We start from the raw sequence: 72,089 nt of genomic DNA, 5'->3' as shown, positions 1-72,089 counted from the left end.
TCTCTATTCTGGTGCAAAAACATATCGTTCTGGCTCAAAAATACAAAAGGAAAAGCGGCCCAACCATGGCTAACAAAAGAAATTAGATCCAAAGAGGAGTCATATGAAGTTGCCAGAAAAAGTAGCAAGCCTGAGGATTGGGAGCAGTTTAGAATTCAGCAAAAAAGAACCAAGAGATTGATTAAGAGGGGAAAATAGAGTATGAGAGTAAACTTGCAAGGACCATAAAAGTCGACTGTAAAAACTTCTACAAGTATGTAAAAAGAAAAAGATTAGTGAAGACAAATGTAGGTCCCTTACAGTCAAAAACGGGAGAATTTACAATGGGGAACAAGGAAATGGCAGAGCAATTAAACAAATACTTTGGTTCTGTCTTCATGAAAGAGGACACAAATAACTTTCCAGAAATGCTAGGGAACCAAGGGACTAGTGAGAAGGAGGAATTAAAGGAAATTAATATTAGTAAAAAAAATAGTGCTGGCCAAATTAATGAGACTGAAAGCTGATAAATCCCCAGGGCCTGATAATCTGCATCCCAGAGTACTAAAAGAGGTAGCCATGGAAATAGTGGATGCATTAGTTGTCATCTTCCAAAATTCTATAGATTATGGAACAGTTCCTGCAGATTGGAGGGTGGCAAATGTAACCCCACTATTTACAAAAGGAGGGAGAGAGGAAACAGGGAACTGTTAGAATAGATAAGGGAGAACCAGTGGAACTCACTAGTGAAACTCTCCAAACTCTTCAGGTCCAGAAACTCCTCACTTCCGCCTGACTCAGCTGATCCTGGCAGCAGCTATGCCGTATAATTCTCAGTCTGAATTACCCTGAGTGCATTGCGAATATAAAAGCAGGAAACTGGGAGCTGCAGTGCCTCTGCCCCTAGTTACAATGGCCTAGACTTTCCTGGAGACTTGAGCCACTGTAATGGCTCATCTGCAGTCTTGGGTTCATTTTCCAGCATGAAAGTACCAGGAATTATGGCGTAATTGAGTTAGGCTATTATTCACTCCACGCCACAATTTCCTTGGGCTTTCGTGTTGCTCCGCCAATTGCCTTGCCAAAACCGTGAGAAGTTGATTATCATAGCTCTGCTCTCAGTCAATTACATAGATCTACATAGAATGTACAGCACATTTCTCCCTCATGTGTTCAACTAGCTTCCCCTTAAATGCATCTACGCTATTTGCCTCAGTTGCTCCTTGAGGTAGCGAGTTCCACATTCTAACTGCTCTCTGGGTAAAGAAGTTTCTCCTGAATTCCCTATTGGAATTATTAGTGACTATCTTATATTTATGGCCCCTAGTTTTGGTCTTCCCCACGAGTAGAAACATCTTCTCTATCTCTACGCTATCAAACCCTTTCATAATCTTAAGGACCTCCATCAAATCACCTCTCAGTCGTCTCTTTTCTAGAGAAAAGATCCCCAGCCTGCTCAATCTTTCCTGATAGGTATAACCTCTAATTTCTGGTATCATCGTTTAAAATCTTTTTTGTACCTTCTCCAATGCCTCTATATGCTTTTTATAATATGGAGACCAGGACTACGCACAGTACTCCACGTGTGGTCTAATCAAGGTTCTATACAAGTTTAACATAACTTCCCTGCTTTTCAATTCTATCCCTCTAGAAATGAACCCCAGTGCTTTGTTTTTTTTTATGGCCTTATTAACCTGCATCACTACTTTTAGTGATTTGTGTATCTGTACCCCTAGATCCCTTTGCTCCTCTACCCCATTTAGACTCTTATTATCCAAGTAGTGTGTGGCCTTCTTATTCTTCTTACCAAAATGCACCACCTCACACTTATCTATATTGAAATTAATTTGCAATTACATGCCCATTCTGCAAGTTTATTAATGTTTTCTTGGATTTTGACGCATTCTTCCTTCTTATTAACTACACCCCTCAATTTGGAGTTGTCCGCAAATTTTGAAATTGTACTTCCGATTTCGACTAGCTGCACATTCATGAAGTCGAATTCCTCTCTGTTCCTAAAGTGGATGGCGTTTGGATAGGGGCCCAAATCACCACATGCTTACTGTCAATTAATCACTGCCGTTTATTGAATCCAGCCAGATGGTAAAAGTGCAGGGCTATTTCATGTCATTGTTTATCTTTCGTGGGGAAATTGATGAATTCAGCAGGCAAATAAGTCATCTGTGACCTGCATGATGTATCTGTGCACTGCAGGTTTGAAAATTTCACATGCATCTCCTGGGTCTCCTAGGAAGGACCCAGCTGCATAAAAATTCAAGACAGCACAATGACAGCGCCAACCTGCCCTAACTTCTCTGATCCTCTTCTTTCTCCTCCAGGACCTGCAAGTAAAGGAACAGGGATACCCGTTGCTCCTCGATAGACGGCAGATGATGACACTTCCTTGGGGAAATAGGCACAGATAGCAGATTGAAACTTTAAGAAGCACTTAGTACGTTGACATTTAGAAATACAGTTCAACAGTAAAATAGCACTCAAACTGGTGGAAGCAGAGCAGCTACTTGCTACAAGTAAAAACATATGAGTGTACTTTAAGGGAAAGGACCAATGTGCCTCCCTTGCTGCACCTGTTTCAAATGGGGGCTGAGTGTCTGGAGTGCTTTGCAGGTGCTTCGGCTGCACTATGGGGTTAGGACCTCATCAGCATTGTTGGGGAACCTTTAATGAACCTGATTCAAAAATAGGTGCATGGGTTTTTCAGACCTAGTGCGCTTCTGGATCATATTAAACAGCATGATGCTTAATGGACACTGAGCAGGGCTGAGCAGTGCTACAGGTGCCCATCATTGCATTATCAGCCCCTTTTTGTGTATGTAGATTTATACGTATATAGCTTTTTTTATACTTAAAGGTACTGGAAAATTTTAAATAGGAATAATCTAGTATTAGCACAGGCCCGATGAGCTAAATGGCCTTCTTTTATGCTGTAATTTCTACAATTCTGTGATTTGATAAGTAGAACAAGCAGGGGTCACATTCTGAACAGCCTGCATTAAAGAATAATGAAACTGACATTCAGAATTTTGAAGTACTATACAAGATATTCTGCACATGTGCTAAAAATAATATCCATAGCAACAGGATAACAACGACGACCAAAAGAATAATGATTCCCAAAACCATAATACTCTGCTGAATAGATCTAATGATTCTGTTAACCTTTAAGCTGACTTGTTGTTTTTATTAATCCTTTTCTGCAGTTCTATCTCCAACTTCTCTCCATAATTTGGGTTGTGCTGACAGTGATCATTCACAGTGAATGTGAATTAATTAACATCCATTCTTGAAATATACTATATAAAAGGGCAGTTTTGCAGTAAACAAAATTTCATACACAACTGCACGGTGATCAAAGAATATGTGGGTTTGCATCGTGCGTATGTGTGTGTGTATGTGTGCGTCTGAGTGTTTTTTGATTTTCTGTGCGTTATGGTGGAAATTCTGATTTTATTCTCACCTCCTCTCTATCTGAAGATGCTGACTCTTTGCTGTGGTATAGTTCCATATTAACTGGTTGTCCTTTGGTAACTTTGCAGGCGAGCATTCTTCATGTGTGAGGCTAGAAAACAACTTGCATTTATATAGTATCTATAACATAGTAAAACATCCTAAGGCGCTTCACAGGAGCGATTCTCAAATAAAATTTGACACCGAGTCACATGAGGAGATATTAGGACAGGTGACCAAAAGTTTGGTCAAAGAGGTAGGTTTTAAGGAGTGTACTAAAGGAGTGGAGAGAGGTGGAGAGGTTTAGGGAGGGAATTCCAGAGCTTAGGGCCTAGACAGCTGAAGGCACGGCTGCCAATGGTGGGGCAAAGGAAATCGGGGAGAGACAGTGATTGCTGTTGGCCATACAACCAGTGGGAGCAGTGCTCATCCAGTCTCCATAGAACCATAGAAAAGATACAGCACAGAAGGGGGCCATTCAGCCCATTGTGTCCGCGTCGGCTCAAAGAACAACCAGGTGCCCATTCTAATCCCACCTTCCAGCACCCAGTCCGTAGCCCTGCAGCTTACAGCACTTTAGGTCCAGGTACTTTTTAAAAGAGTTGAGGGTCCCTGCCTCTAGCACCAATTCGGGCAGCGAATTCCATACACCCACCACCTCTGGGTAAAAAAGTTTTTCCTCATGTCCCCTCTAATCTTCCGCCAATCAGCTTAAATCTATGTCCTCCAGTTCTTGAACTCTCCGCTAGGGGAAACAGGTACTTCCTGTCTACTCTATCCGGGCCGCTCATAAGTTTGTACACCTCAATCAAGTCACCCCTCAGCCTCCGCTGCTCCAAGGAAAACAACCCCAGCCTATCCAATCTCTCCTCATAGTTGCAATTTTCAAGCCCTGGCAACATTCTTGTAAATCTTCTCTGCACTCTCTGCAGAGCAATTACGTCCTTCCTGTAATGTGGTGACCAGAACTGCGCATAATACTCCAGCTGTGGCCTTACCAGCGTTTTATACAGTTCCATCATTACATCCCTGCTTTTGTATTCTATACCTTGGCTAATAACGGAGAGCATTCCGTATGCCTTCTTCACAACCTTATCTACCTGTACTGCCATCTTCAGGGACCTGTGCACATGCACTCCAAGGTCTCTCCACACATACACTTCCAGCAAGGATCGCGAGGAAATGGTCAGGAGCAGGATTCCTGTCTGATTTTTCGCCTCCCCAACCCAGGGTCACCAAGGAAGATTATAGCACCCCTCATTCCATTTGGGTTGTGATCCATCAGTTCAGCTCTGATCTCCTTGTCAGTAAATTCCACAGGTTAACTGACTCTTAGCCTTAGAAAAATAACACCGTGACTAGCGACACCATGGAGCTGGGGCCTGAGAGGCCAACAACTGCAGTCTTCATGAAATCAGCGGCTGCCAGTGCAAACTGGTCTAGCTGGATTTCTGCCACCAGGGTGAGCATTGGTTAAGCGTCGGCCAGGGTCCAGATATGCTGTCATCACGAGAGATGGCCACATGGTCCCATTTACATTGCAAGACGGTCTATGCTACTAGGCTGCAACTCAGCCTTCCTACTAATCTGTGGGACACTAGACTGTAGGACATCCATTATCCGATTGAAGCTCTAATCCATTTGGTCTCCCAGCCTGTTCAGAGATGCCGTTACTGATGCCACAGACAAGAGTGGGCTGGGCTGCAATTTCCACTGAGGTCCCCCGTGCCCCATGGTTGACTGCAGAGTATTGATGCCATGTCCCAGAACTCCACACAAGTTGGTCATGGACTCCTCCACACTCTCTTACATGTTACAGAAGCTTCTTGTCAGGCTATCCAATGCATTCACCAAATGTTGGTGCACAGGTAGCATTTTTCTTTTAAAGGTTGTTCCTCTAAAGGCCGCATTCCTGTCCTCTTTAACTGAGCTGGGACATGAGCTGACCCCTCAGTGAGCACTTTCCCAAGAGATCTTGCCACTTGCAACTGCCCATTTGTGCTCGTTGAATTACCCATTCCAGAAGCTTCTAACTCACAATTTGTGCCGATTTCTATGCTTGTGCTTGGAAAGAAAGAGCAAGTGAGGTTGCATCTTCTGGAAGGTTCTCTTCCTCAGTCTGTATGACTGGAAGGCCAGAGTTGTCGGATGGACCTAGAAAAAGGAGAGAGGGTCAAGAGTTTGCATATGGTGGCAAGAATAAGCAGCGCAATGCACCACCAGGTTGTCGTGCTGCGTGTGTGACTGTGTAAGTATGTAACGGAAGGAGTTAAGTAGAAGGATAAAAGGAAGGGAAGATGCCCAAACACCCTGTGCCATGCTCCCAGCCTCACCATCTCCAATGCTGCATCCCCTTTGTCTGCCAATAATGTCAATGGCAGCCTATCCTATTGGTGTCAGTCTTAGAGTGGCAGGACCTCCTTCTGTTCTTGTACTGCCCCATCTGTTGTGTGCCAGCTTCTCCTGCAAGAAGAGTGGAAGTGGGTTAATATGTGCCCTGCTGAAAGGTTTTCAACATGAGGCAGCTTGGCATAGTGTGCACGATGACAAGAAGACACAGCAAGTGTGATCAATGCTGGTGCCATTCATATTCGCTGCCACCTCTCTCCAAGTGTGTTGATTAATTTGTCTTGGCACCTATTTCCCGTCAAAAGAGGGCTCGATGGGCCGAATGGCCTCCTTCTGTGCTGTAACCATTCTATAATTCTTAGAAGGGAAGAGGATCTCCTTCCTGTTCTATCAATATCTTCACTGCCACATTGGAGAACCTTCAGGCTCTGTTGAAAATCAGATTAACCTGCACGGGGCCTATGATGACTCCTCAGGGTGGCCACCATGTACGCCATGCCCACTGCCTGCCCGAATAGCATTCCAACCGAAAATTACCCCTATGTTGTATAAAAGGTGCAAAGGAAATGGTAAGCTCCAATACTTGCACCCTGCTTCTACAACATTTAGTCTTTTTTTTATTCGTTCATGGGATGTGGGCGTCGCTGGCGAGGCCGGCATTTATTGCCTATCCTTAATTGCCCTTGAGAAGGTGGTGGTGAGCCGCCTTCTTGAACCGCTGCAGTCCGTGTGGTGACGGTTCTCCCACAGTGCTTTTAGGAAGGGAGTTCCAAGATTTTGACCCAGCGACGATGAAGGAAAGGTGATATATTTCCAAGTCGGGATGGTGTGTGACTTGGAGGGGAACGTGCAGGTGGTGTTGTTCCCATGTGCCTGCTGCTCTTGTTCTTCTAGATGGTAGAGGTCGCGGGTTTGGGAGGTGCTGTTGAAGAAGCCTTGGCAAGTAGCTGCAGTGCATCCTGTGGATGGTACATACTGCAGCCACTATGTGCTGGTGGTGAAGGGAGTGAATGTTTAGGGTGGTGGATGGGGTGCTAATCAAGCAGGCTGCTTTGTCCTGGATGGTGTCGAGCTTCTTGAGTGTTGTTGGAGCTGCACTCATCCAGGCAAGTGGAGAGTATTCCATCACACTCCTGACTTGTGCCTTGTAGATGGTGGAAAGGCTTTGGGGCGTCAGGAGGTGAGTCACTCGCCGCAGAATACCCAGCCTCTGACCTGCTTTTGTAACCACAGTATTTATATGGCTGAGGCTGGAGTGTTCTTTCCACTCCAGCCCCAGCATGATCAGTTCTCCCCAGTGTCCTGAATATTTATCCCTCAACCAAAATCAGTAGAACAGATTATCTGGTTCATTATCACATTTCTTTTTGTGGGACCTTGCTGTGCGCAAATTGGCTGCTACATTTCCCTACATCACAACAGTGACTACATTTCAAAAGTACTTCATTGTTTTGGGATGTCCTGAGGTCGTGAAAGGTGCAATATAAATGCAAGTTCTTTCTTTCTTAGAACTCTCATTGTCTAATCAAGGAACAGTGTCTGCACCATGTGCACCATTTGTGTGAGCCTTGGCTCAGTTGTAGCAGTGTCTGCCTCAGTCAAATTAGCTAGGCTGATACTTCAGTGCAGTACTGAGGGAGCGCTGCACTGTCGCAGGTGCTGTCTTTCAGATGAGACATTAAACTGAGGCCCTGTCTGCCCTCTCAGGTGGACATAAAGGATCCCATGGCACTATTCGAAGAACAGCAAGTGAGTTCTCCCCGGTGCCCTTAATCAACATCGCTGAAGCATATTATCTGGTGATTTATCTCAAAGCAGTTTGTGGGACCTTGCTGTATGCAAAGTAATTAATTGGCCGTGAAGTGCTTTGGGATGTTCTGAGGTTGTGAAAGGCGCTATCTAAATGCAAGTTATTTCTTTCTTTCACACTACAGACAGTGTAGTAATTCAAATTAGGTTGAAGTAAGTTTCAATTTGGTCTGTGGTGCAAATGGTGGTTACAGATTGACTGAACTGCACTCAGGGTTTTATGCAAAACATTGTTGACAGTGCACCTAGATGTTAAGTATTGATTTGAGACATCTGCAGCCATTTATACCCCAGGTTTTACTGATAGACTTCATCAATGAGCTTCTGTGTTATGTTTTATTTAATACCAGCCAGTAGCTTTTTCTAAATGAGCTTTACCTGGCTCATTATTCACAATATGTAAAATAGACAGCAAAGAGCATGAATATTTTATACCAGGTATACAAAGGATAATCCATGGTTGGCAGCGTAATCTGCCCCGCTTATTTATGACAATGGTTATATAAAAGTAATAGTTAGGAATCCACATTTCTCTAAACCACTGCATTAATCATGCCATTGCAATTTTTAATTATTATTATATACTTATGAGGACATTTTGAAAGACAGCATAAATATTACAAAAAACTGTTTTCTTCCTTAAATACTTTGAATGCCACACTTACAATTTTTTTTAAACAATCTAGAATTTTTAAAGCAAACTGGGAAAAGGGCAGCACAGATTCATCACCTCAATATTAGAAAATAGTATAATGGCAGGAAAGACAGGCAGTGTGTAGAAAGCAGTTAAAATTCCATTTGCTTACTGAGTAGCTATGGATGATGACAATTCCTTACTGTTTTTCCCAGATAACTGTATGAAAGTGCCATAAGTCATGGGCTCCACCAGTATGACAACAGTATTTCTCCAGTGAGAATATGTGTCTTTGTTAAGCAGTTTTTTTCCTTTCCTTTTCTCACCAATTATTTTTCTTCTGCTTCCTTGAACATGTTGACTTCTTGCAGCGGTACAGTCCCAAGAGTGGTGGTTGCCCTGTGGTCCCTTGTCCAAATTTCTTCATGAGGCTGATGTCCACCACCCATAGCATATGCACCTAAAGCTATCTAAGTTCTAACCTGCTCTTACACCGCCACTCCTGTACACAGGCCAAGGCAACCAATGCTGGATATGTCCGAAGGGTCTGCATGTAGAAACTGCTATTGCACAAGGAGGTCGTGACAAACTTTGCAATATCCAGCAGGCAGATCGAGGGATGACTCAGTCAGTGGTAACCATTGCCCTGTAGTTTTATGCTGCTGGGTTATTCCAAACACTCACTCAGTATGTCCAGAAATCCGTGAGAGGAGGCTGTGGACAGCTGTGAAGCCTTGCCTTACCTGTTCCCCATCTACTGTAGATTGGAGCCCCAGTGAAAGCACGTCATGATGGAAACTTTGCCTGAGCTTTGGACCTCATCCATGAAAGGTTTGCTGCAGAGGTACCTGGAGTTCTGCTGGTCTGCAGCTGAGTCAGGTGGACATGCAACAACTACAACTTGCATTTATATAGCGCCTTTAACCTAGCACTGCACAGAGCGGCTTGTGGACTCCCCCATCTCTAAACTGAGCAGGATTTTTGACACATTCTCAAACCACTTCATGAACTGCGTTGTTACCAAAGTGCATTTCTGGATTTTAAGGAGAGATTTAATAGATGCGTTCAAAATTTTGAAAGGTTTTGATAGAGTAAATAAGGAGAAACTGTTTCCACTGGCAGGAGGGTCGATAACCAGAGGACACGCAGATTTAAAGTAATTGGCAAAAGAAACAGGGGGGAGATCAGGAGAATTCTTTTTATGCAGCGACTTATGATCTGGGATGCACTGCCTGATTAGCAGGGTTATGGGGAAAGAGCAGAAGAGTGGCCTCCTTCTAAAATTCTATGATTCTTTTCTATTTCCAATTTCCTGAAGGAGCTCATGAGCTGGGCATCTGGCCAACAGGTCGCAGATCCTCCAATTCCATCTGCACTTAATCCTCTTCATTCCTGTTCTGTTCTTGACCTGGTGCTCCCGCCTGCCACTCACTAACTAATCCCCACAGTACGGGTGCAGCCTTGGTGCTTACCACTGTAGGAGTGGATGACACAGAGTGCTGAGAGGTGCTCGGACGAGGCCAGTCATTGGACTTACCACATCTCTTGCTCTTGTGCACCTGGAGAAGCAGAAAAAGAGCCTATTTTAGATTGTTGGCAACAGGTGATTTCTTAAAACAGAATTTACATGACACAACAATTTTTTTGATTCATTCTTGGGATTTGGGGGTCATTGGCAAAACCAGCATTCATTGCCCATCCCTAGTCGCCCTTGAGAAGGCAGGGGTGGGCTTTCTTCTTGAACCGCAGCAATTATTCTTTGTAGTGGTTTGATACAATTAAGTGATCCACTGGGTCACTTCAGAGGGCAGTTAAGAGTCAACCAAATTGGTGTTGGATTGGAGTCACATATAGGACAGATTGGGTAAGGCCGGCAGGTTTCCTTCCCTAAAAGGACATTGGTGAACCAGTTGGGTTCTAGTGTCTGTTATGCATGAGGAAGTGCATTAATGAGTGAGTAAGAAGATAAGGACTAAGAAAAAAAGGTATTAGCCATGAGTTTGGAGAAGCTTTTGAACTCACCATTTAATTTCTCCTAGATTCTCTTCTCTTCATGAGTCATGTCATAGCTTAGATGATTCATGTCCTGTCCGCATGAGCTGTGTTTTGTTATATGCAGTCTTCTGCAAGCAGATAGAAAAAGGACATATGTTGAAACGAGGAATGTGAGAGAAGATGTGTTCCAGCCAAGCGCCCAGGTTGCCAACCACCTTATGTGACTCTGTGAACATACAACATATAGGTAGTGTTGGGAGTGTGATTGGTGTTTGTTACTTTCCACATACAATGGGTTACAGGGCAAACACCTTGCTGTCATTGCAATGCTCAGCGTCCTAGTAAAACAACGGCATGCCTGTAATCTTGAAAGTGCATGAAAAGTTGTCAAATTGGTGTGTGATGTGATGTTACCCCAAACTTAAAACTGGCACATTATAAAATAAAGCAAAATGAGAGCATATTTTACTTTGGCAGCCTTCCTGAGACCAGCAACTTTCTTTCTTCAGCTGCTCCCAGGTTTACTGCACAAATGAGACAGCATGGACTCTTTCCACCACCTCCATCCAAGCTATTCAACACTGCCCTTTACTGGTGGGTGGCCCTCATTTTCAAAGACCTCCTTCCAGAAGCATCTCCAAGGCTGCCCCTTTAAATAGAGCTGCAGTCAATTCTCCTCTGTCTTCAGAAATGGACAGTTTTAAGAGCATCCACCAGCCCTCTGAGAGATGCCAAAGCAGGATAACCTATGCCTTGATCGCAGGGAGCCGTCAGCACATCATGCATTGTGTGATGAAGTGCTGGAAATCTCTTTGAATGAGTTGACCTTACATGAGATGAGTTGACTCCACTATAGATGTGCACAGCTGCACCCAAGGAGCAGTGGTCCCAGTGCTTCTGTGCTAGGACCAGCTTATCAGCCCCCACAGTTCATTTACATTCCAAATGTACAGGCATATCAATGTGTGAGGCTAGGCATTGAGAGAACTGCAGGATATTTGTTTACATGCAGCACAATAGAGTCCTCCCTATCTCGATGTCTTCCAGCCCTACAACCCTTCAAGATCTCTGCGCTCCTCCAATTCTGGCCTCTTGTGCCTCGCCGATTCCCTTTGCGGCCATGCCTTCAGCTGTCTAGGCCCTAAGCTCTGGAATCCCCTTCGCCTCTCTACCTCTCTCCCCTCCTTTAAGACGCTCCTTAAAACCTACCTTCTTTGACCAAACTTTTGGTCACTTGTCCTAGTATCTCTTTATTTGCTTCGATGTCAAATTTTGTCTGATAACGCTCCTGTGAAACTCCTTGGGACGTTCTTACTATGTTAATGGCACTGTATAAATGCAAGTTGTTTTTGTTGTTGTCCTCACCTTATGTCCACACGTCCACTTCCAGCAGTGGATAATAGAAACAGGATTCCTGTCAGTTTTCCCTCCCTTAGAGGCATGATGGCTAATTGTAACATCCCCATCGCTGTCCCAGTTAAGATCAGTTAACTCAGCACCATCAAGGAATCCTGGTCTGTATGGCTCAGCTATTCAATATCTTAAGGAACTGAACCGTCGGGGGAGCTCAACAAGAATTTATTTACTCAATGGCTGCTATTTAACTTTGGTTAAAAAACATTCCAGGATACGGTACATAAGATAGCCCAGAGGAACCATTAATAAATAATAATTCATTCAGCCAAATCATCATTAAAACAAAATCGTTGCTGTTATAACCCTATGAGGGATAGTGTCTTCTTTTATATGCTCCTGAATTGTGAGGGGTAGTTAATACAATTTTAATTTGGGAAATTCCAAGCTATCTGCATATTTCTGAAAGCTACGATGTGAGTTTGTGTAATCTTGTGACAAATCTTTGCCTAGTCTGTCACAATCTATGAAATGACTTGTTCCCTTGAAATGTGAGGGCTTATTCACAGATCCTGCACTCCTAGCAGGTAGCCTCGCTAAATGGGTGCATGGGTCGGAGAATCAATGCAGCAGTATCCCAATCTTCGACCTCTGTTTCAATTGAGTGAGGCTTCCTGCTGGAAGTGCATGATTATCCACATTGCACTGTATAGTTAAATTGGAATATAAGATCAGGGTGGTACATGGTACCTCTTTTATCTAGGGGACCAGGGTTGGAATCAAGTCACACCCATGAAATGGAAGCTTCCTCTTGATACCCATGCAAGAGTGTTACGTGAATTTATTGTGTATGAATTCACAGTACAAAAGTGCCCAGAAATTGGAATGGTGGGAGAGATGGTAATGTAGTTAGAAAGCAACAAAGTGTTCCAGGGCTTTGGAAAGCAAAGGAAGGTTGAAAAGAGGGCAGATATTCAAGAGAACGGAGAGATTGAGGGTGGGTTTCTTAAGGAGGGGGTGATAATGGTGGTCTTGAATGAGGTAGAGACAGTGCTGATGGAAAGAGACAGGCAATGAGGTTGATAAACATAGGGCTGAGGAGATGAAGTCAGTGGTTAGCAGTTGGGAGAAGAGTGGATCAAGTGACCAGATGGTTAGTTATGCTGAATGTGCTGAAAGTTGAGGGGGAGATGTGGGAGAAACTGTAGAGAATGGAATGGGTGAGGGCTGGGTTGGGTGGAGGACAAGCCTGTCAAGTTTCTAGCCCATGGAATTGTTCGTGGAGAAATGGTGGGGATGGGAGACTGTCTGGGATCTGATGGAGATGAGGGCGTAAAATGTAAAGGCAAGACAGTTGTGGATAAGGTCAACAGAGGTGTCAATGGCAGAATAGGTAGCAGCAGAAGAGGGGGAGATTAGAGTTAGAGAAGGTGCTTGAGAGGTGGGGCATAATTCTTCCTAGGGTGGAAAGTAACAATTAAGAGGTTTGTGTCATGTTGGGGGCTATGAGGGAGAACCCAGATGAGGAATTGGTCGGACAGTACCCTGAATACAATACAGATCCTGGAGGTCATAAACACACTTGGAATGATGAAATTGAAGTAGTGACCATGTGCATGGTTTGGCACGTAAAGAGTCATGGGTGAGAAAGAATTAAAAGCTAGGATACTGATTGCAGCACATGTTGAAGCACAGACAATCCAGCAGAAAAATTCCCTCTCCACGTCAATCAATAGTACAATTTACCCATCGCTCATATATTCTGTAGCTTTGAGATGTAAAATAGAACATGTGAACGAGGCACAATCATGCCTTGCTCAGTGTACCTTATTTGGATTAGGGTCCAGCAAAGGTATAAAAGTAGCAAATTGCAACGTGAATTTGGATTCGGATGGTTGATCAATCTGCATACTGAGCTCAGAACAATAACACGTTCGATTCTCCAATCGTCAGGTGTGATTAGAAATACAAAATCTTAATAGATCTATGAGTGTTCGACCTTAACGTTCCCAAGAATCTTATTGATTATGCCGGATAGATAAGTCATCCAACTATTAATAAAAACATCTTCAAATAGATTGTAACATGGGAGTCTATGTAGAGTGTGCCGTTGAGGGAGATGAACAGGGGAAGGAAGTCAATAAAGGTTGGGGACGGTGAGCTCAGGTGGAGATTAAAGTCACTGAGGAGAGGCTGAGATTGGGCAGAAAGTGAGAAGGTGCATGGAGGTATTGAGGTCATACAATGAGCTGGAACATGACAGGTGAAAGCAGGGTAGGTAATAAAAGAGATATAAAGAGTAATCTCATGAAATGCTGCTGTCAGCATGGAGCCTCACTAGATGCAAGTGTAGGTTGGATTTAGGCCTATAACAATACAGTGCCGATTCACTGACCTACGCTTGCCACTAGTGAGGCTTTGTGATGGCAGCAGAACCTTGCCAAATAACCCTTATAAAGGAGACACCAGGCACAACCTCAAGCTATGTAGTATCAATATCAATGGCTAGGAAAATCTTGCAGCTGATCACATGAGCTTCCAAACAGTGTGACATGTCAGCCAGAATGAGAGCCAGTGCATTGACCTCCTGAAGGAGAAGCTGCAACAGCAGAAATGTGATCAGTCCTTCAACTCCAGACAAGCTATTTGGGTTTGTGAAACATGTGAGAGAGCTTACCTCTTGTATTGACCTTAATAGTCAGTGACTGATTTGCAACTACGATCGTCACCATTGAGGATGAAGCATTCTGTGTGGTCTCACCAATGCTTTATAGTGTCAGTTGGACTTCCTTGGAACTCTCTACAGATTTTCTTATACACCCTAACATCCTACTTACAATTGCTATCATACAATCTGACAACATGATCAACATTTGGTCAATCAGCAAACCTAATCTTTTTCCTCTTGAAGGAAGAATATTTTATAATGGACTACACACGATGCAAAGTACTTTCTCCTTGGACATCATAATACTTCTTGTTAAAAATTTCAGAAAGGTTAGGAGATTATTATTCCCTAACTTCGCACTGTATCACCACACATACATGACATTTTAAATCATTTTGCGGACTTAGGACATACACAGGTATAGATTCTACCTGATAAGCACCCACAAGTGAGATCTGCATCCTTTTCATTTCTGGATTTTGATCCAAAGCAGACGGTCATTAAATAATTCATTACTGGCTGGGCATTTCATAATCTAGGACCTGACCACTCAACTCCTTAAAAGGTGGAAAATGGATCACAGTGTGTAATTCATGACCAAAATGTCCGAAGAAATTATAAGGAAAGAAGTTCAGTTCTATATCCAAATTATAGAAAGCAGAAATGGAAAATGCACAACAGGTTAATCAGTATCTGCAAATAGAAAAGACAAGTTAACATTTTGGGTGTATATCCTTTATGAATTCTGATGAAGAACATGCAGGTAGATAAGATGGTTAAGAAGGCATACGGGATACTTTCCTTTATTAGCCGAGGCATAGAATATAAGAGCAGGGAGGTTATGCTAGAACTGTATAAAACATTGGTTGGGCCACAGCTTGAGTACTGCATACAGTTCTGGTCACCACATTACAGGAAAGATGTGATTGCACTAGAGAGGGTACAGAGGAGATTTACAAGGATGTTGCCAGGACTGGAGAATTTTATCTATGAGAAAGGATTGGATTGGCTGGTGTTGTTTTCTTTGGAACAAAGGAGGCTGAGGGGAGATTTAATTGAGGTATATAAAATTATGACGGGACTAGATAGAGTGGATAGAGAGGACCTATTTCCCTTAGCAGAGGGGTCAGTGACCGGGGGCATGGATTTAAAGTAATTGGTAGAAGGATTAGACGGGAGCTGAGGAGAAATGTTTTCACCCAGAGGATGGTGGAGGTCTGGAACTCACTGCCTGAAAGAGTGGTAGAGGCAGAAACCCTCATCACATTTAAAAAGTACTTCGATGTGCATTTGAAGTGCCGTGACCTACAGGACTACGGACCAAGTGCTGGAAAGTGGGATTAAGCTGGATAGTTCTTTTTCGGCCGGTTTGGACACAGTGGGCTGAATGGCCTCCTTCCGTTCCATAACTTTCTATGATTCTATGATGCTATGGTTCTATATACCCAAAATGTCAACCTATCTTTATTACAGAAGCAGACTGACTTGCTGTGCACTTAAAGCATTTTTTGTTTTTATCGTAGACCTTTGGTGATTCTCTGAAGAAAAACTTCCTGCCTTTCTTTTCTATTATTCCCGCCCCTATTCCCAACAGAGAATCATTTCTGACCTGCCAGGTGTAAAAAAAAACTCGCAAAGTTACATTTAATGAGGCACTTTCAGGATCTGTCCATCGCCAGCTCTGAATCTGAAGGTGCAGTTGAGACTGGGAGCTGGCATTTGCAGTCTGTCTGGGACTGGTGCAATTTTTTAAATAAGAATAGCACTCACTGATTAGACAGCTGCCAGTGCACCATGCAAAATGTGCTGACAAACTCAGGGGTCAATTGAACTGAATTATGCAACGGAGGTGTGGTGGAATGCTCAGTAGCTATGTGTAGCGGCAGCTCCAAGGTAAATTTCTGAAGAGAATGTCGAGCTGTCCATAAAGTACGTAGGGCTCTAAATTGAGCCGCGTGGCGTCCATTGTGTACGCGCTATGCGGGCTCCTAAGGACAAAAAAGGTGTCCAGAGTGGTGCGCACTTCTAGTGTGACGTACGCTGTACACCGTCTTAGAAAGGCGTTCGCGCACGCGCAGATAACGAACATCGGCACCGTGTAAAGTAGGGAGAATATGCGGTAGATCAGTAAGCAAGCTGATTTAAAGGGACAGATATGATTTTGGAATTCCACGCTCCAGCCAACGCACTGTCTTAACTTTGCATAGCTGAACAGGTCTTAAACACCATGGAGGGCCCCCCCACCAGCGCTATTTAAAGGAATCATGCAGGAGTTACAGAATAGTTGCTGGATTATTGCTTTTGGCTGCTGATGCATTTGTACCTGTTTTTTTTGAAGGTCTCCTATACTTGAATACTAGGACTAGGGGACATAGCCTAAAAATTAGAGCCAGGACTTGCAGGAGTGAAGTTAGGAAACACTTCTACACGCAAAGAGTGGTAGAAGTTTGGAACTCTCTTCCGCAAACGGCAGTTGATGCTAGCTCAATTGTTAATTTTAAATCCGAGATTGATCGATTTTTGTTAACCAAAGGTGTTAAGGGATATGGGGCTATGGTGGGTATATGGAGTTAGGTCACAGATCAGCCATGATCTCATTGAATGGCGGAACAGGCTCGAGGGGCTAAATGGCCTACTCCTGTTCCTATCTTCCTATGTTCCTATCATAAAGTTTCAACAATCTACGGGGAGTGGGCTGGCTAGTTGACAGGCAATAGCAAGGGCACTGGCGGAGTGGCAGGGGTGGGACAGGAATGCTGTCATCCTGAGAGAGGACAGCAGGTTCATGTTCCATGGAGCCACTGCCACTTGTTGCCTCCTGTTATGCGCCACCTTCTCCTGCAAGAAAGCGGGATGTGTGTCGGTGAGTGTTCTACAAGATGTTTGGGTGATGCGGCTGTCATGGTTGAATAGCTGCCAGTGCGTGTGACCTGTGAGTTGAGGGTGAGAGGAAGCATATGATTGGAAGAGTTGAGTACTGATCGAAAGAGTTTGTTGGTATGTGTGTGATGGGGGGGTGTAGTGCGTGGAGCAGTGGATGCAGCTAGTGATGCAGTTGGTAGGAGATGCCACTTGACAGTTGACCTCACTCACCTTGACCATTCATGTCAAAGCATTGAACTTCTTCCTGCACTACATCCATGTTCATGGTGCTATGCACATGGCATTGACTTCATCCCCTACTACCTCCCACTTCCTGGGAAGCATATGTCTGGACGGCCTCCTGCGGATACAGGATGCCCCTCCTTCTGTCCACCTCTTGCACCCAGGCTCTAGTGCATCATCAGAGAACCTTGGTGCATGCTCTCTCGCAGGGCCTGTACAAACTCAAATCGGCAGATTGATGGGATCTGGAGGATTGGAGGATGTGGGATTTAATAGTGCGTAACCTCTATTCAATGTTTTAAAATAACTCAACAGTTTGTAAATATAGGGACAGGACCTACATCTGTGTTTCACGTGTGCGATGTCTGACCGCCGTTCAGACTCCGTGCAGACCCGTATCTTATATTTTGCAGATTAGATGTGCAGGCAGCCTTAAAGTGGTGCTAGCCACTCGCGATGGTCACTCAACAGCGCAGGTAGCGCTGGCTGGATGCAGCAATCAGGTAAATTCATGCTGCCTGAATCTCAATGACCGGGCATGGGTTAATCGCGCATCATGGCCCCATGCCCAGTTTCGGGGGTTATCCAATATAACCCCCATGGTGTTTGAGGGTTACACTGCGGATTATTTATAAGAAGCTTGTGTAAATTGGAATAATTCAAATGCAAGGTTTGCATTCAGAATTTCCAGTTTTTGGATCCAAAATTATGGCTTTGGACTTTTTTTCTCAACACAGTGGAGTAGATCTTGACTTTGAGCGATAGTGTAAAATGAGTGATAGTGAATCAGCAGCCCATTTTACATCTCTCTCCAGTTTTATTTCCATTGACTTCAGTGGAAATACAAATGAGGAGAGGTGTAAAATGGGCTGCCGATTCACTATCACTCATTTTACACTATCATTCAAAGACAAGATCTACCCTAGTCAGTTTTATATATAAGCTGTGCTTACCTTCAAAGAGCAAAGGCAAAAATTGATTTGAATGTCAATGTTTTCATATTCACAGAGATTAATATATTGAAAAGAAAAAAGTGTTTCTAAGCAGGACATGGAAAGGAAAATTGCAGTCAGTGAATCAAACGTTTTTTGGTCTTCCCTAGTTTTCTGCCCGATTCCAAAATGGCTATCCCAGGCCTTCAGAAATGATGAAATCTGTTATTTATCTGTGGTGCACAAATTATCAAATTATGACACTGTTAGTATCGCCCTCCAACTTTTCCTTCTCAAGTTTCGGTGCTTACCTTTCCTCTGTTGACAGAGATGACTTGTGGGATATGGTTGTAGAGCTCACTGGGGCACTCCAGTGACCAGTCTTAATACGTGAGCCTGGACGGTAAGTGTTAGTGTGCTCTTGGACTGGGAGGGGAAACGTCACTGCTGAACTACTGTTATCTCACACAATTGATTTGATAGCATTCAGAATGTAGAAACTTTCTGGATTATGGCTGTTAGGGTCTTTTCTTTAATAGAGGAGTTGTTTGTGTAAGTGTATAGGAACTGCAGTTGCTCTGAATACCACTTTGGTACCTATTGCTCATGGAATTTAACAAACTGATCAGAGTTGAGCTGTAATAATTACCGTTTAAGTAGCAGGAAATGAACCTCTTTGATCCTGATGAAAAACAAACCGGTCACCAATCCAGATGTGCTGGCTGTGAACTTCAGGTTTATGGTTCTGAAACCTTTCACGAAAGCCTGATTCATCAACATTGAAGAGTCAATAGTTGTGGAACAGGTACCAGTCAGGAGGACATGCACTTCCCAGTACACATGTCACAAAAGAAACATCATCAACAGTTCAGAGCCATATCCACCATTAGTAGATGCCAGCAGGAGGTCAAGAAATGTTTCTATGAGTTGGAAAAATAACAACAAAGCAGAAACGGTCATTTTCTTTTCATGCCTTATGTGTTAAGATACTTACATGTTGCCGGTGTCAGTCATGTCATGACCCATAATCTGGCGACACTCCAAATTCCCCATCAACCATTCTTGCATCCTTTCTACATGCTGCAGCCAGAGACGACGACTGAGGATGAAGGAGTCAAGTATTGATTCACCTGCAAAGTCCTTAATTTTGCATCATAGGCCACCTACACATTGATTGAATGGAAGCCTTTGTGGTTTGGCCATGAGATTGATGGTAGGGCCCCTAATCTCCCTGTGCACGTGGTTGATGACATCCAATGTGCTGAAGGAAGCACCAACAACAAAGATTGCTTGCTGTCTCTTCAATTGTTGCTCCATATCTCTGTTGAAATGGATGATACGGCAACATTTTGAATACAGGTGAACAGCATACTCTAGCAAATGTCCGCTACATCATCACCTATAGTGGGGGGTAGCTCAAGTAATCTACTGCCGCTTTACAGTGCTCAATAATTGCTTTCCAAGAGCGTCAATCCTCTTCGACACTTCTCCATCCCAGGTATAAGATTCTGGGTCTGTAGACCCTCTCGCAATGTTGCTCATGATTTGGTTAACAATATTTTGATTTTATTTGTTTTAATGTATGTCATTTACTGAGATAGAAAAAAAGCTCTCTCTCTTCCTCTGTCTTTCATTATGGCGAATCATGCTTAAAACAATCATGCAAAATCAATAACGAGTTATCAAATCTGCACTGCTTTCCCTCAGGTATCATCTTCTATGATTCCTGCTCCTGTGCGTCTAAAACTCCTGTCAGGCCAGTTCTCATCTGAAAGGATATCGTCAGCCATGATACAAGCATGTCATAACATCTTGTTATGTTTGGCAAAATGTTAATCCATTAGTGCCAACTCTGAGCTAGGCTTCTAGGCTGCCTGGGCCTTTTGAATGATTGGAAACTGTGACATATCTTGTTTTAATTGGCTCTTTCCCACCTTAATTTAATGGGCGTGAAATTGGTCCTGGGCAGTAATGCAAAATGGGTGCTGGTGAATCAGCCGCCCATTTTACACCCTGACTGATTTTCTTTTCCACTGAAGTCAATTCAAAAGAACATCAGAAGGGGTTTAAAAAGGGATTGTCAATGCGCTATCACCTGTTTTGCCCCAGCACATAATACCAATTTCACCCCCAATAAGTGTCAATGATGTTTTCGCAATCCCATCTCTGACACTGTAAACTTATGTTAGAAACTGGCAATCTCCATCCATGGAAGACTGATTGGGTGTGCGCAGCAGCTCTGTTCTGGATGTCATTCGATCGTCAAAAGCATTATTCTCATGGAAAATAGTTCCCCACAGGAGACCACCCCAAAGGAGAAAAATGGAACATTTCTATCTTTTAAAAAGTTGATATGAAAGTAAAAATGCACCTTGGAAATTGGAGTAATATTATCATATGAATCTTTAATGTGCTCATGCAAAATTTCTCTCCCCATTATTTTAATAATGGTATTAATGGGTTAATTTTTTTTTAAAAGTAGATGAGAGAAGAATTTGATATAAGCACTCTAATTTTGACTTTGAACAATAGTGTCAAACGGGTGATATCGGATCAGTCCCTGTTATACATCTCCCGATTTTCATTTCTATTGACTTCGATGGAAATGAAAATCGGGAAAAATGTCTAGGAGGCAGCTGATCCAATATTGCCCATTTTAAACTTACGTCCAAAGTCAAAATGACCCCCTAAGTGTTTGTATAATAACAGCACTCAGTCATTTCCAGGCTAGTATGTTACAGGCCATTCCATTTGTTAATAGAAAATGATTTCTTTACGACTACAGGCTGCTGCTCTTTCCAGCTAGCTTTCCTCCTGAGTGCTGCACAGAAGTACAAGTCTAACAGTAGACAGCAGTGCTGCACACTTCTTACTAGAACACTTACTGACTAACTCCTTGTGCTCAGCATAAATTTTGTACTTTCTTTTTTTGACTATACTAGCTGAAACTGTGATGGAAAAGCAATAAAGAACTTCCCACTTAGAGTACCAGGGGAACTATGTATAGGTAGTTTGATTAAAAAGCTTGACCTGATATTCCCATCCTTCAATCTGCTTCCTATACTCAATTCCCTGGTCTGATACATAGGAGCATTCTTTATTGCTTAAAGTTAAGAGATCTTTGAGCCATTCTCTACCAATCATCCCCAACTTTAGAGTATATGATATACCCACAACAATACATAAGTATATCTTATTTTCTATAAGGCACATTCATATTGATAGCCTTTGCAGACCAACAAGCAATATGGTATGGTTAGCATTCCAGAATGCGTAAGGACTGGGCAACTCCGGTACTTTTTTTGAATCTCCAAAAGTTTTGATGCTCGTGATTCATACAAGTCTTTACGGACTTAATTTCACACTTTTTGTTTGCTTGCACATTCCATTTATTTTACACTGCCCTAAGCACTAGGAAAGGGAAACATAAATTGCTTCTAAAAATGTCTTTCCATTTCTGCACTGAGAATTACATTGCCTTAAAGGAATACGTTAATGGATTGGTTGGAAAGCAGAGAGAGACTGTGAACCTCAGAACAGATTCTCTCAAAGCCTCTCATAGCCCTGTGGAGCTCACCAATTACAATTCTGCCCGATGACATGCCTTGTAATGTAGATGTTAAGGATTAAGTAGAATCACTGGGATTTCATGACAAGCAACTTTTAAAATCATTTTGTTGTCTGTTTCAATTATCACAAGGATGCCGACTGAGCATATGTTAGGGTTACAATAGTGGCAAATGGATAACTAGCATTTCAACTAAAGATGTTTTCTCCATTATGTACTGCACTTTTGAATAGACCTAATTAGCAAAATTTCCACGCTATAAAACAGTGACAAATTCCGTATACAATTTATTGTGTTAATAAACTATAGATCATATTTCACCACAATGGTTTTCTTTGAATTATCGCCACAGTACAATAATTGAAGATTAATATAATCTTGAATTGAGACTTGTTCCCACTTTGTATTAAATGCTAATTAACTTGTCTGCTTTTTAATTGTTGTTTAATTCTAAAATAGTGTTCACTTTTTGGTGCAGTTTGCAGTTACGAATGTTCATCTCCTTTGCATTACATCTGATAAAACCCCATCGACTGATTTCCATAAACGTCTTTTGTCTGTTTAATAACGACAAAAGTATCTAAAAATGTAAGAAACACCTTTCCGTCTCAATTTTTAACATTCCGCATGCGAAGTGATACATTTTATGTAAGCTTTTGCCATCAAAGAGAATTATTTGCAATTTATTATTATCATGTACACGCAAAAAAACTGGTGTTTCTTATGGGGAAAAGTACCCCCATTACGGCACATTTATTCCTATTTATTTATTGCTGATTCTATTTAAATAGATCCCTGATTGGCAAATGAATTGCTGATGCTTTTAGCTATGACAGCTTTGTTGGATCTAGAAATAAAGGTTGTAATAAATGGTCTTTCACTGTCATGCTCAACAAAGGTCTTGGAGAACTCCCGGTGTCACACGGCATCACCCTGCTGGCTCCAGCGAAAAACTTCTACTATCATAAATATTTTCTACAGAGCACTTCCCTTCCAAATGAAGCAGCTAAATATGTGAGTATCGCACCACCCTCTGAGTTTGAATCCCAGTATTGACTGATATTAGCTCATTTTATTTTCCTTGTCATGAAATTTGGGGTGGGGAAAATAGGAACAGAAGTAGGCCATTCAGCCCCTCAAGCCTGTTCTACCATTCAATTAAATCATGGATAACCTGTATCTTAGCTCCATCCACCCGCCTTGGTTCCGTAACCCTTAATATCCTTGCGTAACAAAAATCTATCAATCTCAGTTTTGAAATTTTCAATTGACCCCCAGCCTCAACAGCTTTTTGGGGGAGAGAGTTCCAGATTTCCACTACCCTGTGTGTGAAAAAGTGCTTTCTGACATCACCCCTGAACAGCCTAGCTCTAATTTTAAGGTTATCCCCCTTGGGGAGGGATAGGAGGAAGTGAAGATCCAGGTGTTCTGTGGGCTGTCTAAAATGTAAATCAAACAAGAGTGTATTTTTTCTGCTCCTGTGGAATCATGGCAGCCGTGGTCCTGATGCAATCTTGGTGTCAGGTCAACATCCATGAGGTAATGGAATTGTGCGTAGTCTCCCGGCAACCTGTGATGTGCATCCAGGCTGCTACAGGTTTCATCAACTTCAGGGGCCTATCTGAAGAATGCCATTAACACAGAGGCTAGCTGTCAGGGTTATGCCACAGACCAGTTTTGGACTTTGCACATGTGGAAATCCAAGGAGCAAAAGTGATCACAACTATTGATATAGCTGCAAACTGCATGATCACAAGAAAGGTAAAGATAGAAATATAGCTATATAGGAATTGCTAGATGAAAAAAGACCACAGTCCATCTAGTTTGGCTTCTACCATCCTAGTAGTGCATGATAATGGAGTTGCTGCCTAATCATAGCAATCAATCTCTATCAATTAGTCTACAACAGACCCAAAAATGACAAGGAAAATCCCAGTGGTAGAGAGCTTTGGGGACCATAGGTCTAAAGTTACCTTTTTCATCTGGGGCATGCTACGCTTACCACTTCATGTCTCAAATTACTCATATACTGTATCCCAAAATGTTATTTTCTGAAATGTATCTAATTTGCATTTGAATAAATCAATACTAACTGCCTCCACCGTCTCCCTAGATAGCCTGTTCCATAGACTGACCACTTGCTCACTGAGATATTATTTCCGCAGATTAGTTTTGAATTTACCCTCTTTCAAGCGCAGGCTGTGATGAGGAAGGCCATTCATTAGTTTTAGCAAAACATTCCACAAAGCCCCTAAGGTCCACCATCATGGCAGCTAACTCTTCCTTAAATGATTCCAGGGTTCTTGCCTCCACTATCCTACCTTGAAAAACCATGGCGATCACTTTTTGTGTACAGAGCTTCCTGATATCAATCTCATATTTACTTTTTACTAGCTTGAGCCTGTGTCCCATTGTTCTGCTGTTACAGTTTAGTGTTCTGACGTGGTATTTTCTATGCTGTTTACTATTCTATACACGTCTATAAGGTCATCTCCTAGTCTTGTTCTTTCAAGGGTGAAAAACCCAAGCTTCTCCAATGTTTCCTTATAACTGAGTCCTCAATCTCAATCTCATGGCTTTACTCCAAACTGCCTTCAAGGCTTGATTGTCTCCCTTGTGTCACAGTGACCAGAACTGGAGATGGTACTCAGGGTGTGGTCTGACCAGAGCACTATACAGTTTTAGCATGGCTTTCTAGCTTGCCATATACGGTTTTGACGATATAGTTAAGCGTTCTATCGTTGGTTGCGTTTCAGTAATTGGATATGTTGGGGCAGATTTTCAACTTGTTTCCCAGGCATATAACTGTCATTCTGGATCAGCCACCCATTAGAGAAACTGCCCAATTTCATTTTCATTGAAATGAATGGAAATGAAAATCAGTCATTTCTATAATGGGTGGCCAATCTGCAATGTCTGTATTACGCCCAGGGAGCAAGTTGAAAATCTACTCTGTTGAGTCCATTAAAACGCCCTAGATCCTTTTAAACTTCCTCACTAGCCATTTCAATTATGCAGTGCTTCCATCTCCCATTTTTTCTTCCTATGTCATTTACGCTATAACCATATTAAATTTAATTTCTTATTGTTCCACTCACTCACATAGTTTGTCTAACTCATTTTGCAATCAGCAAAATTTCCTCCAAAGATTCAATTCCCTCTCCTAGTTTGGTATCATTTGTGAATATGCGCTGCGCTCCTGGACCCAAATTATTAATATAAATTAGAAACTGTAGGGGTCCCCCGCCTTGATGCTGGCAGCAATGTGGAGGCAGGATAGAGAAAAAACTACAGATGTAATAATCTAACATTTTTCACTAAACTGTCTTTACCACCAATAATCAAAAGGAACCATTTGAGCACCCTTGGCATCCCAACATCTTTTTTGAAAAGCTTTTATTACAGCAATAACTTTACAGGAACAGAGCTGGACTATTATCAATAGTCAGTCAGAAAATGTATTAACTAAACTTGAGAGTCATGAGTCAACAATGACACCGTGAGACAATATTCCTTTGCGAGTGGTTCACGTCTCTTGGTTTATGGCTTGTTATATTTAAATTCTGATTTTTGTTTTCTCCATTTACTGATTTCTTATCATATATTCTAAGTAGGTTTGCTACATGTACTTTAGGAAGGCCTTGGAGAGGGTTCAGAGGAGATTTATTAGAACGGTACTAGGGATGAGGGACTTCAGTTATCTGGAGAGACTGGAGAAGCTGCGGTTGTTCTCCTTAAAGCAGAAAAGGTTAATGGGAGATTTAATAGAGGTGTTCAAAATTATGAAGGCTTTTGGTCGAGTAGATGGGGAGATACTGCTTCCGCTGGTAGGAGGCTCGATAACCAGAGGATACAGATTTAAGATAATTGGTAAAAGAACCAGAGGGGAGATGAAGAGAATTTTTTTTACGCAACAGATTATTAACATCTGGAATGCACTGCCTGAAAGGGTGGTGGAAGCAGATTCATTAGTAACTTTCAAAGGAGAATTGGATATATAGATAAAAAGGAAGAAAATTGGAGGGCTCATGTGGAAAGAGCGAGGAATTGGGACTAATTGAATAGCTCTTTCAAAGAGCTGGCACCGGCACGAAGGGCCGTAAGATTCTTCTGTGCAGAATCATCTCTATGATTCCATGATGTATCACATACGTTTCATAGATACTCATAACAGAAGTCAGCATGGATAACATTTTTTAAAGATGTTCCTACAAACAATATCATCACAGTACAATGTAACAATAGTCATCATATGAGGGAAAAGATTTCCTCTCCACACCAGGTGTAGCAAAATTGTAAAGCCGTTGCTTATTTATCCGACTCATGATTTTACACCTGGCACACAGAGGAAATCTTCCCTCATGGTGTGAGAGGAGATATACCAGACTTCTTTCTCTCTCCCTACAATTGCCTTGTGTGTTTAAGACACTTTAAACAATAGTACCCTGGACTACACCAACAACCCGCTGCATAAAATTACATTTGTAACAGCAGACATATGGCAGGCAAAGCTGGATTTGAAAAGCTATCTGTATTTTTTTTTTGCCTTTGCATTGAGTTGTACAGAGATAAATAGTCATGCTGGCTCCCTGAATCACCAGCATTATTTGGGGCTGTGACAATCCCTGAGTTTTGTAGTTAATCCCACGAAGGGGATATTTAAGATGGCCAATCATGTATGGAGCAGGGCGAGAAGTAGGTCATACAATATCACGGGGCGTTTTTAAAAGCACTTTGCTCACTTCCAATAATGTTCATTAAAGACGATTTCTCTTTTTGTGGTCCTCACACTTGTTACATAAACGGAATAAACAATGGGGAAAGTGCAATGGTCGAATTATTCCACTCATTAGAAAACTGTATAATTTATTATTCAGTTTTCCTTCCCCATGGAATAAACTGGGCATTCAGCAGCTCCCTATTGTGTATTTTCTATTTATTGAATCCACAATAAAAGGAAAGTTGAAGCCAAATATAGGTTTACAATATCCCTGAGGCGTTATATTCTTATCTAAATCCATGATTTATTCCAGCGGAAAGGTTAAGTACATACATATCTGTGGACATGGCTTTCATGATCCACATAGTTCATTTTAACACAATATTGTTAAATGCTCAGGGCTAGATTCTATTTTTAACCATTTCCTTTTACTGACAGTAATTCTGCTGAAAATCCACAAAATTACTGTTGACCAAAGTGCTAAAACAAGGATGTTTCACTTTGAGTATCATGTCCAATTCACTCGCAGCAAATCTAGTCATCCAATCACATCTAAGGTGAGATAAAACCATTTAGTTAACTCTGCTGCCCGGATCCTAACTCGCACCAAGTCCCTTTCACCCATCACCCCTGTGCTCGTTGACCTACATTGGCTCCTGGTCCAGTAACATCTCGATTTTAAAATTCTAATCCTTGTTTTCAAATCCCTGTATGGCCTCGCCCCTCCCTGCCTCTGTAACCTTCTCCAGTGCTACTACACTCCAAGATCTCTGCGCTCCTCCAATTCTTGCCTCTTGCGCATCCCCGTTTTTAATCGCTCCATTAATGGCGTCGGTGTCTTCAGCTGCCTAGGCCCTAAGCTCTGCAATTCCCTTCCTAAACCTCTCCTCCTCCTTTAAAACACTGCTTAAAACCCACCTGTTTGATGAAGCTTTTGATCACTTGTCCTAATCTCCTTATGTGACTCGGTGTCAAATTTTGTTTGATAATCGTTCCTGGGAAGCGTCTTGGGACATTTTACTACATTAAAGGTGCTACATAAATGCAAGTTGTTGTTGTAAAGCCAATCAGAAATTAGCCCACATCAATATTTCTAAACGAGTTAATCAGTTTCAGATGGAGTCTAAAAAAAACTTATGCTTCAGAAAGGCATGTGTTGGTGAATAAAGTTTGGAAACGTGAATACAGCTTTGGGCCCAAGAGGTATTTTCTAGCTCCACATTAATGTTGTGCAGTCTGTGCAGAAATCTGTGCCACAGTAATTGAAATAGGACTAACTGCTAAAAACATCTGATGCAAAATGGTTTGCCAGAGACAAAATTGCATTCAATAGACAATGTAGCCCAGGTTTGTCTCGTTTTTCATTGTTATTTTTGGCCTATTAACAAACTGACAGTTATCCAGGATCTGAAAAGCACTTCCAGAACATGCACATTCATTAATAAAAAAAAGCCAATCACAACAGCAATAACAATCCTTAAAACTCTATTTCAGCACTTGAGCACATAATCTAGGCTGACAGTGTATTACAGAGGGTGTGCTACATTGTCAGAGGTGCTATCTTTTAGATGGGATGTTAAATCAAGTCCTTGTGCGCCTATTCATGTGAGAATAAAATAAGCCATGGCATTTTTTAAAGAAGAGCAGGATGTGTGACAGCTTCATTTTAAATGCCAATACATTATTATAGGCTCTGGGTCAGTACAGATCGACAACAACAATAACAACAACTTGCATTTATATAATTCCATTAACATGGTAAAACATTAATGTGGAGCTAGAAAATACCTTTTGGGCCCAAAGCTGTATTCACATTTCCAAGATGCGTCACAGGCACGTTACTAAACAAAATTTGACATCGAGCCACATAAGGAGACAGGTCAAAGAGGTAGGTTTTAAGGAGCATCTTAAAGGAGGAGAGAGAAGTAGAACGACAGAGAGGTTCTAGAGCTTAGGGCTTAGGCATGTGAAGGCACGACCGCAGATGGTGGAGCGATTAAAACCGGGGATGTGCAAGAGGCCAGGATTGGAGAAGCGCAGAGATCTTAGAGGGTTGTAGGGCTGGAGGAGGTTACAGAAGTAGGGAGGGGCGAGGCCATGGAAGGATTTGTAAACAAGGATGAGAATTTTAAAATCAAGGTGTTGCCAGACTGGGAGCCAATGTAGGTCAGTGAGCACAGGGGTGATGGGTGAGTGGGACTTGGTGCGAGTTAGGATCCGGGCAGCAGAGTTTTGGATGAGCTCAAGTTTATGGAGGGTGGAAGATGGGAGGCTGACTACGAGAGCATTGGAACAGTCAAGTCTAGAGGAGAGGGTTTCAGCAGCTGACGAGCTGAGGCAGGGGTGGAGCCGGGCGATGTTACGGAGGGGGAAGTAGGCGGTCTTGGTGATGGAGCAGATATGGGGTAGGAAGCTCATCGCGGGGTCAAATAGGACGCCAAGGTTGCGAACTGTCTGGTTCAGCCTCAGAGAGTGGCCAGGGTGAGGGATGGAGTCGGTGGCTAGGGAATGGAGTTTGTGGCGGGGACCGAAGACAATGGCTTCGGTCTTCCCATTATTTAGTTGGAGAAAATTTCTGCTCATCCAGTAGTGGCAGTTGGACAAGCAGCGTGAAAAATCAGAGGTAGTGGAGGGGTCGAGAGAGGTGGGGGGTGAAGTAGAGCTGGGTGTCATTAGCATACATGTGGAACCTAATGTATTTTTGGACGATGTCGCCGAGGGGCTGGAGAACTGTGCCATCTGCTAGGAAAATGAGTAGTCGATTTAGCCCTTCGAGCCTGCTCTGCCATTAAATTAGATCATGGCTGATCTGTATCTTAACTCCATTTACCTGCCTTGGTTCCATATTCCTTAATATCCTTGCCTAACAAAAATCTATCAAACTCCTTTTTGAAATTTTCAATTGACCCCCGGCCTCAACAGGGACCAACACTTGTATTTCCTTTCCCACTGGAAAGCAACAGGACCACAGCACAGCTACCCCACTTCACCACACATGTCCCAAAGTACAAGGGTCATCAAATATCAAGTACAGCTAGCAGGCTCCTGCTCCTCATCTTACACCACCACTTGCTCTCCCTCATCTGTGCACTGTGATTTATGCAGTGCCACTTCCTTACACCAGTACAGTACCAAGGAAGTGCTGCACTGTTGGAGGTGCTGTCTTTCGGATGAGACGTTAAACCGAGACCATGTTTGCCCTCTCAGGTGGACGTAAAAGATCCCATGGTGTAAGTAAAAATGCCTTTTACTTAATAATCCCAATTAAGGCACAAAATGGTTTTGTTTCAAAATGGCTTTATTAAGAAGTAACAACAAGTTATTAAGAGGTTAAAATACAAGAATACAACATTCGATAGACCAATACAACCTGATACAATTTGATCCCTCGCCAAAATCTCGGTGTGCACCCCAATGACCTTGATAATTAGACAGCTGGTCCTGCCTCAAGAATTCTGACCAGTTGTCGGAAAGCACCTTACTTATATATGTTTTAAATACAAAGAACTCTGTATAAGTTTCCCATTAATCATCCTCCCGGTGGTGTGGGGCTGTCACTTCCTTACCCTCCCTTCGCATCTCACGATGATATGCGCGTGCCTTGGGACGGTGCAAAACTCCCCATCCAGGAAGGATGCCTCCCTTTCATATCGATAACCAAAGAAGGTACCAGTGTATAAGAGCATTGAGAATAGTCTAGCACAACCCTTATCTCCACACCAAGGCGATAATGTCCTGTTTGATTTGTTTTACAAACAAGTCTTGAGGACATTGCCAGGTGCCATTATGTAGCGGGCCTTTCTTTTGATCATGGCTACAGAAAGCCTGTTGTGATAGAAAGCGATGATGTGGAGATGCCGGTGATGGACTGGGGTTGACAATTGTAAACAATTTTACAACACCAAGTTATAGTCCAGCAATTTTATTTTAAATTCACAAGCTTGTGAATTTAAAATAAAATTGCTGGACTATAACTTGGTGTTGTAAAATTGTTTACAATTGATAGAAAGCAGACATTCCTTTGTTTACAGCAAAGTGTTAGACTACATACATTTGACTTAAAACCAAGCTTATAATAATGAAAGAAGCTTGATTAAAGCTTTTCTTACACACGGCACTATTCGAAGAAGAGCAGGGGAGTTCTCCCCGGTGTTCTGGCCAATATTTATCCAACAACATCGAAAAACAAAACAGATTATCTGGTCATTATCACATTGTTGTTTGTGGAAGCTTGCTGTGTCCAATTTGGCTGCCGCGTTTCCTACATTACAACAGTGACTACACTTCAAAAGTACTTAATTGGCTGTAAAGTGCTTTGGGACGTTCTGAGGTCGTGAAAGGCGCTATATAAATGCAAGTCTTTCTTTCTTTAAGGTCACGAACTGCATCCTCTGGGATCGTTTAGCTGTGTTAGTGCTGCTCAAAGATACAATTGCCTACCTGCAGGACAGGTGGGTGAACAAATGCCTCATCGGCCTGGACCAGGAGAAGGCCTTTGACAGAATATCCCACACATACATGATGGACGTGCTGTCCAAAATGGGCTTTGGGGAGGGAATCCGCGATTGGATCCGACTGCTCTCTGCGGACATCCATAGCGCAGTCCTAATCAATGGGTGGGAGTCAGAGAGCTTTCAAATCAGATCTGGAGTCAGGAAGGGCTGTCCTCGCTCCGCGGTCTTGTTTGTATGTTGTATCGAGCCATTTGCTGCGTCCGTTAGGAAGTACGCAGGTATCAGGGAGGTGACAATCCCAGGCAGAGGAGGGTCTCAGGTTAAGGCCTCCCTGTCACTGTCTTCTGCTCCAACCAGCAGTCGGTCCACACACTGATGGGCATCTGCAACTGTTTCAAGCTGGCATCGGGGGCCAGAGTGAACCGAAACAAAAGTGAGGCTATATTCTTTGGTAGGTGGGAGGCCCGGTCCCTTGTCCCCTTCACTGTCAGGTCCTACTACCTGAAGGTGCTGGGGATCTGGTTCGGGGGGCTCCTGGGCTGCACAAAGAACTGGGAGGAGCGGATCGCCAAGGCGAAACAGAAGCTTGGTAAGTGGGTGGGGTGATCCCTCTCCATAACCGGCAGAGACCTGATGATAAGGGTGTGAGGTACTCGCGGTGTTGCTCCACGTGGCCAGGGTCTGGCCCATTCCCCACAACTCTGCCGTCACAGTTAACCGAGCTATCTTCCACTTTGTCTGGAGGACCAAGGTAGAACATGTCCTCAGGGCCGCCATGTACAACCCCCCCAGACAAAGGGGGGAAGAGCATCCCCAACGCCACTCTGATCCTGATGGCCACCTTTGTATGTGGCTGCCTCAGGATGTGTGTAGAGCCCCAGTAAGCAAACACCAGGGGCTCGATTTTGGAATGAAGTAGCGGATGCGTTGGGGGTGGGGGGGTCTCCAAAAATCAGGGAAGTCCCGAGCAGGTTCGGAACTGGCTCGAACCCGCAGACTTCTGGGATCCCCACTGATGCGTCTGGGTGCGCGTGCGCCTCACGAATGTGGAAGTCCCAACGGGAATTAAAGCCGGCGGGATGACAGTTAAGAGAGTTATTTCGATCCTTGAAATACTTAATTTTGTGCACATTGAGGCAGGGGTCCGATTTTCAATCATCCTCAGCGTGTTTCCCGTGCTGTGGGAAACACTCCATGTTCTACCAGACATGTTTCAGCCAGCAGCCAGTTGGACATTCAAATGCTTGTTTGACAATTGGGGTTAAAAGGGGAGTTATTGCAGCAGGGCACTCAGTTCTTTCAGGCAAACTTTTGGCTGGGAGATCTTTGTGTTTTCACTGAAAATTCTTACTTTCCACTCACAATTCTCCTGTTCACACATATTTACCAACTTTTCGGATCCACCCTAAACTGATACCATCAGGATGGAGGGCGCCATGGCTGCATTAAGCACTACATCTGAGGACGAGTAATGTCACCAGCCTCGCCACACCTCCCTGCACAAAACAGTCCTGCAACTACACATACACCCACTGTAAGGTGATTCAATGGGTGACATCAAGTGTCACCATTCATGGTGAACCTCATAGGCTCGATTTTCGCACCCCAAGCAGGTGCGCTCGTGGCGGGGGGGGCTCCGAAAATCGGGGATTCCCGGGGCGGGTCCGGAGCCTGGCTCCAACCCGCCCACTTCCGGGTTCTCCAGTGGCGCACTTACATGCGCGCGCAGCCCCCGGATGCGGGACTCCCGCCGACAATTAAAGCCAGCGGGATGCCACTTAAAGTAATTAAGTAGGTACTTCAGATCGTTTACAGACCTGATTGACCTGATATTTTAGGAGGGGTGGGATTTTCAAGTCAATAGCGACTGTTTTCCGTACTGGGGGAAACACTCCCAGTTGAAATGGACGTGTTGCAGCTGTCAGCCTGTGGCGGCTGCAAAGGTCCATTTGACAGGTGGGGGTGGGGGGAGACCCTCACTCATTGCAGGAGGCCACTCTGTCACTTTGGACAAAGTTTGGCCTCCACCACCCTCCTCCTAACAATAAAATTCACCAACTTGCACACTCACCCCGGTGTGCAGATACATTTACCTACCTTGCGGACCCCCTCAAACGTACATCTTCTGGATGGGGGCCGCCGTAGCTGCAGTCATGACCACCTCGGAGGACGAACAGCCTCACCAGCCTCGCCGGCCATGCCGTCCACCTCTGACACGTGGAGCTCCACAACACAGTGCTGTGACACATCCACCTGCACAGCAGGAGGGAGGGCTACCACAGAGAGAAATGCGTCGCAGAAGGCACTACCCTCGCCACAGGGTCTACAGACTGAGGGTCAGCTTCCTGGACCTCTCTGAGCAGCAGTGCACATGGAGGCTCAGAATCACTCGACATGTTGTCGTGGACATCTGCAGCCTCCTTCATGCCGAGCTGCTCCCAGCTGGCCCGAGCACCATCTTCTTACCTGCCACTGTCAAAGTCACCACTGCCCTCAACAACTTCTCCTCCGCATCCTTCCAGGGTGCCACCGGGGACATCGCCGACGTCTCTCAGTCGTCTGCACGAAAGAGCCCTGCAAATACACCTACACCCACTCTGCAGTGACACAATGGATGGCATCAGTTGTGGGTCTTCATAGTGATCCTCAGGAAAGGGCATTATTGCACAAACCAGACAAGATTCGCAAAGACATGGCAGTAGTGGTGACAATATAATAATGTGAGTTGATCAGAAATTAAATATAAGTAAAAACCATGACAAACCCTCAAACACCCTTGTGCATCCGCTTCATGCTCATGACACATTTGCCTTACGCTGCCTACTGCACATATGTGATGCATGCCCTGTGGCTGCAGCACAGGTAGTGGCAGGTTGAGTGAGGCTGACCGTGAAAGAGATGCACGAGAGGGTGAGTATGAGATAGAGCCATGAGATTGTATGAGGATTGGGTTGAGTGGTAGTGGCAGGATGAGTACTGGCGAGGTGAGTAAGTGCAGGTAAGATAAGGATGAGCTTTGAGTGGGTATGAGGGGTGATGTGATAGAGTAGTGTTGGCAGTGCAGAAGGAGATGTGGGGTGGGGGCGGTGATGTGGCAGACGGAGTGTAGGGGAATGAGTAAGTGTACTCACTTCAGCTGACCTACTTAGGTGATTGAAGCGCCTCCTGCACTGTATGCAGGTGGGCGATATGTTGGTGGTGCAGGTGACCTCCTCTGCCATCTCGAGCCAGGCCTTCTTGGTGGCAGAGGTAGGCCACTTCCTCCTGCCCGCTGGGGAGAAGATGTCTGTCCTCCCCCTCCTCCTCACCCCATCCAATAATACCTGGAGTGAGGCATCATTAAACCTGGGAGCAGCCTTCCCCCTGGGCTGCTCCATGCTGTAATTTTGCCTATTTTCTGCAGCATCAGTCAGTGGAGGACTGCCCCTTTAAATAGGGCTCCTCCATCTGACAGCCTATGATGCGCCTGCGCAGTCCGCCCACTGTGTAGCTTTCCAGCGCAAAACCCGGAAGCAAAGGTAAGTACCTTCAATCAAGCTGCGATTGCGTGTGGAGCACCCCGAATTCACTGGGCGCGTTACCCAGGTGCCCCGTCGACCCCCTGCTGCCAACCCGACGCCCTCCTAATAACAAAAACCAAATATAAATAAAAAACGTGACCATCTGTCAGACGCCCTTGTACATACCCTTCGTGCTCAAAAAACCTTAGCCTTTCTCTTCCTACTACTTCTACGTGGTGCATCCCCTGTGGTTGCAGCAGAGGTAGTGGTAGGTTGCTCATGTTCATGCCCTAATTGCTTAGATGCTTTCGGCCTATGCTCTCTGGGTTTTTGAACCGGTGAGGGCCCTCCGAAGACTGCTCCACCTGCACCTGTGCCGGGGCAGACTCGGCCACCTGGAGAGCATTGCGGGTACTGGTTAAGAGGGGGTCAATGGGTGAGACGTGGGAGCACTTTGAGTGGCGTTCCCACTTCCATGTCCCCTTTCACCATCATCTCTCTCCTGTGCCAGGCCCACATCATTCCTACCACCCTGCTGGACAACAGTGTGGTGGACATGTGTGATGTGTTGGAAGGCCACTGCTAAAGTATCTGAGAGCCTGTTTAAGGCAGCAGAATGTTGTTTAACCTGAGTCCGAACGGTCATTGTCAGGGACTGAATGGACTCATTTGTGAGCCGTGCTTGAAGTTCAACGGAGGCTAGCCTTCTCTCCATCGCAGACATTCCTGCATTTACCTGTGATACTATCTCAGACACTTGCTCACATCCCTGTGACAATATCTCAGAGATTCCCTCCTATACCTGTGCCACCATTCCACTCATGCAGGAGTTGGACTCCTCCATCCTCTCGCTATTGTGGAGAATGTGTGTGGCACCTGTTCCAGTACCTCGCAAATGTGCTGCTGCCCCTCGATCATTCTCCTTTTAAAGGATGGCCCCCGGAGTTCAGCATCTGCGTCCAGCTGAGCAGAGCCTGGAGAGGAGTGCTCCCACCGACGCGGACTCTCCACAGCTGCCCCTGCCATCAGTGTCTGCTCGTGCTCACTTGTGTGTGGTGACTCACCAGGTGCCAACCCAACTGTCTCACTACTAGGACCCACCAAGGTGTGAGTATCTGCGCTGGTGGATGGCTCGCTATGATGTGATGGTGGCCGGCAGGACCTCTGAGGAATCACCCTCTACCATCACTGCGGTCGTTGAATGGCCTGTAAGAGAACAGAAGGTAATATTAAGCATCTTCACTGATGTGTCATGTTGCGATGAGCATACTGAGGTTTTCAACATGGCAAGTATTGTTAACATCAATTCATATTGTGTGTAATGAATGATAAAGTTGTGTCACCAGACGTTTGTGGGGTGCCAGTCTCGGCGTCCCCGACGGACAGGCACTCGAGGCGCCTCCTGCACCGCGTCTGTGAGGACCACTACTTGTTGTGGCCCCCCCTCCAGTCCTCGCCCTCTCGAGGGCTTTTCGCGCTCACTTCTCCTAGAAGGGGAGAAAGAACAGATACGTGATTGAGTGATGGTGAAGTGGCCAACCGATGAATGCATTGCTTTGGGTGAGGCTGACTGTGAAAGAGGTGCATCAGAGGGTGGGTATGAGACAGAGCCATCACATTGGATGAGGATTGGGTGAGTGTTAGTGGTGGGGCGACTAATGGGGAGGTGAGGAAGTGCTGAGGAAGTGAAGGTAAGTTGAGGATGAGCCTTAAGTGGGCGTGAGGAGTGATGTGATGGAGTAGTGTTGGCAGTGCAGAATGAGTTGGCGGGGTGGGGGGATGGGGCGGTGATGCGGAACACGGAATGTAGGAGAATCAGTAAGTGTACTCACTTTTGCTGACCTAGTTAGGTCATTGAAATGCTTCCTGGACAGGATCCAGGTGCGGGAGATGTTGCTGCTGCTGGTGACCTCGTCTGCCACCTTGAGCCTGGCCTTCTTGGTGGCAAAGGAAGGGCACTTCCTCCCGTCTGGGGAGTAAAACCCTTCCCTTCTCCTCCTCACCCCGGATAATAGCACCTGGAGTGAGGTGTCGCTGAACCTTGGAGCAGCCTTGCCCCTGTGCTGCTCCATTGTGATTTCTGGGTCTTTGCTCCAGCAAAAGCCCTTTAAATAGAGCTCCTCCAGCTGACAGCCTGTGATGCGGGTGCGCAGTCCGCCCGCTGTGCAGCTTTCGGATGGCAAACCCGGAAGCTACGTTAAGTGGCACCAATCCACTTTCGATCGCGTGCGAAACAGACATATTTTATTAGTCGGGTTACCCATATGCCCATTTACCACCCCCCCCCCCACCCCCACTGCCATCCCACCTTCATTCTAAAATCGGGGCCCAAGTCTCACTACGTGCTGAGTTTCTACCTATTCAATACATCAAGAAGGCTGGGTCTGGTTACGCTGGCCGAGCAGGCGCAGGACGTCCCATCCAGCTGGACCGTCCACCCCACCTGCCCCAGGTGGAGAAGTTCCTGAGGACGAACCCCTTCAACCACAAGGCCATCAGGCAATGGTCGACAAGAAACGTTCTAAGAGTCCTGCAAGGAACGGACAGGGTGGACTCGATTGGTTTCTTCCCCGACCGGAAAGTGTTGTCGCCAGAACTGACCAACAGGCACCAGGATGTAGCCTGGATGGCCCTCCTAGTGCGGTCCTTCCAACACGCATGGAATCTCAGCCCCACTGCGAGCTACCCCTGTGGGTGCGACGGGGAGGAGACTGTCGTCCACCTCCTGGTGGGGCTGCCCCTTTGCGCAGAGGGTGTGGAGAGAGATGAGTTGGTATCTGTCCTGATTCATCCCCAACATTTCGGTAACACGGGACGCTTGTGCTCCATGGGCTGTTCCCCGGGACTCAGAAACAGATATCACCTGCAGCTGGAAGACCATCAATATGGTGAAGGAGGCCCTTTGGTCCCCCTGAAACGTGCTGGTCTTCCAGTTGAAGGCGCTGTCCATGACCGAGTGTTGCCGAGTGGCACACTCCAAGGTCCAGGAGTATGTGCTGCGGGGAGCACTGAGGTGAGGTGCGACCTATGCAAAGGCTCTATGGGGAAAGGCCACCGTGTAAGGCAACCCCACCTTGTATTGTACACCATGAGTCGTAAGAAATACTGTGTTTGAATTGTAAAAATGTGATCACTTTGTGTATGATCCATAGTGTTTTGGTTTGAATTGTACCGGTTTGGAATTGTGATATTTACATTGAGCAGTGTGTACCTTTAAATTCTATGAAATAAAGTATATTTTAAAATTTAAAAAAATGTGCTAGTGCTTGCAAGCATTGATGAGAGGAATGCAAGGTGCTGTGAGGCGCTTTCTTCTTCTGGGTCATTGGCACTGCTAACAGTGCAGCTCTTCCAGGTTACAATGACAGAAAAAGGACAAGTGTTAGAATGCTGGCTCCAAGCTACACCTTCAAACCCAGCTCACATTACACAATACTAACTGTGCATGATTTTTTTGTGGTTGTGTGTGAGTGAGTGAGTGAGAAGGAGAACAAGACATAACAAGAGCTGGATGGTACTCGCCCTGAGCTTGGGCAAGGCCTCCATCACCTTCCCTATTCCCTTGATAGTCTTTCTCAGAAAGAGTGTCCAGAATGTCTTTGAGGGTCTCCTCAAAGAGAGGCAAGGGCTTGTGATTTCTGGGCCCTCCTCGAAATCAGGCCTGTTCTTTGAATTTGATACTATCTTATCATGCAAGCAGAGAATTAGTCTTGAGAGGTTGGAAGTTGGAGGAGCAGGTACAGCGACAGGCATGTGCCCAACCTGCAGCCCATCCAATGTCCCAGTAACTGAACATGGAGGCTCTGTTAAGCCCTTCTTAGATGTAAAGGTCCCAGGGGTTTCAGTTTTAAGCTGCAGCTGGCATGCCTGCTTGGGTTTAGACATGTATGGTAAGCAATGAAAAAGCTGTTAGGTTTTCTGAGGGCTTGGCATGGGCCAGCAGTAAATGCGTAGGGTGTTTGCCTGGTACATGATATTGTTGTGTATGTTGGCCCTAGTTGCCACTTCCTGCCAGGTATACTGCACCACTGTCCACTGGAGAGTGGCCTTGAAAATCTGTGGGGACATGACCCCGGCAGATGTGCTGTGACTGCGCCCATGAAACTCCTCCTCCAATCCTGCCGAAGTGTATGGGGGAGGGCCATGGGCCTCCATGAGCAACTTTTCAGTGGCACATCTATGGCATCTCCCTGCCAAAGACCCCAGAAACGGCAGTAGCTCGTCGGCCCCTGGAGATGGGCCAGACCCCTCCCCCAAAAAGGAATCAGAGTACCCCCCCCCCCACCAACGCCAATCCTACACCAGGTCCCAGCTGAGGGCTGAGGAGTAAGAACGCCTGAATTAGAAAGTCCCGCTCCCGTGTAGGGGTGGGCAGAGGCTCTGCCCGTTGCAAGCCATCCCGGAAATATTGGTGCTAGGCTGGCATCCAGCATAGCTAAATCCAAGTTGAGTTTACAGCATTTCAGGCGGACTCCTGTTGGAAGAATGGCAGGAGTCTGCTGGAATGGCCACTCAATTGTGGGCCGCTATTCCCTAGTGTTCCAAAATAGGACCATTCTCCTCACACCCACTTCATCATTCATCAAACACTGGCTCGGGTGCAGAGCTCCTTTATCACTCAGACACTTTGAAAGGGTGCAGTCAAAATTTAAAGGGAGGCCTTCACTCACTGGTAAGTGGCTGCAATGGGAAAAAAAATCGTTTCAGCTTTTCCAAAGGTTGCAGTGGACAAAAGAAGTGGCTGACAAAATGCAACGGAAGCTGAAATAAATAGGCAAGCAGGGAAATGGTGTATGTGGCCAAGTAATGAAGCAGCACAGTATCTAAACTCTTGTTTGCAGTGGGTGACTTACCCTGTCTTGGTATTTAAACATAGTATAGAATCATAAAGCACTGAAGGAGGCCATTCGGCCTATCGTGCCTGTGCCGGCTCTTTGAAAGAGCTATCCAATTAGTCCCACTCCCCCTGCTCTTTCCCCATAGCCTTGCAACTGATTCCTTTTCAAGTATATAATCCAATAACTACAATTTCTCCTCATTTCCTCTCTGCTTCTTTTGCCAATTATCTTAAATCTGTGTGCTCTAGTTACTGACCCACTTGCCAGAGGAAACAGTCTCTCCTTATTAACTCGAGTGCTCCCTCCCCCTTTAAGAGCAGCTCAATTGCATTATTTCCCCTTGCCCTTTCCTTTGGTGAGCTCCTAGCTCCAGGCCCAATATTGGATGAACGAGTAATTAGGGCTGACCTTGTGACATTCCATGAGGTCGGCCCAGCATAATCCCAGCAAGGTTAAGCCTGCTGCTCTGCTGTCTTGCTGCTTTTGGTGCTTAGGGTCGGAAAATTCATCCTCATGCAGATTTCCACTTGACAGTTGAAACATGAAGCTATTCGCAATGTTTCGTTTAGTTCAGTTTAATGATTTACATTTTTGGTGCTGTATGCATCCCGTGTGAAATTAATTAATAATGTCCTAGTTAAGGATCCCCTTGGAATGAGTGACCATAACATGGTTACATTCCATATCCAATTAGAGGGTGAGAAGGTTGGTTCTCAAACAAGCGTACTGAGCTTGAATAAAGGAGACTATGATGGTATGAGAGCGGAATTGATTAAAGTGGACTGGGAAAATAGATTAAAGGGTAAGACGGTACATGAGCAGTGGTGTTCATTCAAGAAGTTATTTTACAACTTTCAAAAAAAAAATATTCCACTGAGGAAAAAAGGGTGTAAAAGAAATGACAGCCATCCGTGGCTAAGTAAAGAAATTAAGGATAGTATCCGACTAAAAACAAGGACATATAAGGTAGCCAAACTTAGTGGGAGGATAGAAGATTGGGAAGTCTTCAAAAGACAGCAAAAAGTAACTAAAGGGTTGATTAAGAAACGGAAGATAGATTATGAAAATAAATTAGCAAAAAATATAAAAACAGATAGCAAGAGTTTCTACAGTTATATAAAAAGAAAAAGGGTGGCTGAGGCAAACGTAGGTCCCTTAGAGGATGAGACCGGGAAATTAATGGTGGGAAACACGGAGATGGCAAAAATGCTGAACAAATATTTTGTTTCAGCCTTTACGGTAGAGGACACTAAGAATATTCCAACACTGGACAAACAAGGGGCTGTAGGGGGGGAGGAGCTAAATACAATTAAAATCACTCAGGAATTGGTACTCAGTAAATTAATGGGACTCAAGGCGGATAAATCCCCTGGACCTGATGGCTTACATCCTAGGGTCTTGAGGGAAGTGGCAGTAGGGACTGTGGATGCTTTGGTAATAATTTTCCAAAATTCTCTGGACTCGGCAAAGGTCCCGGCAGATTGGAAAACTGCCAATGTAACACCCTTATTTAAAAAGGGTAGTAGGCAGAAGGCTGGAAATTATAGACCAGTTAGCCTAACATCTGTGGTGGGTAAAATTTTGAAGTCTATTATTAAGGAGACAGTAGCGGAACATTTGGATAAACATAATTTAATAGGACAAAGTCAGCATGGCTTTACAAAGGGGAAGTCATGTCTGACAAATTTGCTTGAGTTCTTTGAGGACATAAGGTACAGGGTGGATAAAGGGGAACCAGTGGACGTAGTGTATTTAGACTTCCAGAAGGCATTCGACAAGGTGCCACATAAAAGATTATTGCTCAAGATAAAGAATCACTGGATTGGGGGTAATATTCTGGCATGGGTGGAGGATTGGTTATCTAACAGGAAGCAGAGAGTTGGGATAAATGGTTCATTCTCAGACTGGCAACCAGTAGCCAGTGGTGTTCCGCAGGGGTCGGTGCTGGGTCCCCAACTCTTTACAATCTATATTAACGATTTGGAGGAGGGGACCGAGTGTGACGTATCAAAGTTTGCAGATGATACAAAGATGGGAGGGAAAGTGGAGAGTGAGGAGGACATAAAAAACCTACAAGGGGATATAGACAGGCTGGGTGAGTGGGCGGAGATTTGGCAGATGCAATACAATATTGGAAAATGTGAGGTTAAGCACTTTGGCAGGAAAAATCAGAGAGCAAGTTATTATCTTAATGGCGAGAAACTGGAAAGTACTGCAGTACAAAGGGATCTGGGGGTCCTAGTGCAAGAAAATCAAAAAGTTAGTATGCAGGTGCAGCAGGTGATCAAGAAGGCCAACGGAATGTTGGCTTTTATTGCTAGGGGGATAGAGTATAAAAACAGGGAGGTATTGCTGCAGTTATATAAGGTATTGGTGAGACCGCACCTGGAATACTGCATACAGTTTTGGTGTCCACACTTAAAAGACATACTTGCTCTCGAGGCAGTACAAAGAAGGTTCACTCAGTTAATCCCGGGGATGAGGGGGTGGACATATGAGGAGAGGTTGAGTAGATTGGTACTCTACTCATTGGAGTTCAGAAGAATGAGAGGCGATCTTATTGAAACATATAAGATTGTGAAGGGGCTTGATCGGGTGGATGCGGTAAGGATGTTCCCAAGGATGGGTGAAACTAGAACTAGGGGGCATAATCTTAGAATAAGGGGCTTCTCATTCAAAACTGAGATGAGGAGAAACTTCTTCACTCAGAGGGTAGTAGGTCTGTGGAATTTGCTGCCCCAGGAAGCTGTGGAAGCTACATCATTAAATAAATTTAAAACAGAAATCGACAGTTTCCTAGAAGTAAAGGGAATTAGGGGTTACGGGGAGCGAGCAGGAAATTGGACATGAATTTAGATTTGAGGTTAGGATCAGATCAGCCATGATCTTATTGAATGGCGGAGCAGGCTCGAGGGCCGATTGGCCTACTCCTGCTCCTATTTCTTATGTTCTTATGAAATAAATTTTTTGAAGGAATTAGAAAAGCCAAGTGCTTCTCAGAAGCAATGACATGCTAGGATCAGTGCTGCAGAATGACTGAAACTACTGATGTCAGCCAGAGAAATTTTCTTTTGAAGAATTAATAGATTTCCTCATGAAGGAGGTCAACAAAGAAAAGATGTGTTTGCTTGAGGGAGAGAGAAATTACCTGTGGTGAACAGAGTACATCCTATTGTATTAACATTAATGCAATGCCAAAAGTAAAACGGTAGCCAGTAACTTAAAAAAGATGCAAATGCATGGCAAGGTGCCGTATATAATCAGACAGACCACCAGTTAAAGAGTAACTGAGAGAGTGGGCGGAGATTTTAACTGTTGAGAGCAGTGTTTCATCTCATTGCGTAGTTAGCTCCGATGGAGGATGTGGCCTTTTGGGGAAGATGTGGAGATGCCGGTGATGGACTGGGATGGACAAATATAAGGAGTCTTACAACAGTTGGACTATAACCTGGTGTTGTAAGACTCCTTACTTTTGGGGAAGGGAATAGGATTAAGAGTACAAAGTTATAAAATCAGAACTATTGACATTGACTAAAAGAAACCACAAGTATTTCAACAATAAAATATGTTACTGGGTTTATAAATGGAGGAGTTTGGCACTAACGCCTTTGTATTTGACAATATAAATGAGAACATTTGCACTGCAAGTATCTGGTGCACCATGAACTCACCTTGACACCGAACAATTATCTTTGAGTTAAATATTCAAAGCAGGCTATTTGTTATGGTTCTAGACAGCTTACCTGAATACAGTGACAATGCCCCTTTAAACTGCCCCATCGTTGATTCTTATTCAAAATGCTAGCAAATAATATTTAACAAAATGTTTACATTTAAATATTCAGCATCACAAGGAGTCATTTCACACATCAATGATCATTAAATTATTGCTAGTTGTCAAGATGTAAATAATATTCCATTTTCAGATGACGATAACGTCAGTTTTTCTGAAGGTATGTACATCAGAGTCACCAACACCATTCCCACCTGAGTGCTGGAGAGATGTGCATCTGCTGACCAGTGGGACAGCTTAATTCTTCCTTCATCTGCTGAGCCCAAATATTGGGACAACATGGGGCCAGCTTACAAATGGCCATTCATTTCTGATTTCATGCAGTCACTAAACAATGCACCAAACACCCTACAATGGTGAATGTCTCTTCCTTTCTGTCCCTCTCTGGAACCCAGGCCTGGCCTGGTGCATGAAAGATATAGCAATAACCAATTAAGCAATACATTGCATTGCATAGAATCAAGTGCCCGTGGAGTAAGGTTGGTACCCATATGCTTACCATTTATTGATGTTTCTAAACTATTTTGCTCCCTATAACTGTATCTGGAACACCATTCAACTCTAAGAAAAGGATTGCAATAAGTATGAATGCTAAATGTGTAATGTAACCTCATCACATATTCAATCTCTCTCCTTTCCATTCCTCCTGTCAGCTTTTATTCCCCGATCTTTTTCAATTATTCCTGGCTGCTTTCCCTCTCTCTCTCTCATGTGAATATTCTCCATTGCTCTGTCAATCTTTTATGCTATTGCTGTTGATTCTCTCTCCTTTTAAACTTGTCACCTTATCTGTCCCAACAAATTTCTCCTTCAGTATTTCTCTTTTTTACTGAACTGGTGCTCCTGCTGCCATTTGTTCTTTGACTTCTGTCCAAATGACAATCAGCAAAATGAAAGTGTAGAAGTTTTTAAATACTGTAAACACGACTATCACGTTGATTGTGTTTTGCGTCAGTTGTCCATTGATAACCTTGTAATTAACTCAACTACAAGCAGTTCAAGAACAATTTGAAATGAACAGCTTAGGCTCTCTATATATAAAAAAATGTTTTTTTAATGCCTAATTTACTCAGCAGCAAAATCAGGAAGCACTTTTTCACACAAAGGGTAGTAGAAATCTGGAATCCTCTCCTCCAAAAGGCTGTGGATGCTGGGACAATTGGAGCTTTCAAGACTGAGATCGATAGGTTTTTGTTGGCTAAGGGTATCAAAGGATATGGAGCAAAGGTAAGAAAATGGAGTTGAGGTACAGATGAGCCATGATCTAATTGAATGGCGGAGCAGGCTCGAAGGGCTGAATGGCCTACTCCTGTTCCTCATGTTTCAGGAACATGTTTAAAGCTGCTTCAAGTGTTTCATCTTTTAGGAATTATATTTAATAGTAAAATTGTAAAGATACAAAGCAGAGGCCATAGGTTTTGGAGTTTCTCTCATTTATTCCATGCTTCTACACTAGAGCTGATTTTCCTCTGTGCTGCTCCCAAAAAATGAGTGCAAGGCAGAGGAAAATGGGGTAGAAATTATGAGTTTTTGATTATGTGCCTGTGCTGTTTGAAAGTGCTGTGGTCATTATTCCATAAAGCTGCAGCTACTTCTGCCTCTTATCACTCACATGAACCATATCTAGCTGCATCTCCTGAGCTCCATGATGCATCCAGCCCAGAAGCAGTCACACATTATATTGACAGGCCCAGAGTTTTTCACATTTGTATACTCTCAGCTTATATTGGGCTAGTTGAAACCTCCCATCAGTGCTGCTCCTCTTTTCTCGCTTCCTCTTCTGATATTAGCATAAAGTTACGAATCATTCTTTTTATTTTGGCCTTATGGTCTGTAGTAAACCCTAAATGTTCTGCTGACTCTCTTCTCATCGAACACAATTAGCCAGAGAACATCGACTACCTTAACTTTCCAGGTTACACATAAGGCGACACTTTCACTTTTCCTTCTTTCCTAAATGCCCAGTGCCCTTGACAGTTATATTCCCTCCTGTGTATTAGCCATGTCTCTGTTATTCCTGATATTGTACATACCATTTTATTTTGAGTGCTTTAGGCTTTCATATACCTACACAGGTAAATTTGGTCTTTGCCCTCTTAACTTCCCTGTCCAGTTCCATGTTGTCCAATACATTAACCACGAGCCACATGTGGCTAATTGGGAATCCAGAAGTGGTTAAATACATTTTTGGTTAGCAAATAATAATTGAGTAAAAGGCACCATTGGGTATTTGGTCTGGATGGAGAGCGGGGCCCGTCTGGATGGAGAGCAGTGGCGGGTCTGTATGGAGAGCGGGGGCCGGTCTGGATGGAGGGTGGGGGCCAGTCTGGATGAAGAGCGGGGGCCGGGTCTGGATGGAGAGTGGGGGTGGATCTGGATGGAGAGTGGGGGTCGGTCTGGATGGAGAGCAGGGGTGGGTCTGGATGGAGAGCAGGGGTGGGTCTGGATGGAGAGTGTGGGCTGGTCTGGATGGAGAGCAGGGGCCGGTCTGGATGAAGAGCGAGGGTGGGTCTGGATGGAGAGCGGGGGCCGGGTCTGGATGGAGAGCGGGGGTGGGTCTGGATGGAGAACGGGGGCCTGTCTGGAAGGAGAGCGGGGTCTGGTCTGGATGGAGAGCGGGGTCTGGTCTGGATGGAGAGCGGAGACTGGTCTGGATGGAGAGCGTGGTCTGGTCTGGATGGAGAGCGGGGGTGGGTCTGGATGGAGAACGGGGGCCTGTCTGGAAGGAGAGCGGGGGTGGGTCTAGATGGAGAACGGGGTCTGGTCTGGATGGATAGCAGGGTTGGGTCTGGATGGAGAGCGGGGGCCAGTCTGGATGGAGAGCGGGAGCCGGGTCTGGATGAAGAGCGGGGGCCGGGTCTGGATGGAGAGCGGGGGGTGGGTCTGGATGGAGAGCGGGGTTGGGTCTGGATGGAGAGTGGGGGTGGGTCTGGATGGAGAGCGGGGGTGGGTCTGGATGGAGAGTGGGGGCCAGTCTGGATGGAGAGCAGGGGTGAGTCTGGCTGGAGAGTGGGGGCCGGTCTGGATGGAGAGCGGGGGTCTGGTCTGGATGGAGAGCGGGGGCCAGTCTGGATGGAGAGCAGGGGTGGGTCTGGATGGAGAGCGGGGTCTGGTCTGGATGGAGAGTGGGGACCGGTCTGGATGGAGGGTGGGGGCTGGTCTGGATGGAGAGCGGGGTCTGGTCTGGATGGAGAGTGGGGACCGGTCTGGATGGAGGGTGGGGGCTGGTCTGGATGGAGAGTGGGGTCTGGTCTGGATGGAGAGCGGGGACCGGTCTGGATGGAGGGTGGGAGTGGGTCTGGATGGAGAGCGGGGGCCGGTCTGGATGGAAAGCGGGGGCCGGTCTGGATGGAGAGCGGGGGTGAGTCTGGATGGAGAGCGGGGGCCGGTCTGGATGGAGAGCGGGGGCCGGTCTGGATGGAGAGCGGGGGCCGGTCTGGATGGAGAGCGGGGGCCGGTCTGGTGCATCTTGTTGTGCAGGTCAACATTCTCAGCAGTCACTCTAATGAAACCAAAGTACCACTCGCAGCTGCTAGACAAAAACCTAGAAGCTGCACTGAGATGTGCCCTGCCTGATAAATTCATGCCAGAATTCCAAACTTAGGTAAAAGAGAACAACTGCAAAGTTTCACACTGAATGGAGGTAGATGTTTGTCCAGTAAATATACACGTAATATCCATTTCTCTGGATTGTGTGAATGTAGGTGAAGTGTTTTCTACTAAAATTACTGCATATGGCTAAAATTGAATTGCTGTAAATATACGTGTGGCTAATCAGCAATTTCTATTGGACAACAGTGATCTTGTTGTCTGGTCTTGCTGTCTTGCTGATCTGATTCTTTTTGTGATGCTGCATTTTTTTGGCCATGTCCTGTGTATGTGGAATCCACTCTGCGCCCTCCCTTTATCCAGACTGTGTGTGATCATTTTCCATCAACCACATGCCCTACGCCCTGCCTCACACAGACATTCAGAGCTTTTCTCATGTACTTTTCTGTCCATGATTTAAGTTCTCCATATCATACACCACTCTCCAGCTGAGGGTATGGGTGAGAAACTCTCTCCTAGCTCTTTGCTGATGGTGCTGTCTAATTGCACACTAGGCAGCATGCAGAGTAGCCAACGATGACTCACCCGTTGATTTTTTTTCTCTGTATGGAAACCTTTTGTGGAAAAGCATGAGACATGCAGGGGTAGAGTGAACTTGTAGCCTACTATTCTGTGACAATGTATTGCAGCACCAATTTACAACATTAGCATGCTGCCTCCACTAGCCTCTTTATCTTTTCCAGTAATTTATTTGACCCCCGCCTCTCGTCTCCTGATTCTTTTGACTCTCTCCGTCATGAACTTTTTTCTTCTTCAATCATGATTTCTCCCTTTTATCTCTTCCTATTGTCTCTTATCTTTCCCTTTTTAAAAAAAAATCTCAACCTGTCACAGTATCTTTGTTTTTTTACTCCCTCCGTAATCTGCAGGATCACAGAGACTAATTTTCATTTAAAATGATAGTGTCCGTTTGAGACAGTGATATGTGCTGTGAATAGCTCCAGGAAACAATGTTGCCGATGGCGTGTATTACAAAATGTGCTGAAAACACCAGGGGTAACATGGTGATGAATGAAATGGGATCTGGAAACATCAGTGGCAGATGAAAAAGAACAAAATTAAACATTCTGCGACTTTTTTTCATGCGTTCAGAAGGACATTGAGAGACGTTTTGATTTCTTGTTCCAAATGACCCCTATTTTTGTGGATGTAAATCTTTCCTTTTCTTTGCATGCTTTTCCTGGGCTCTATCCTTGCTCTGTAACTCTGATTAGCTGTTATGCCAGATTGTGACTAACCTAGAATCAGATTACATAGATTTATAGGCCATTCGGCCCAACTGGTCTATGCCGGTGTTTATGCTCCACACGAGCCTCCTCTCACCCTACTTCATCTAACCCTATCAGCATATTCTTCTCGAGTCGGAGATTCAAATCAGGCAGTAGATCCACAGTCTGTTGCCTGCCCTTTTCCTTTATGCCAGCTTTAAACCAATGTGAGAGATAGGGAGGTGGAAGTAAGTGGGATCTCTTGGGGTCAAGTTGGCTCCAAGATGACGTACCTGGTGATGGGAGATTGAAACTGAGTGAATCCCTATGACAAAACTCTGCAATCTGAAACTTTTCCCAACATTTCTTCCTCAACCAACACCACCAAAAATAGATTAATTAGTGATTTGTCGCATTACTGTTTGTGGGATCTTGTGACAAAATAGCTGGCACTTTTGCCTACGTAACAACAATGACGGCACTTCAAAAGCAATTCATTGTGTGTGGAATTGTTTGAGACGTTTTCTGAGAGATGTGATAAAGCACAAGTCTTTTTGTGAAATGTTTGCATTGTATACTATTGGATGGATGAAAGTTATCTAAATTCTAATTCTAATACAATTATGTCTTACACAAAATAGGTGCATTAAGTACACACAGGTTGGCTACAAAGACAAACTATGACAGGGAGTACATATTTAAACAAAATAATTGATTCGTGTATTTTAATTTAATTTTTCATTTTTATTTTAAATTTGAGTCAGGATCCTTTATTACAGTTCCAATAGGAGATGTCTTAATCTGGCACTGTTCCTAACCAGCTGCACAGCTAACGTTCCAATCAATGATTTTTTTTATATATGCTCTGGTCACATTCACCAGCTGAATATGAAATGCATTATTTCTGATGCTATCAGGCAAGTTGAATCTAAGAGCAAATAATTTCTGCTATCAGAATTGTCAAGCAGGTAGCGGTAAGACTTAACACATGTGAAATAATAACAAGCACTGGTCGCCAATTAAACACAGGAACCCCCGCGCTGTGGGAACTCAATAAATAAATGGAACAAAATTAAGAAATTGTTTGATGTTTGCGGAATGCTTGGTACTCTTCCCTGGGGGAAAAAGGAATCAAATAAGCCACTGTCAATTCATTTCACGGCAGACAGGAAAACAGGGCTGGAACAAAAGCTTTTCCATACATGGTAAAAGGGGTGAATGCTATTGTTCTCCGCCATGTACACCTGCCAGCATTTTCATAGAAGTGCTCACAACCAATCTGATTATCTCAGTACAAGCATTCTCAAATGTCAGCAGAGCAGTGGCAGGTACATACGAGCACGGGCAGGACATTGCAATACACAGGGGAGCCGTGTGCTGGGTAAAGTACCTTAAAGAGTGAACTAATATGAGCTGAGCAGTTAAGATATATCACAAAGACTACAATGAGTAGCCTGAAAATTGCTCTTTTCTCCTTTCATTTGGAGAAATTAAATTGGCCATTTCCATTAATAAGAGTACTTAGCTTAGAAAATGTCGAACTGCTGTGAAACTGCCTTGAGCAAGCCAGCATCCCATTAATTAGGCCATTTCATGCCGCTTCTGTGATTACCTTATATATATTGAATAGATAGCGGGCTAGATACTAAGCAGCAGTTTTTTAAAACTGAGCGGACTGGAATCAGATTTTCTCAATGTGTTATTCTCCCCAGTTTTCTCCCCTCCGTTGCTGAAGGTACTGATTCATACCCGGCATATGTTCTTGGTACCTTGCACAAGTGTCCATTCTTCATGTGTGGGCCCAGAGCATAAGCATAGATGGGATATTCACCCATTGAGGCATCACAGCCAATTCCAATTCAACCTTACTTGATGCCTTACATAAAGTGCACTTTCAAGCAGAAGTCACTGGATAACAAGCAAGAATGGAAAACCGGGCTGATTTTCCATCCCTCTAGCTTTGGGGTGCTGGGGCCTATTCTAGTGTTTTCACTGCCACCCTGTGAGATTAGGGGAATCAGCACATAGCATAGATCAAATCTGGTACATTCCTGATCTACCAGTCTGAGTACCATACAATTACAACGATCTACTAGCCCATCAGGGAGCTAGGTATTTTATTTGTTAAAATTCATATGAGAATTCTTACCTTTCTTTTCAAATATCTGATGTAGCTCTTTTTTTATTGGGAATTTTTTTAAAGGTCAGCTGCACAGATAAAATGTTCATAAGAGAGAAAAATTCAGAAGAATAAATAGAGCCAAAAGGTTATGTTTTACAAAGAGAGTGAATTATTCTACTAAACACAATTTCTGAATTTCCGCAGTATATTAAAGTGATGAGGCAAAGGCCAGAAGGCTGTTTCTCCCACAGTCTCAATTCTATATTTTCTCTCATGGTTCTGTCGGTCTCTCTTCCCCTCTCACTCCCATCTCTATTTATTTCTTTTTTGTTTCCTCTCTCGCAATGTATATTAGGGGGATATCTCACATTTTGAGACATTGGGAATATTTTCGGACTGTCTGGAGAAGTTCCATAAAAATCATTATATTGATTTCTAGAGTCTACACTTCACTATGTATAACTGACAGATAGTGAATTGCTGATGTTGTAAATACTGGTAGAGAAACCAATCATCAGGACTAGACATGGACTCGTTATAGAAATCAGCAACATGTGATCACTCAACGAACCATAGAATCTGACAGTACAAAAAGAGAACATTCAGCCCACCTTGCCTGTGCCAGCTTTTTGAAAGAGTGATCCAATTAGTCATACTCCCCTGCTCTTCCCCCATAACCCTACAAATTTGTCCTTTTCAAGTATATAAGCAATTCCCTTTTGAAAGTTACTATTGAATCTGCTTCCACCACCCTTTCAGGCAGTGCATTCCAGATTATAACAATTTGCTGTGTAAAAATTTCTCCTTATCGCCCCCCTGGATCTTTTGCCAATTATCTTAAATCTGTGTCCTCTGGCTACCAACCTACCAGTCAGTGGAAACAGTTTCTCCTTATTTACTCTATCAAAACCCCTCTTTTATAAACAAGATTGGGGGAGGGATCTGGAATTCTAGTAATAACAAAAGCTTAAAGACAAAAGAAACTGGAGGTGAGTGTAAAAGTCAGATCAGAGTAAGGAATAAAGGTAACATAATTGGTCAAGGAACAAATACAGTCATATAACAGAAGTATAAAAGGGCTGTTAAAAATAAAGTAAAAGAAACAACTATTAAAGATGAATTAAACAGCCTGTATAGCAATGTACACAGCGTCCAAAATAAAGGGGGAACTGGAGGCAATTATCCGTAGCGAGGAACCAGATGTATTGGAATAACTGAAACATGGCTACATAAAGAACAGAACTGGCAACTAAGTATTGCAGACTGCAACATAATTAGAAAGGGTAGGGAAGGAAGAAGATGGGGTGGAGTAGCTGCATTAATTAGAAATAACATAATGGCAGTAGAAAAAAGAGACGTAACTAACAGAAGGATAGACTCAGAATTCAAAAGGATTGAAATAAAAGATAAGAAGGGATCGACCACGTTAACAGGGGTATAGCACAGGCCACCTAATAGTAGAAAGGAGGTGGATAGGTGAAATGAGTAAAGGACATAGAATAATAATCATGGGAGAATTTAACTATCCCCAAAAAAATTGGCAAGAAGTGGTCAGTAATGGAGAACAGGGAATGGAGTTTTTACAATGTGTGCAGGACTCCTTTCTTACCCAATATCTAAAAAGCCCAACAAGAGAGAAAGCACTGCTGGATCTAGTAATGGGAAATGAACCAGAACAGGTAATAGAAGTAAGCGTTGGGGAACATCTAGGCAATAGCGATCACAACATAATAAGATTTAAGGTAAAGATTGGGAAGGAAATAAGTAAGACAAAGACCAAAGTAATAAATTGGAAACAAAAGCTGATTTTCAGGGGATGAGAATGGAACTAGGGAAAATAAACTGGAAAAATTTACTGATAAAGAAATAGAACAGCAGTGGGAAACATTTAAAACATTTAAAATGGAGTCCAGAAGAAATATATCCCACTAAAAAGAAAGAACAAACTAGCCAGTAATGATGCACCATAAGATAGATAAAGAAATAAGGCAAAATTGAAACTAAAGAAAAAGCGTACACTAAGTACATAGACAATAAAGGAAAGAATGACAAAAGGGAATATGAAAAGGTTAGGAAAGAAGTTAAAAAATTAGGAAGGCAAAGAGAAACTACAAAATTAAATTATCAAGGAATATCAAAAGAAAGAGTAAAGTATTCTACATACAAATAAATAACAAAAGAAAAATCAGGACAGGGATAGGGCCACTAAGGGATACATTCGATAAATTCATAGGTAATGACAGTGAAATGGCAGAAATATTAAATAATTACTTAGCCTCAGTATTTACCAGGGAGACTAACATGGTGGGCATGACATTAGAAGAAGAGATCATAAAAGATATTAAGACATTTAAGATAGAAAGGAGGGAGATAATTGATAAACTAATCAAAGTTAGAGAAGATAAAACCCCTGGTCCGGATCGATTGCAACAATGCATGTTAAAAGTAGTTAGGGAAATGATAGCAGAGGCACTATCACATATATATAAAAATTCATCAGAAAGGGGAATAGTGCCAGAGGGCTGGCGAACAGCTAATGTGATTACTATATTTAAAAAGGGAGATCGAACCAATCCAGGGAACTATAGACCATTTAGCTTAATGTTGGTGGTAGGAAAGATAATGGAATTACTCAAATCTTTACTCAAAAATGTAATAGAAAAACATCTAGAAATCGAAAATATAATAAAGAATAGTCAGCACAGATTTCAAAAGGGAAAGTCATGCTTGACCAAACTTATTGAATTCTTTGAAGTAGCAACAGAAAGGGTAGACAAGGGTAATGCAGTAGATGTAATATATTTGGATTTTCAAAAGGCCTTTGATAAGGTACCGCTTAGTAGACACATGACTAAAGTCAGAGCATGTGGAGTCAAGGGGCAAGTAGCAGAATGGATAGCAAGCTGGCTGCAAAACAGGAAACAGAGAGGTTAAAGGTAGTTACTCAGAATGGCAAAAGGTGGGAAGTGGTCCACAAGGATCGGTGTTGGGACCACTGTCACTCACAATTTACATAAACGATTTATACTTGGGAATTGGAAGTACAATTTCAAAATTTACGGACAACACCAAGTTGAGGGGTATAGTTAATACTGAGGAGGACTGAGACAAAATACAGGAAGACATTAATAAACTTGCAGAATGGGCATGTAAATGGCAAATGAATTTCAATAAAGATAAGCGTGAGTTATTGCATTTTGATAAGAAGAATAAGGGGGCCACATACTGCTTGGATAATAAGAGTCTAAATGGAGTAGGGGAGCAGACGGATCTGGGGTACAGATACACAAATCACTAAAAGTAGTGACGCAGGTTAATAAGCCCATAAAAGAAGCAAACCAAGCACTGGGGTCCATATCTAGAGGGATAGAATTGAAAAGCAGAGAAGTTATGTTAAACTTGTATAGAAACTTGGTTAGACCACACTAGGAGTACTCTGAACAGTTCTGGCCTCCAAATTATAAAAAGGATGTAGAGGCACTGGGGAAGGTGTAAAAAAGATTTACTGGGATGATACCAGAACTGAGAGGTTATACTTATTGGGAAAGATTGAACAGGCTGGGGCTCTTTTCTCTAGAAAAGAGAAGACTGAGGGGTGACCTAATAGAGGTCTTTAAGATTATGAAAGGGTTTGATAGGGTAGACGTAGAGAAGAGGTTTCCACTTACGGAGGAAACCAGAACTAGGAGCCATAAATATAAGACAGTCACTAATAAATCCAATAGGGAATTCAGGAGAAACTTCTTCACCCAGAGAGTAGTTAGTGGAAATTGCTACCTTGAGGAGTAGTTGAGGCGAATAGCATAGATGCATTTAAGGGGAGAAAGGAATAGAAGATTATGCTGATAGAGTTAGATAAAGTAAGGTGGGAGGAAGCTGGTGTGGAGCATAAACACCAGCACAGACCAGCTGGGCCGAATAGTCTGTTTCTGTTCTGTAATTCCAATGTAATTCTATGTATGGGAGTCAAATGCTTCACAACGGCTGACTTGGAATATGCTGACAGGGTTAGATGAAATAGGGAGGGAGGAGGCTCGTGTGGAGCATAAACAGTGGCATGGACCTGTTGGGCCAAATGTTCTGTTTCTGTGCAGTACATTCTATGTTTTTTTTTATTCGTTCATGGGACGTGGGCATCGCTGGTGAGGCCGGCATTTATTGTCCATCCCTAATTGCCCTTGAGAAGGTGGTGGTGAGCCGCCTTCTTGAACCGCTGCAGTTCGTGTGGTGAAGGTTCTCCTGCAGTGCTGTTAGGAAGGGAGTTCCAGGATTTTGACCCAGTGATGATGAAGGAACGGCGATATATTTCCAAGTCGGGATGGTGTGTGACTTGGAGGGGAACGTGCAGGTGGTGTTGTTCCCATGTGCCTGCTGCTCTTGTCCTTCTGGGTGGTAGAGGTTGCGGGTTTGGGAGGTGCTGTCGAAGAAGCCTTGGCGAGTTGCTGCAGTGCATCCTGTGGATGGTACACACTGCAGCCACCGTGCGCCGATGGTGAAGGGAGTGAATGTTTAGGGTGGTGGATGGGGTGCCAATCAAGCGGGCTGCTTTGTCCTGGATGGTGTCGAGCTTCTTGAGTGTTGTTGGAGCTGCACTCATCCGGGCAAGTGGAGAGTATTCCATCCCACTCCTGACTTGTGCCTTGTATATGGTGGAAAGGCTTTGGGGAGTCAGGAGGTGAATCACTTGCTGCAGAATACCCAGCCTCTGACCTGCTCTTGTAGTCACAGTATTTATATGGCTGGTTCAGTTAAGTTTCTGGTCAATGGCGACCCCCAGGATGTTTATGGTGGGGGATTCAGCAATGGTAATGCCATTGAATGCCAAGGGGAGGTGGTTAGACACTCTCTTGTTGGAGATGGTCATTGCCTGGCACTTGTCTGGTGCGAATGTAACTTGCCACTCATGACCCCAAGCCTGGATGTTGTCCAGGTCTTGCTGCATTGGGGCTCGGACTGCTTCGTTATCTGAGGGGTTGCGAATGGAACTGAACACTGTGCAATCATCAGCGAAAATCCCAATTTCTGACCTTATGATGGAGGGAAGGTCATTGATGAAGCAGCTGAAGATGGTTGGGCCTAGGACACTGCCTTGAGGAACTCCTGCAGCAATGTCCTGGGGCTGAGATGATTGGCCTCCAACAACCACTACCATCTTCCTTTGTGCTAGGTATGACTCCAGCCACTGGAGAGTTTTCCACCTGATTCCCGTTGATTTCAGTTTTACTAGGGCTCCTTGGTGCCACACTCGGTCAAATGCTGCCTTGATGTCAAGGGCAGTCACTCTCACCTCACCTCTGGAATTCAACTCTTTTGTCCATGTTTGGACCAAGGCTGTAATGAGGTCTGGAGCCGAGTGGTCCTGGCGGAACCTAAACTGAGCATCGGTGAGTATGTTATTGGTGAGTAAGTGCCGCTTGATAGCACTGTCGACGACACCTTCCATCACTTTGCTGATGATTGAGAGTCGACTGATGGAGCGGCAATTGGCCGGATTGGATTTGTCCTGCTTTTTGTGGACAGGACATACCTGGGCAATTTTTCACATTGTCGGGTAGATGCCAGTGTTGTAGCTGTACTGGAACACTGGCATCTCCAAGGAGAACAATCCCAGCTTCTCTAGTCTCTCACACAAATCTTTGTGGGGTACATGATGATGTGATATGGGGACTATTGACTTTCCCTGCAATAAGGTGCAATGCATAAAATGAAAGGCAATTGGAAAGGTGGATCTTTTTTCTCTTTACAGTTTGCTCCTCCCCTCTCATTACTTATGCTAGTATACAATTCCAAAGGTTGAACACCTCCTCCAGTACCCAAGTTTTTTCCACACCGTTCACCTGAGGAAGGAGGAAGCCTCCGAAAGCTTGTGGAATTTAAAATAAATTTGTTGGACTATAACTTGGTGTTGTAAAATTGTTTACAAGTACCCAAGTAGTCATTGTTCATGTGTGAGCCTGGACAATAAATATAGATAGGCTATTCAACACAAGAAGGCACCACTGACTTTGTCCTGATCTGGCATCTACACACATGCATTTTCCAGTAGGAGTCACTGAAGGAAAATCAGGGGGATGAACCTCGACTGGTGTTCCTTCTTTCCAGCATAGGATGCTGAAGTCAACTGTAGTGTCCCCACCACCACCAGGCTGAGATCCGCTAAATCAAAAGAAGCCAGGAATCAAAGCTGGGACCTCCCTGGTTAGGATAGATCGGCACCATAGTAGGGAGTGAATTTAAACATGGAGAAATGGGAAGAATCTAGAAGTGCATTTTATCATTTTCTTTCTCTTTCAACATTTTATATTTTAATAATTTTGGATGGAAGTGGAAGAGATGGAAATGCATATTTGAAGCAATTGAAAATTATCCTGATAAATATTAAAATAAAACTAGTCATGACGAAGACATCGAGGCAGCACAAAAAGACAGAGAACAAAGCAAAAGTGATTGAAAAGAGAACAAAGAGAAAATGCTACATCATACAGTGCTATCAGTTGATGAGAAGAACCATTGTCTTCTTAATTAATGTAATGAGTGCACCAGTCACTTATAGCACAAGGCTTGTGGATTATGACACTCAAAACCCAAGGGTTCTTATCCACTAACTAACTAGTATGGCTAATATCTTTTTTTTCTCATTCTTTATCTCCCTACTCACTCACTCACTCACTAACGCACTTCCTCACGTTTTTGCATAACTGACCCTAGAACCCAACTGGTTTACTAACGTCCTTTAGGGAAGGAAACCTGCCATCCTTACCAGGTCTGGCCTATATGTGACTCCAGTCTTACGTCAACGTGGTTGAATTTTAAGTGCCCAGTGAAGTGGCCTAGCAAGCCACTCAGTTGTATCAAATCACTACTAGGAATGGGAAATAAATGCTGGCCTTGCCAGCAACGCCCATATCTCAAGAATATATACATTTTTTAATGTATTTATCAAACAAAATTTGAATATTTCAGTAGCCTCTAGTTGATCTTTTGTGGCATTGCACATGGTAAGGCAGAGAATGTGGTCACTCTCTTACCTGTCTCTGATGTCTTTGTGTTGTTGTTTTTCTGTCTCTCCCTTTCTCTTCTCTGCTGCTTCTCTCCCCTTAACTCTTCTTTTGCTTTTCTCTCTGTTCGCTCTGTTTTTTTCTTTTCTTCATGAAAATTATTCCTAGCTTTCTTGCAGCAGCACCCCTTTAAAAGCCCTTTGTAAGCTGCACTCCTCACTTCACACTCACCTGCTGCCATAGAACTCCCCGCATATGAGGAAAACACACAGGTACCAATTTAAATTACTTAAATTTGGTGATCTCGCTGAATCCAACGTACTTTGCAGTCCATTCTGTTAGTGCAGGACCACATGTGTATGATATGATCATAGCTACATTTTCCTTACGATCAGGTAATTGTCCCTCACATTCTGAAAGTTACACAGTGCAATATTACCTTATGAATTCTTAATTCCATTGGTATGAAATTACTTTTTCTGCTATTTTAATGGAGGTGTTAATCTGATTTTAAATGGGTAATCGCGTCAATTAAAATTAGCAAAGTAATTTCACATGAATGTGTTAAGTGCATATGGTAATATCCCAGTGTAGTTTTTAGGCTTATTATAATTGAAGACACACTATAAGCAGCTGCGATAAAATAAATATGAATTCCCAATGTAGTCATGAATTTGGGTTTTTGTGTAACTTCTGTATTTTCAAATCTAAATTCATGTTCCATCACATAAGCTGCAATGTCAAATTACCTTTACAATATAAAGGAACACTGGATGCCCTTTACTCCAGAAGGACATATATGGAAGATAAATATCTTCACAAATGAAGCTGACCAGATAAATCCTGAGTAATTAAACCATGACTGAGTTATGGTCAGCCTCTCAGGTAGAACAATTTATCCTATCTCAGTGCAGGCCATGACTTACTCTATTCATATTTTATGCCAGCTTTAAAATTTAATTTTTAAAGGCATTTTTTTTATGTCATCGCAAGTGCTGATATATATTATAAAAACATATTTCCCAATTCTTGCATGGTATATAATCTAAAACAGCCTCTACAGTAATCATCAATCTCAGCCAATTATATTCCAGAAAGACTATTGCTATGGAATAGGCATCTATAGTAAACAGAAAATATGAAAAAGACATCTCTACATATTTTATATGAGCACAGTAAAACAGAACAAGCGATATTTCAACATTCATTTGCCCATTTCTGTGTCCTTTCAGCATTCCCTGTGAAATGAACTTGCTCTTACAAGCATCTAGTTTCTGCTTTGTTTCTATTTCTATCCGCTTCTTTCTACTGAACTTGCAGATCTCCTGTGGCGTTGCTCACAAGTAGTCGGACACTGGGAGCTCTCACTATTGCAGCCATGCCCGAAATGCAATAGTGGTTTGCTCATTGTTATTGTACAGCAAATTTACTGAAGCAATGTACCCCATGATTGAAACAAAGTAAAAATATTGCACACCTTGCAGATATCAGCCTCATAAATATATCTGTTCTACTGTTTATACTATTTCACAAAACTTGTTTGAAGATACAAATTACTTTGTTTTTCTTCCCTCCTCAAAATCTCAGTTATTTATACCATACAAACTGCTATATATTAAAAAGTGAGTGGTCCCAGCATTCTAATGGTAGCATAGCTGTAGGTGGTGCTGTGAGTGCAGCATTATGCCCCCTAACATTACGTTACTGTCAATCAACTGAACTCAAGCACTTTATGTCAATTCTTACGTCAGTATATACACCAAAGTGTATTTCTCAGAGAACAGCGGACATCTTGCTAAAGGTAAGTCTAAGGTACTCTCAGATACCTTCTAAAATCTGTGTGTTTTGTGTTCTCCCGCTCCTGATTTGACGATTACTGAAGGTTTGACAGCTGCTTGCCAACTCCTCCTGTTTAATGGCAGTATTGCCTCAGCTGCTGGGCCTCTCTTGCTGCAGCATTTGTTAAAGGGATACCCCGGCTGCAGAGCCATTCTGCCTGCCACTGCTGTCTTCTTAGCTGCTCATGTTGGATCACTCACCGTGCCGTCGGCTTGCCTCGCTGCTCTGGTCACTCGCTGCCACACCTGATATAATGTGCTAACAAAAGAGAATAGTGGGTTGTTGGTGCTATTACTGCCTGCCCACACAGATTGGACTCTTGACGATCTTGTATTTTATTAATTTCCCTAGAGAAGCTCCAATCTTTAATTAATTTTCCAAGTGAAGCTCTGATCTTTTATCAATTTCCCTAGTGATTCCCGATCTTTAATTAATTTCCCCAGTGAAGCCCTAAACTTAATTAATTTTCCCAGTGAAGCCCTGATCTTTAATTAATTTTCCCAGTGAAGCTCTGATCTTTAATTAATTTCCCCAGTGAAGCCCTGATCTTTAATTAATTTTCCCAGTGATGCACTGATCGTTAATTAATTTTCCCAGTGAAGCCCTGATCGTTAATTAATTTCCCCAGTGAAGCCCTGATCTTTAATTAATTTCCCCAGTGAAGCACTGATCTTTAATTAATTTTCCCAGTGAAGCCCTGATCGTTAATTAATTTCCCCAGTGAAGCCCTGATCTTTAATTAATTTCCCCAGTGAAGCCCTGATCTTTAATTAATTTCCCCAGTGAAGCACTGATCTTTAATTAATTTTCCCAGTGAAGCCCTGATCGTTAATTAATTTCCCCAGTGAAGCCCTGATCTTTAATTAATTTCCCCAGTGAAGCACTGATCTTTAATTAATTTCCCCAGTGAAGCCCTGATCTTTAATTAATTTCCCCAGTAATGCACTGATCATTAATTAATTTTCCCAGTGAAGCCCTGATCGTTAATTAATTTTCCCAGTGAAGCCCTGATCTTTAATTAATTTTCCCAGTGATGCACTGATCTTTAATTAATTTCCCCAGTGAAGCCCTAAACTTAATTAATTTCCCCAGTGAAGCCCTGATCGTTAATTAATTTTCCCAATGAAGCCCTAAACTTAATTAATTTCCCCAGTGAAGCCCTGATCGTTAATTAATTTTCCCTATGAAGCCCTGATCTTTAATTATTCCCAGAGTGAAGCCCTGATTTTAATTAATTTCCCCAGTGAAGCCCGGATCTTAATTATTTCCCAGAGTGAAGCCCTGATTTTAATTAATTTACCCAGCGAAGCCCAATCTTTAATTATTTTTTCAGTGAAGCCTTGCTCTTTAATTATTTTTTTCCAGTGAAACCCTGATCTTTATTAATTTCTCCAGTGAAACCCTGGGGCTTGATTTTAGGAGGCAATTGCGGTTGCGTTGGGGTTGCGGGGGTGGGGGGGGGCTCTGAAAATCGCGGAAATCCTGTTCGGGTTCGGAAGCCAGCTCCAACCCGCCGACTTCCGAGTTTCCCAGGGACTCGCCTGTGTGCGCGTGGGCAACCCGAAAATGAAAGTCCCGCCAGCAATTAAACCCAGCGGGATGACAGTTAAAGAGCCAAATGTACCTCATTAAGGTACTTAAGGCACTTTACCTGTGACAGATGAAATACTTAGAAAGATTTTTAACTTACCTGGGCGGCTTGCCCACCGCTTCTGATTCACACCTGGTAAAACCATGAAGGGCCGGATCAGGGAACAAGAAACTAAATAAATTAAATAAAGAACCATGGAAGGAAGTGAAAACACTAAATGAACCTACCTTTGAAACCTGCTCCGATGTCCGATGTCTCCCGCTCTGATGTCCCCCTCTTTACCACCCCTCCAATGTCCCCACTTCACACTCCCGACATCCCCCTCTTCACTCCCTGACCTTCCCCGTTCTTGCCCCAATGTCCTCCCGATCTTCCCCCCTCTCCCCTGGTCTTCCAGTCCAGCACCGGATGACGTCTCGGTCCCTCTCTTTCTCCCCCTTGCGTTGCAGCCCCCGACAGCAGCCAGCCTGTCAATCAAGCTGACTGCCGGGTGCGAAACCCGGAGAGGACATTAATCAATGTGCGATCATGTCGGAAACGGTAAGTTTTGTTGTTGCAGGTTTGCCAAGTGCACCTTCACACACCCACTGCCAACCCGCCACCATTGTAAAATTGAGCCCCTGATCTTTAATTATTTCCCCCAGTGAAGCCTTGGGGGCCGATTTTCGGATGGCGGAGCGAGTACGTTGGGCACGGGGGCTCCAAAAATTGCTAAAATCCGGAGCTAGTTCAGAACCCAGCTCCAACCGGCTGACTTCCGGGTTCCCCAGTGACGCGTCCGGGTGCGCGCGCACCTCCCAAATGCGGGAGTCCCACCGACGATTAAAGCCGACGGGGTGATAATTTGCATAGATTGTCAGATAGTTGAAGTACTTGAACCACTTGATTGACTAGACATTTTGGCAGGGGTACAATTTTGAAGGATCCTCAGCGTGTTTCCCATGCTGTGGGAAACACTCCCTGTTGTTCACTCAAAATTCTTACTTTCCACCCAAATCTTTGCTGTGCAAACATATTTAACTACTTTGCGGACCCCCTCAAACTCACACAGTCAGGATAGGGGGCGCCATGGCTGCATTCACCACTTCATCCGAGGATGAGCAACATCACCAGCCTCGCCAGGCACGGCATCCACCTCTGCCACGTAGAGCTCCACAACACAGTGCTGCACCACAGGCACCTGCACAAGAGCACGGAGGGCAACAACAGAGAGAGCGATGTCACAGGAGGCACTACCCTCGCAACAGGGACTACAGACCGAGGCTCAGCTTCCTGCACCTCTCTGAGGAGCAGTGCATTCGGAGGCTCAGAGTCAGTCGCCAGGTAGTCGCAAACATCTGCCGCCTCTTTCATGCCGAGCTGCTCCCGGCTGGCCCGAGCAACATCTTCTTACCTGCCGCTGTCAAAGTTGCCATTGCCCTCAACTTCTTCACCTCCGGATCATTCCAGGGTGCCACCAGGGACATCGCCGGGGTGTCACAGCAGCCTGCACACAAGTGCATAAGGCTGGTCACCAATGGCTTGTTTCGCAGCGCCTTGCACTACATCAACTTCCCCATGGACGACCTCAGTCAGACGGAGAGGGCAGTGGGATTCCAGTGGCAGTCTTCCCAAGGGTGCAGGGTTTAATCGATTGCAGCCATATAGCAATACGAGCGCCTCCTCATGAGCCAGGACTGTTCATCAACAGGAAGGGCTATCACTCCATCAACAATCAGCATGTTTGTGACCACCGCAAGAGATTCCTTCACATGTGCGCCAGATACCCTGGCAGCTCCTGGAGTCCAACATCCCGCCCCTCTTCCATGCACCGAACGCCCGTATGGGCTGGCTCCTTGGGGACAAGGGATACCCTCTGCACAAATGGCTCATGACACCTCTGAGGAACCCCACCACTGAGCAACAGCGTCGATATAATGACAGCCACATCGTTACCAGGTCTAAAATTGAACTCCTCCTCAAAGTGGGTGGCAGATATGAATTGGACCTCCTCAAGGCAACCCTCTCTGTTGTGCCCTGCACAACATGGCACAACAGAGAGGGTTGCCGCTTGAGGAGGTCCCATCTATATCTGCCACCCACTTTGAGGAGGAGGAGGAGGAAGATGAGGAGGAGGCAGAGGAGGAGGAGGAGGAAGTGGCGAAGGAGGAGGAGGCAGAGGAGGAGGAGGAGGAGGAGGAGCAACCCATGGGTGGAACAGCGTCTCACCTGGCTGCTCATGAGGCCAGGGAGTCACTGATATGTGAATGGTTCTCCTAACATCAAACAGTGTGAAGAGCCCAGTCTTCACCACCTGGATAGAGCAGTGCCCAAAGCAGCACCCCCCCTCCCTGTACAAAACAGTCCTGCAACTACACATACACCCACTGTAGAGTGACCCAATGGGTGGCATCAAGTGTTGACGTTCATGGTGAACCTCATGAAAGGGCCTTATTACAGTCAAGCATGGCCAAGACGTGGCAGTAGTGGTGACAATAATAATATTTAATGTGAGTTTAAAAAAAAGCAAACACAAATAAAACCATAACCACCTGTCAAACAACCTTGTGCATCCCCTTTGTCCTTACAAAACCTTCGCCTTTCGCTTCTGACTACTTCAACGTGGTACATCCCCAGTGGCTGCAGCAGAGGTAGTGGCAGGTTGCTCTTGTTCTTGCCCTGACCAATTAGATGCTATGGGCCTACGTCCTCTGGGTTTTGGTGCCCGTGAAGGCCCCTCCAAAGACTGCTCCACCTGCACCTGTGCAGGGGTAGACTCGGCCACCTGGAGATGAGGCAGCATTGTAGGTACTGGTTGAAAGGGGGGCAACGGGTGAGACGTGGGATCACTTTGAGTGGCGTCCCCACTTCCATGTCGCCTTTCACCATCATCTCTCCCCTGGACCAGGCCCACACCACTCCTACCACTCTGCTAGACGACAGTTTGGAGGATAAGTGTGAAGCCTTGAAAGACCAATGCTAGTGTAAATGCCTGCCTGTTTAAGGCGGCAGAATATTGTTCACCCTGAGTCCGATCGGCCTTGGTCAGGGCCTGAATGGACTCATTTGTGCACCGTGCTTGAAGTTCCATGGAGGCTAGCCTTCTCTCCATCGCAGACATTCCCGCACTCACCTGCGACACTATCTCAGACAGTTCCTCACATCCCTGTGACAGTACCTCAGAGATTCCCTCCCGTATCTGTGCCACCATTCCACTCATCCAGGAGCTGGAATCTTCCATCCTCCGCACTATTGTGGAGAGTGCGCGTGGCATCTGTTCCAGCACCTCGCAAATGTGCTGCTGTCCCTCAATCATTCTCCTTTTAAAGGATGGCCCCCAGGGTTCAGCACCTGCGTCCAGCTGAGCAGAGCCTGGAGAGGAGTGCTTCCACTGACAAGGACTCTTCACAGCTGCCCCTGCCAGCAGTGTCTGCTCGTGCTCACTTGTGTGTGGTGACTCACCATTTGCGACCCCAACAAACTGCAGACTGGGACCCACCGAGATGTGTTTACCTGCACTGATGGATGGCTCACTCAGATGTGATGATACACCCTCAGAGGCCGGCAGGCCCTCTGAAGAATCGCCCTCTACCGTCACAGCGGTCGCTGAAGGCCCTGTAAGAGAACAGAATACAGTATTAAGCATGATCACAGATGTGTCATGTTGCGATGAGCATACTGAGGTGCTGAAAATGGCACAGCATGTTAATATCAATTCATATTGTGTGTGCTGAATGTTAAAGTTCTGTCACCAGACGTTTGTCAGGTGCCAGTCTCAGCGTCCCCGACAGACAGGCACTCAAGGGTGTGGCTCAGCTCCAGCACCTCCTGCTCCGCGTCTGTGAGGACGACGATCTGTTACGGACCCCCTTGGGTCCTCACCCTCTCCCGTGCATTCTGTGCTCTCTTCTCCAAGAAAGGGGAGAAAGTACAGACACGTGAGTGAGTGATGGATTCATGGCCAACCGATGAATGCATTGGTCTGGGTGCGGCTGACCGGGAAAGAGATGCATCAGAGGGTGAGTATGAGACAGAGCCATGACATTGGATGAGGATTGGGTTGAGTGGTAGTGGTGGGGTGACTAATGGGGAGGTGAGGAAGTGCTGCGGAAGTGCAGGTAAGTTGAGGATGAGGTTTGAGTGGGTGTGAGGAGTGACGAGATAGAGTAGTGTTGGCAGTGCAGAATGAGTTGGGGGGTGGGGCGGTGTTGTGGAAGACGGAATGTGGGAGAATGAGTAAGTGTACTCACTTTGGCTGACCTAGTTAGGTCATTGAAGCGTTTCCTGCACTGGATCCAGGTGTGGGAGAATTTAATGCTGCTGGTGACCTCCTCTGCCACCCCGAGCCAGGCCTTCTTGGTGGCAGAGGCAGGCCACTTCCTCCCATCCACCGGGTAGAACACATCTCTCTTCCTCCTCACCCCATCCAGTAGCACATGGAGTGAGGCATCACTGAATCTAGGAGCAGCCTTTCCCCTGTGCTGCTCTATTGTGCTGTTTGGGTTTTTGCTCCAGGAGTAGCCATTGGAGGACTGCCCCTTTAAATAGAGCTCCTCCAGCTGACAGCCTGTGATGCGGGTGCGCAGTCCGCCTGTTACGCAGCTTTCAGACGGCAAACCCAGAAGCCACGTTAAGTGGCACCAATTTACCCGCGATCGCGTGGGTAATGGACAGATTTTATTGGGCAGGTTACCCACGTGCCCAATCGCCCCCCCCGCCCCCCCACCCCAGCTGCCATCCCGCCTCCAGGAGGGAATCTCTGAGATACTGTCATAGCGAAGTGAGGGCATCTCAGAGATAGTGTCGTGGGTAAGTGCGGGAATGTCTGCGATGGAGGGAAGGCTAGCCTCCATGGAACTTCAAGCACGGCTCACAAATGAGTCCAATCAGGCCCAGACAACGACTGTTCGGGCCCAGGGTGAACAATAGTCTGCCGCCTTAAACAGGCGGGCAGATACACTGGCACTGGCCTTACAAGGCTTCACACATATCCTCCAAACTGTTGTCCAGCAGAGTGGTAGGAGTGGTGTGGGCCTAGCCCAGGGGAGGGATGATGGCGAAAGGGGACATGGAAATGGGGACGATACTCAAAGCGCCCCCACGTCTCACCCGTTGCCCCATTCTCAACCAGTACCCGCAATGCTACCTCCTCTCCAGGGCCGAGTCTGCCCCTGCACTGGTGCAGGTGGAGCAGTCTTTGGAGGGCCCCCCACAGGGTGTAGGCTGAAAGCATCTAATCGGTCAGGACATGAAAAAGAGCAAACTGCCACTACCTCTGCTGCAGCAACAGGGGAGGCACCACGTAGAAGTAGTCGGATGCTAAAGGCAAAGATTTTGTAAGCATGAAGGGGATGCACAAGGGTGTTTTGGCTGTTGGTCATGTTTTTTATTTATGTTTGTTTTTTGTTAAACTCACATTAAATATTATTATTGTCACCACTACTGCCACATCTTGGCCATGCTTGACTGGCTTCTGTAATAAGGCTGTTTCTTGAGGTTCACCATGAACGCGCACACTTGTTGCCACTCATTGGGTCACTCTACAGTGGGCATATGTGTAATTGCAGGACTGTTTTGTGCAGGGTGGGGTGGGGGGGTGGTGCTGGTGTGGCCGCTGCTCTATCCAGGTGGCGAGGACTGGACTCTTCACACTGTCTGATGTTAGGAGAACCGTTCACATATCAGTGACCCCCTGACCTCACGAGCAGCCAGGTGAGCCGTTGCTCCTCCTCCTCCTTGGCCTCCTCCTCCTCAATGTGGGTAGCAGATGTGGATGGGGCCTCCTCAGTGGCTCCCCTCTCTGTTGTGTCATGTTGTGCAGGGCACAACAGTCGATTATAATGCGTCCCGCTCTGTCTGGTTCGTATTAAAGTGCTCCCCCAGGCACCTGAACCGCATCTTGAGCAGCCCTATAGCATGCTCAATTCTAGACCTGGTAGCGATGTGGCTGTCGTTATAGCGACGCTGTTGCTCAGTGATGGGGTTCCTCAGAGGTGTCATGAGCCACGTGTGCAGGGGGTATCCCTTGTCCCCGAGGAGCCAGCCCTTACAGGTATTTGGTGCGTGAAAGAGGGGCGGGATGTTTGACTCCCGGAGGATGAAGGAATCGTGGCAGCTGCCAGGGTATCTGGCGCACACATGAAGGAATCTCTTGCGGTGGTCGCAAACGAGCTGAGTGTTGATGGAGTGATTGCTCTTCCTGTTGATGAACAGTCCTGGCTCGTGTGGAGGTGCTCATATTGCTATATGGGTGCAATCGATTACACCCTGCACCCGTGGGAAGCCAGCCACAGCGTAGCATCCCACTGCCCTCTCTGTCTGGCTGAGGTTGTCCATGGGGAAGTTGATGTTGTGCAAGGTCCTGCGAAACAAGCCGTCGATGATCTGCCTTATGCACTTTTGTGCAGACGGCTGAGAGACCCTGGTGGTGTCCCTGGTGACACCCTGGAATGATCCGGAGGTGAAGAAATTGAGGGCAGTGGTGACTTTGACAGCGACAAGTAAGGAGATGCTGCTCGGCCCAGCCCGGAGCAGCTCGGCATGAAAGAAGCTGCAGATGTCCGCGACTACCTGGCGACTGACTCTGAGCCTCTGTATGCACTGCTCCTCAGAAAGGTCCAGGAAGCTGAGCCTCGGTCTGTAGACCCTGTTGCGAGGGTGGTGCCTCCTGCGATGTCGTTCTCTCTGTTGTTGCCCTCCGTGCTCTTGTGCAGGTGCCTGTGGTGCAGCACTGTGTTGTGGAGCTCCACATGGCAGAGGTGGACGCCATGCCTGGCGAGGCTGGTGATGTTGCTCATCCTCGGATGAAGTGGTGAATGCAGCCATGGCACCCCCCCCATCCTGACAGTGAGCGTTTGAGGGGGTCCGCAAAGTAGTGAAATATATTTGCACAGCAGAGTTTTGGGTGGAAAATAAGAATTTTGAGTGAAAACACAAAGGTCTTGCAACCAAAACTTTGTCTGAAGTGACAGAGTGCCCTGCTGCAATAAATGACGTTTTCTCTCCACCTGTCAAATAATCATTTACATCTCCCACTGGCTGCTGGCTGAAACACGTCTGCTCCAACAGGGAGTGTTTCCCACAGCACGGGAAACACACTGAGGATCCTTCAAAATTGTACCCCTGCCAAAATGTCCAGTCAATCAAGTGGTTCAAGTACTTCAACTATCTGACAATCTATGCAAATTATCACCCCGCCGGCTTTAATTGCCGGTGGGACTCCTGCAATCGGGAGGCGCGCGCACCCGGACGCATCACTGGGGAACACGGAGGTCAGCCGGTTGGAGCCGGGCTCCGAACCTGCTCCGGATTTTAGGTATTTTCGGAGCTCCCCCACCCCCAACGCATCCGCTCCGTCATCCGAAAATCGGCCCCTTGATCTTTTATTAATTTCCCCAATGAAGCCCTCATTTTTAATTCATTTCCCCAGTGAAGCCCGATCTTTAATTATTTTCCTCAGTGAAGCCTTGATCTTAATTCATTTTCCCAATTAAGCCCTGACTCTCGATTAATTCTCCCCCAGTAAATCCCGGATCTTAATTAATTTTTCCCCAGGGAAGTACTGATCTTTAATAATTACCCTCAGTGAAGCCCTGGGCCTCAATTTTAAGAGGGAGGCGGGTTGGCAGCGAGGTGTCGACTGGGCGCGTGGGCGACTGGGTGGTGTTCCCATGTACCTGCTGCTCTTGTCCTTCTAAGTGGTAGAGGTCGCGGGTTTGGGAGGTGCTGTCGAAGAAGCCTTGGCGAGTTGCTGTAGATGGTACACACTGCAGCCACTGTGCGCCGGTGGTGAAGGGAGTGAATGTTTAGGGTGGTGGATGGAGTGACAATCAAGCGGGCTGCTTTGTCCTGGATGGTATCGAGCTTCTTGAGTGTTGTTGGAGCTGCACTCATCCAAGCAAGTGGAGAGTATTCCATCACACTCCTGACTTATGCCTTGTAGATGGTGGAAAGGCTGTGGGGAGTCAGGAGGTGAGTCACTCGCCGCAGAATACCCAGCCTCTGACCTGCTCTTGTAGCCACAGTATTTATGTGGCTGGTCCAGTTAAGTTTCTGGTCAATGGTGACCCCCAGGATGTTGATTGTGGGGGATTCGGCGATGGTAATGCCGTTGAATGTCAAGGGGAGGTGGTTAGACTCTCTCTTGTTGAAGATCTTTTCCCCAGTGATGCCCTGATCTTTATTAATTTCCCCAGTGAAGCCGAATCTTTTATTATTTTCCCCAGTGAAGCCCTGATTTTAATTATTTCCCCAGTAAAGCCCTGATCTTAATTAATTTTCTCCCAGTGAAGCTCTGATCTTTAATTATTTTCCCAGTGAAGCCCTGATCATTTATCAATTTCTCCAGTGAAGACCGGTCTTTAATTAATTTCTGCCAACGAAGACCAATCTTTAATTAATTTCTCCCAGTTTAGACTGATCTTTAATTAATTTCCCCAGTGAAGACTGGTCTTTAATTAATTTCTCCCAGTGAAGACCGATCTTTAATAATTTCCCCAGTGAAGCCTGTCCTTTCATGAATTTTCCCAGTGAAGCCGTATGCTTAATTAGTTTTCCCAGTGAAACTTTAATATTTAATTAATTTTCCTAATGAAGACCTGATTTTAATTAATTTTCCCAGTGAAGCCCTGATTTTAATTAATTTTCCCAGTGAAGCCCTGATTTTAATTAATTTTCCCAATGAAGCCCTGATCCTTAATTATTTTGCCCAGTGAAGCCTTGCTTTTTAATTAATTTTCCCATTGAAGGCCGGTCTTTAATTATTTTCCCCAGGGAAGCTTTGATTTTTAATTAGTTTTCCCAGTGAAACTTTAATATTTAATTAATTTTCCTAATGAAGACCTGATTTTAATTAATTTTCCCAGTGAAGCCCTGATTTTAATTAATTTTCCCAGTGAAGCCCTGATTTTAATTAATTTTCCCAATGAAGCCCTGATCCTTAATTATTTTGCCCAGTGAAGCCTTGCTTTTTAATTAATTTTCCCATTGAAGGCCGGTCTTTAATTATTTTCCCCAGGGAAGCTTTGATTTTTAATTAATTTTCCCAGTGAAACCGTGATCTTTATTATTTTCCCCAGTGAAGCCTTGATTTTTATTTATTTTCCCCAGTGAAGCCCAATCTTTTATTAATCTCCCCAATGAAGTCCTCGGGCTCGATATTGGGCGTGAGGCAGGTTGGCAGCAAGGGGTCGACTGGGCGCGTGGGTAACGCGCCCAGTGAATTCGGGGTGCTCTGCACGCGATCACAGCCTGGTTGAAGGTACTTACCTTGGCGTCCGGGTTTGGCGCTGGAAAGCTGCGCAGCGGGCGGACTGCGCAGCCACATCATAGACTGTCAGCTGGAAGAGCCCTATTTAAAGGGGCAGTCCTCCACTGACTGATGCTGCAGAAAATAGGAAAAATTACAGCATGCAGCAGCCCAGGGGGAAGGCTGCTCCCAGGTTTAATGATGCCTCACTCCAGGTCTTATTGGATGGGGTGAGGAGGAGGGCAAGGACAGAGATCGTCCCCCCGGCGGGGGGGAGGAAGTGGCTCGAGGTGGCAGAGGAGGTCACCAGCACCACCAAGATATCGCCCACCTGCATACAGTGCAGGAGGCGCTTCAATGACCTAAGTAGGTCAGCCGAAGTGAGTACACTTACTCATTCCCCTACACTCTGTCTGCCACATCACTGCCCCCACCCCACATCTCCTTCTGCACTGCCAACACTACTCTATCACATCACTCCTCACACCCACTCAAAGCTCATCCTCATCTTACCTGCACTTACTCACCTCGCCAGTACTCATCCCACCACTACCACTCAACCTAATCCTCATACAATCTCAAGGCTCTATCTCATACTCACCCTCTTGTGAATCTCTTTCACCGTCAGCCTCACTCAACCTGCCACTACCTGTGCTGCAGCCACAGGGCATGCATGACATATGTGCAGTAGGAAGTGTAAGGCAAACGTCTCGTCAGCATGAAGGGGGTGCACAAGGGTGTCTGAGGGTTTGTCATGGGTGTTACCCATATTGAATTTCAGAGCAACAAACAGCACACATTATATTGACACCACCACTGCCATGTCTCCACGAATCCTGTCCGTTGTGTCCAATAATGCCCGCTCCTGGGTATTACTATGAGGACCCACCACTGATGCCACCCATCGTGTTACTGCAGAGTAGGTGCAGGTGTATTTGCAGGGCTCGTCCGCGCAGACGACTGAGAGACATCGGCGGTGTAGCCGGCTGCACCCTGGAAGGATGCGGAGGAGAAGGTGTGGAGGGCAGTGGTGACTTTGGCAGCGACAGGTAAGCAGTTGGTGCTGGGGCTAGCCAGGAGCAGCTCGGCATGAAAGAGGCTGCAGATCTCCACGACTAAATGTCGAGCGAATCTGCGCCTCCCTGTGCACTGCTGCTCGGAGAGGTCCGGGGAGCTGCGCCTCGGTCTGTGGACCCTGTGGCGAGGGTAGTGCCCTCTGCGACGCGTCTCTCTCTGCGGTAGCCCTCCCTCCTGCTGTGCAGGTGGGCGTGCAACAACACCGTGTTGGGGGGATCCACGTCTCTGCGGCGGACGGCGTGGACTGCGAGGCTGCTGGTGCTGGTCATGCTCTTCGTCCTCCGAGGGTCTCCACACACCACCCAACTGGCAGGTGTTGGTCTGAGGGGTTGTGCAGGGTAGGTGTGTGGTTCCTCGGACTGGGGCTGCGGTTTCGTGTCGGTCTGTCCTCTGGCTTGGCGGGGGGTGGTGGAGGGCAGGGGTTGCCCTATGTGACGCGGTGGCCTCCTGCGTGGGTGAGGGCTCTCCCCCGTGGAGCGCACCTTGGCACCTGCCACAGGCTGCTGGCTGCAACACGCCTGGTTGGAGGGAGACTATTTCCCCCAGTGTGGGAAACTCACTGCCTTGAACCGAAAATCCCACACTTCCTCTTTTGACAGCTGCTTCAGCTCATTAACTGACCACAACGAGCAAGGTAAGTACTCTCAAGTGGAACCCCGCTGGCTTTAATTGCCTGCGGGATTCCCACTAGCGGGGCTAGCGTGCGCAGCCCCGCACGTCAGCGCGGTACCCGGAAGTGGCCGGGATTTCGTCGCGATCCGGTCACATGACCGGAGATCGGGATTTTCGGGCCACCCCACTGGGAATCCGCCGGAAACACGATCCTAAAATCGAGCCCATAGAGTCATAGAGTTATACAGCACGGATAGAGGCCCTTCGGCCCATCGTGTCCGCGCCGGCCATCAGCCCTGTCTACTCTAATCCCATATTCCAGCATTTGGTCCGTAGCCTTGTATGCTATGGCATTTCAAGTGCTCATCCAAATGCTTCTTGAATGTTGTGAGGGTTCCTGCCTCCACAACCCTTTCAGACAGTGAGTTCCAGACTCCAACCACCCTCTGGGTGAAAAAGTTCTTTCTCAAATCCCCTCTGAACCTCCCGCCTTTTACCTTGAATCTATGTCCCCTTGTTATAGAACCCTCAACGAAGGGAAAAAGCTCCTTAGTATCCATCCTATCTGTGCCCCTCATAATTTTGTACACTAATGCCCGCTCCTGGGTTTCCCCATGAGGACCCACCACTGATGCCACCCAG

This window comes from Heptranchias perlo, chromosome 15 (assembly GCF_035084215.1).
Source record: "Heptranchias perlo isolate sHepPer1 chromosome 15, sHepPer1.hap1, whole genome shotgun sequence".
In the NCBI taxonomy this organism is placed as follows: Eukaryota; Metazoa; Chordata; class Chondrichthyes; order Hexanchiformes; family Hexanchidae; genus Heptranchias; species Heptranchias perlo.
Note: the sequence above shows the minus strand (reverse complement) of the source record.